Raw genomic sequence first — 72,089 nt, forward strand, 5'->3', positions numbered from 1 at the left:
TGGTGGTCTGGGACTAGGCTAGTGGCAGTAAAGATGCAAAAAAGGAGATGAGTGGAGGGTATTTTGAAAGGAAAGTCAATAGCATTTGCTGATGTACACTGAAGATGAGGAAAAGATGAATGAAGGATGACTTCTAACAATTTACTCTGACTAAGTTGATAGACAATGGTCCCTTTTATGGTTCCCTCTGGTTTGGTCATGTTAAGTTTGAAGCCTACAAACACCATGAAATTCAAAAAGGCATCTGGATAACATTCATGTGCCAAACTGAATGTTCATTTTTACTGCTTTATATTTTAGCAGCATTTAGCACAGTTGACTTCTTCTTCCTGAATCCTCCTGGCTTCCACAACACCATATTCTCATGGGTTTCTCCTGTCTCATTATCATTACTTCTGGGTATGCTTGGCTGGCTCTGCTTGACCACTAAAGGTCAATTCTATAATTGAATTCTCCAATTCTACCTTTTGCTTTTCTCCATATATCTCTACACATCTACTACGGAGTCAAAGCCAGTACGTTGGCATGCCATCAGTGTGTCAGTGGGTACAGCTAGAGTCAGTCCAGTGACAGTAAAGAACAATCAGAAGATTCAGAAGAACAGTCAATATCCATGCATGACCAGTCTAAGTATAGCCATAGGCAACAGGGATCCAGCACAAGAGGAAAAGTGAAAGTGAAAGTGAAGTCGCTCAGCCGTGTCCAACTCTTCGGACCCCATGGACTTCAGCCTACCAGGCTCCTTCGTCCATGGGATTTTCCAGGCAAGAGTACTGGAGTGGGTTGCCATTGCCTTCTCCACAAGAGGGAAACAACACTCTAACCATGGTCAAAGAGGAAACAACTCTAGACAGTCAAGATCTTACAACAGGCCCAAAAACTACTCCTGGATAGATTGGGTCTATGCAGAAAAATCCAAGTCACCAATAAGAGGATATGTATCCAAGCATGGCTAGTCAGGAAAGAGTTCCAGACATTCAGGATCGTCTCACAGCCAATTATTACCTACAGAGTCTGGAGTCAGTATGAGTAGACAATGGTGCCCAGGTATAGTCAATCAGTGAAAAGACAATCAGAAAACTGAGATAGACAGTCAGCATCAAGTCACGAATAGTCTGAGTATAGTCATAAACAATCAAAATCTGACAAAATAAGAAACAAGGTTCTAGTCACAGACAATCGTAAAACAGCACTAGATCCTCAAGACAAACATCTGTCCATGGGCAGTTTGAATATATACATGGAGAATTGAGGCCCAATACAGGGCCCGATACAAGAAGACATGGATCCAGCCACAGTCATTTAAGAGAGAGCTCCAGACACTTCTTACAGACAGTCCTCACCTCTGCAGTCTAGATTCAGTATAAACAAACAGTAGAGGTCTAATTTTACTCAGTCCAGTGCAATGGACAATCAGGAGACTGGATAGACAGTCACTTACTTCCCATAGTCCACCTCAGTGTTACCAAACAATGAAATGGTTTCAGAGGCATTTCAGGTGTTCACAGTTGCCTCTCATTACGGTGTGAAGTGCTCAGTCTAAACTGCCAGGCTCCTCTGTCCATAGGATTTCCCAGGCAAGAATACTGTAGTGGGTTGCCATTTCCTTCTCCATAGCAGTGGTAAAGGAGACTCAAATAGAGAGTCAACATAAACCTATAGACAATGTGAGTAGGGGCCACGGACAAACAGAACTCCAAAAAATAACTCCCCAAAAGATCCATTCATGAACATTTCTGAAGACAATGTTAGAAATTCAGGGTCTAGTCATAAATAAATGTTATCTACTCATGAGCAGTCAGAATCCAAAGCCAAAAGAACAATGTACACAACAAGTTCTTTCCATGAAAAATTTAGGCATAGTAATAATCAGGCAGGAGATAGTACACTCAGAAGACAGACAAGTCAAACCAAGGTCAGTTTGGGTCTAATCACATACAGACAGTCATTAGTAGAGACAAAGGCAAGCATCTGAGTTGTAACTGCAAACATGGTAGTTACAGAAGTGCTAAATATGACTACAGATGTCTGAACACAATAGAATAGAACCTTTAGCCTTGATTCCAGTCACTGAAATTTGGTATTAAAAGTACAACAAGCCTAGGCTTGATCATTCAGGATCTGCTTCCAATCATTCAGAGTTCAGATCAACAGGTAAGAAAGGAAGGTGAGGATTTCATTTTAGGTACTCAAGAAATATCAATAACCTCAGACATGCAAATGACACCACCCTTATGGCAGAAAGTGAAGAAGAACTAGAGAGCCTCTTGATGAAAGTGAAAGAGGAGAGTGAAAAGGCTGGCCTAAAGATCAACATTCAGAAAACTAAGATCATGGCATCCAGTCCCATCACTTCATGGCAAATAGATGGGGAAACAGTGGCTGACTTTATTTTTTTGGGCTCCAAAATCACTGCAGATGGTGACTATAGCCATGAAATTAAAAGACGCTTACTCCTTGGAAGGAAAGTTATGACCAACCTAGACAGCATATTAAAAAGCAGAAACATTATTTTGCCAACAAAAGTCCATCTATTCAAGGCTATGGTTTTTTCAGTAGTCATGTATGGATGTGAAAGTTGGGCTATAAAGAAAGCTGAGCACTGAAGAACTGATGCTTTTGAACTGTGGTGTTGGAGAAGACTGTTGAGAGTCCCTTGGACTGCAAGGAGATCCAACCAGTCCATCCTAAAGGAGATCAGTCCTGGGTGTTCATTGGAAGGACTGATGTTGAAGCTGAAACTCCAACACTTTGGCCACCTGGTGCAAAGAGCTGACTCATTTGAAAAGACCCTGATGCTGGGAAAGATTGAGGGCAGGAGGAGAAGGGGATGACAGAGGATGAGATGGTTGGATGGCACCACCAACTCAATGGACATGGGTTTGGGTAGACTCTGGCAGTTGGTGATGGACAGGGAGGCCTGGCATGCTGCAGTTTGTGGGGTTGCAAAGAGTCGGACACAACTGAGTGACTGAACTGAACTGAACAAAAGAATAAGTTATAAACTTAATTTGATACCAGTGATCAGTCTGAATCTAACAGAGGTGGAAGATCATCAACTGCAGGATTCAATAAGAGTTAAATATGAGCACTCAAGTTTTGAAGTTTCTGCCAAGTCTGATATTACTTGTGACTCAAAACTGACCTATTAGTTCTTACAGCATCATCAGATCACTGCGACTGCAATACCTTACGATTATAGACAGAGGTTTCAAGCGTTTGGTTTCAGACTGTCTAACTGCATAAAAGTTGCCAATAAAAAGTATAAACACTATGTCTTGCCTCATTCATTATCCATTATCTAACTTTGTAAGTGGTTAAAAAAATAATTGATCCAGACAGGCTGAGAACTAAGGATGGAACTTTGCAGAACAAAAGCATTTACAGGACTGCAAGATGAACCTTCAAAATATCCTGAAACTTAGGTCATAAAGGGTTGACAAGTAAATAGAAGATAAGGAAGTCAGAGGCAGGGCGTGCTCACTGCTCTCTTAGATGCAGAGTTATGAAGGGGTGGGAAGAATTAGATGATGGAGATAACTTAGATGACAATTCATCATCTCCCATCTCAAGCCCTCCCTTTCTCATGCATTGCTTTTCTCAGTGTGTATGATAACAACAAAGTCATCCAAGCCAGAAGACTCCCACTCCCTCATCTCTCACCTCACTGACCTTCCTGACTCAACCTCATCTCCCCACTGTGGAGTAGCACAGCAGTGAGTCAGATCATGCCTCTCCTCTGCTCAAAACCCTACACAATAAACAAGCCAACCATAGTATAGTATATGGATCACATAGAACAAGCAGGGGAGGCCTTATGAGGTGGTGATATTTCAGCAAAGACTTGAAGGAGATAAAAGATTAAGCCAAATGGAGGCTGAGGGAAGACATTCTTGAAATAAAATTCCTAAGGAGAGAGTGTGCCTGAAGGTTCTGGAGAATAACACGGAAGCAGTGGGGCTTCAGATTCTAAGCAGCAGAGTCTATGAAGAGAGGGCAAGTAGGAAGAGAAAAGGTCAGAAAGGAAAATAAGGCCCAATCAGCTTCACACTCAAAAGATTCACTACATTTCCTCTGTTCTTCCAGTCCCTCTCCATCTTCCTCTGCCCTTCCCCATCCTCATGCCCCTCCTCCACCCTCACTAACACACACACACACACACACACACACACACACACACACTAAAAGACAAAGGTTCTGGATCTCACTCCCAACAACTAAGGTCTCAGCTTACCCCCTCTCACACATGAAGTTCCAACAACCCCTCTGCTGTCTCCCATGCTAGCAGGTCTTTTGTGCCACCTCTGTAACACCTGGAGAATCCCTAGGGAGCACTCCCAATCACCCTCCTTCACCTGCCCACATTAATGGACCAGGTCTACATGCAGAAAGCCTCACATAGTTAGGAACTAAGGGATACAGGCTATAGATGGTCATGTCAATAAGAGAATCCAATAGCAAGTTAAAGAGATGGAAACACACTAGTGAAAGATATCGACAGAGTAAATAAGAGGATACAAGAAAGAATGAGCACTGGATTCCCAGTATATGGGGCATTTGTGAGGACTTCAAGGAGAAAAGTGAGAATCAGTTCAGTTGCTCAGTCATGTCCAACTCTTTGAGACCCCATTGACTGCAGCACACCAGGCTTCTCTGTCCATCACCAACTCCCGGAGCTTGCTCAAATTCATGTCCATCAAGTCAGTGATGCCATCCAACCATCTCATAATCTTTCCCAGCATCAGGGTCTTTTCCAATGAGTCAGCTCTTCACATCAGATGGCCAAAAAAAGAGAGAATACTGAGACAGAATAGGAAAAGGAAGGCCAGTCCTCAAGCAGAGATATTCCAGGGCCTGGGAGTGGAGCTTAAAGATAGATCAACATATCATACAAAGCTATAAAATTATATAAGATCAATTTTTTATTCTTTTGAGATAAGAGAACAAATGAACCCTGTTAATATGAGAATAGGAGAAGGCAATGGCACCCCACTCCAGTACTCTTGCCTGGAAAATCCCATGGACAGAAGAGCCTGGTAGGCTGCAGTCCATGGGGTCGCGAAGAGTCGGACATGACTGAGCGACTTCACTTTCACTTTTCACTTTCATGCATTGGATAAGGAAATGGCAACCCACTCCAGTGTTCTTGCCTGGAGAATCCCAGGGATGGGAGAGCCTGGTGGGCTGCCGTCTATGGGGTCACATAGAGTCGGACACGACTGAAGCGACTTAGCAGCAGCAGCAGCAGCAATATGAGAATATGAGAATATGAGGGGAAAGGCTTCTTGGCCAGTTTTATATTACAGCTGACTTCTTTTGATTCCATTTATCCCCTAATCATGACCAGCAACACTCTGCTGTTATTCCCGTTTTTACACAGTCTCCTCATTCAAAGACACTAAACTTTCAAGAACGCTCAGAAATTACTTGAGGATTTGAGGGTAAAAGAAAGGACAAGGAGGCTTTCCCTAGCATTTCCATCAGACTCAGCAGATGGCGCTATAGGAATAGTGCGCCTTGCAGACAAGGGTGAAAATGTGGCTGAGCAGGGGTGGAAAGAAAACTCACGGTTTATCCTTACTGGTCTTATTTGTTTGTTGGTTGGGTTTTTTTAAGTTAAAATTAGAGTCTTCATGAACTGTCCTTCACACCCTTTCTTTTCCAAGAAAAGAAAAAAAAAGTCCCCCATTCCCTAGCTATTTTTAGGAAGAAACAAATTTGAGTCTGAATCTTCCTTCTCCACTTAATAACTGAGTGACTAGAAACAAAATTTGTTTTTGAACTTCAGTTTTTTCATCTGAAAAATGGAGGTAATATTACCACATCATATAGTTGTTGTGAGGATTGATAGAATGAAGTACATAAGGGCACAGAGCACTGTGCTTGGCATAAAGGGGAACGTAATTTTTTTCCTTTGCCAACACATAAGGCACTGAAAAGCCTAGAACATGTCACTTACCTTAAGAAATCTCTTCTCCTGAATCCTGTCACCTCCAAGGGGAAAACCTGATGGTAGATGGGGAAAGGGGACTTCATCCCTACCCTGGTAATGTAAAGAACCTACTCTGGTGAAATCACAAATCTCAGTTTTAGAAAGGACTTCTGTGACAATCTACTCCAACTCTTACATTAGTAGTTCTCAAAAGGTAGACAAGAGGCCAAAAGGTACACTCAACATGCCTGTCTTCTCATGACAATAAACTGAGAAGTAAAGCTCATCAAATACTGGTTGTCGATTTTGGAGGAAAATCAGAAAATAAAGTACTGAAAGGATTAAAACTGCTACATGATACATGAAAGTTCCTTTAATACCCCTGACAATAAATACAATTACTTTGTAAAAAGCGCACTGCGCTTTCAGCCAACGCAGATGTTAAAAGTTTCTCCCTTATATCAAGTCAAAATTTACCACCCTTGAACTTGCTTGTTCCCCTCCCTGCCACCTCATGTATGCTGACTTTCACAGACACACACACTTTTCTCTCCCAACTGTTTGTGGTTCCGATGTCCCACACTTCCCAGCCCTTCTCTTCCCTTTAGATTCTCCTCTCCTGTTAATAATTCTCCTCTTCTTTCTTGGCAAACAAATACAGAACAGGGCCAGCAGGAGGCAAACTACAGCCCACAGGCCATACGTAGGGCATCACCAATTTGTTAAAAATGGCACACAAGCTAAGAATGCTTTCTACACTCTTAAGGGTTGGAAAAAACAATGTATCACATGTGAAATTATGAAATTTAAGGGTCTAGTCAGTCAATAGGTTTCATTGAAACACAGCCATGCTGATCTGTTTACACAGATGCTTTCTTTCATGCTACAAAAACAGAGGTGAGTAGTTGCAACAAAGTCCAGCTGGTCTACAAGCCTATAATATTTAATACCTGATCTTTTACCGAAAATCTTGCCAACCCCTCCTGCAGGAGAGCACTGGCCCCAAAAATGTGTTTCACCCACAATGCTTTCTTCCCTTTGTGGTGACAGCCAGCTCCTGCAGGAAATTAGCCCTCAACAAATTCCACCTCCCCTGCAATTCCACAGTCTCAGTCACACCTCTAATGAAGCATGACAACCTGGCCCAAATCAGGCATCCAGAGGAAACATGGCCACAGAATGGATACTGACTCTGCAGCCCTCTGAGTAACACTTGGAACAAAGCACGCATCCTAATAATGGTTGAATTTGGAATCATATAATTTATCATTTCCCAATAGTTGCTACCACTCCTTCCCAATCCCTGATGATCATATTGTGTAAGTTGTAAGTCTATGTCACTTCACTCAGCTTCAGTGAGACTTGTGCTATACATTTCCAACAGACAGAGTGTAGAGAAAAGTCTTCAGGGACAATTCCTAATGTAAAGGAAGATTCAGTTAAGATTAGGTTTATATCCAGGTAAAATCATGTCCTCTGAAGTGAACAGAGGATGAGAGAGGGCAGACCCTAACCTGTGACAAAACAGAAGTGATCAATGCAGATCACTGCAGTCATGAGCCTTACTTCTCTTTCAATTCAATTTGACAGACATCTATGTGTACCTTTATGTGCCAACCAATGTGCTGTGTCTCCAAATGACACAGGGATTATATAAAGCCTGTTCTCTGTTCTAAGGAGTTCATAGCCTAGAAATGACAAAGGCACATGGACAAACATATGCGTGTGTGTATGAAAGGATATACACCAAATAATTAATGGCAGCTATTTCTGGGCAATAAGAGTACATACATTTTCATTAACCTTTCTATATTTATCTACATCTTCTAATTTTATTAAATATTAATTACATAGTAAGACAATTTTAAAAGACTATGGTAGTGTGTGATTAATGTTAAAATTATGAATAAGGGATAAAATTATATCTCTCAAGTAATTCAGGAAAGATTTCCTACAGAATATGTGAAAGGTAAGGTTCAAAAATGAGTAACAGTTTGCCAAGCAGGTAACAACAAAAGACATTCCAAAATATACACATGAAATAGTATGATATATTCAGAAATGTTTATGAAATTAATTACTGGTTGAGCACAAAGAAGAATAGGGAGTAAACAGATGTGGTTGTAGAGTGGCCACAGTCCAGATTATGAGGAACCCTGGATACCATGCTAGAAAGAGCTTGGATTTCTTTCCAAGGTTAGATACTGGTTGAGTGAAAGCTGCATTTATGAATGGCCACTAAGGTCTCAGATGGTAAAGAATCCACCTGCAATGCAGGAGGATCCCTAGGTCAGGAAGATCCCCCGGAGAAGGGCATGGCAACCAACTCCAGTATCCTTTCCTGGAGAATTCCATGGACAGAGGAGCCTGGTGAGCTACACTGCATGGGGTCACAAAGAGTTGGACATAACTGAGCAGCTTAGCACACACACATGCACACACTAAGGTCTCATAAACAGACTTAAGTAAAGAGATAAAAGAGCCTCTGCAGTCATTATCCATTCCAAGAGGTAATAATATCATGGGTGACACCTTGACTGGAATCTTATATAAGAAAACAAGTGTAAAAAAGACAGTTTGACTAGATGATCTTCAGGGTTCTTTCTAAATATCAGATTTCATGATTTATCAACATTTGGTCTCTGATGTCCCTGCACACACTCCACTCAACTTCAATTAAAGTTGGTAATTCATTATCAACACATTATGCTTCATACCTTGTTGAACAGCAAAGAGGTCTCTGGCAGGTGGGGTTGATACTAGCCCAGATTTGGGAACTGCTAACGCAATCTCAGGTGGGTGGGTAAGGAAGTGAGAAGGTGGAGATGGAGGTGGAACTGGACTTGTTTGGGGATGAATTAGGACATCTCAAAGAGAGCAGCTCCTCCCTAAGATGGACCATTATTCTTTCTATAAAAAGGCCACTATCCCCACTAGCAGCACCCTGTAAGCTGCTTCAGCCTCCATCCTACTTGTTCCTCTGGTGAACCAGGTAAGTGAGGAGTATTTAGGGGTATAAATTATGATGTGCTCTAAGGCAAACAGGCTCTGGGTACCAGGCTCCTTTTTAATATACATATTTGGGGGAACTTTGGTATAAGTTTAACTTTGTTGAGGAAAGTGAAGACTGAGATGAGTAGTACCTCCTTCTTTGGGGTCATTTCCTTAAAGATCACAAGGCTCAAGTTATCCACCAGGAAAGTTGCCTCCTTTGAGATTTTTCTCTCTGATGTAAAGCCTGAGAATCATGCTCATCTTCAGTCACACTCAACTCTTTGCTACCCCATGGGTTGTAGCCTGTCAGGCTCCTCTCTCCATGGGATACTCCAGGCAAGAATACTGGAGTGGGTTGCCATTTCCTCCTCTAGGGGATCCTTCTGACCCAGGGATTGCACTCACATCTCCTAGGTCTCCTGCATTGGCAGGAGGATTCTTTACCACTCACTGGACCACTTGGGAAGCCTGAAGCCTGAGGGTCAGTCCTGCTTAAATAATAAAAACAGAAGTTGAGCCTCATAGCAACAGCCCCTAGCTCCATATTGCCTAGGCTTATGGTTGGCTTTGCCTACTTTGTCTACTTCCTCTGGCCTAGAGTCTTGAGCATCCAAGTCAGTCCTGGTGCCTCTCAGCTAGAGTCAGGCACAAACAAAGACAATGGGGCTGTCCCTCCCTAGACTGAGGGTTTGGATCTAGAGAGAAACTGAGAAAGTGGATAGACTGGAGCACCTAAGATTCCTATAGCTCCACAACAAAGCTCTTAAAATTATCCCTGGTAGAAGCAGGAAGCCTGAAACAGAAAGTGATTGCTGCTGCATTTATTCAGGCATAGAAAGAAGAGACACTGTTCCTAATTACATCACTTTCTTGCTTCATGGGTTGAACCAGTCATTCAACTCTGGATTGGTTCTTGATTGCGACAGGATAAAATTAACTATGGCTGACTAATGCAGCACAATTATTACAAATGACTCTACTTATCTAGTTAAACATAAGAAAAGGATAATAGTAGGTGAATCTCTGTCCTTATTTTCCCTCTAGGTTAATTTGAATTTACAAAAGGATGTCAAAACTCCTACAAAGCATTGTTACTGTCATCGATATTTTCTACCAATATGCCAACCAGGATGGGGAGTGTGACATGTTGAACAAGGCAGAACTGAAAGAACTTCTGGAAAATGAGTTTGGTCAAATTCTGAAGGTAAGAACTCCGTGTCAGGACTGAACACAGCTGCAATTTTTTTCATCACCCCTTCCTACCTTTTTGTCATAAATATAAAACTCATAGAGGACTTTTCCTACTTGGTGATCAAGAACCGAGTTTAGCACAGGCTTGCAGTAAGGTCAAAAAGTTGATCCATAATTTTTCCATAACATGTCCAAGGGAAGTGATCCTACTAAACAATAGGGGGAAATCCATGGATTAAATAATGTCCTGTGTGAGTAATTCTTCTGGAAAGAAACTGAGCTGGTTCTCAGAAAAACTGCAAAATAGATGAAATTTATCTTCTTCTCTTTCTTTGCCTTTCTTCAGATATCCTGACCACTGTTCATTTCTGAGATTCTGGCATAATAATGCTTTTGAGTTCAGGAAATTAGCATGTTACTCCTAAATCATAAAATAAAGTAACTACTACCCTCTAATGTTAGCTAAGGAGTAAATGTTTGTAAACTTAGATCTAGCTCTTGATCTTCAATTCATTAAATCAAACTGTGTACTGAACAGTTTTATTTGGATTCCTATGGAGTTCTTAAATTCGATACCAGATGCAAAATTCATCATCTTTCCCTCGAACCTCCTTACTCCTCTTCAACCAAGGTATAATCTGGTGCCATTCTTGGCTTTCTCTCTCAGCAGGATCCTCCATCCTCCAATCCCCATAAAATTCACCAGCAGTCTCTCAACAGCTCATTTCTCTCCATCACTATTACTAGTCCTTTTGTTCAGACCATCTTCTACTTCCAAGCTCAGCATTATATGCAAATCGAATCATTTCACAACTCAACTCAAAACCCTTCACAGTTCCCAGCTCTAAAATTCCAAATTTCCTTAACACAACTCAAAACGCATGATCTAGTCCTGATTAATCTCTCCAGCCATATCTCTTGACTATTGAGACTCCACATTTAGCAATCCCAAATTGCTCAGTTCTTTGAATGAGCCATGCTTCCTTTCAACTCCAGCTCTCTGTTCATATTGTTCCTCTGTCTGCAACAACCTTTCTCCCCTCTCCTTCCCCCACCTCTTTATTTGACTAATCCAACCCATCATTCAAAAGACATCACTTCCTCTCATTAACCATCCTTGAACTCCTAGTGGTTGTTATTATTTATAAATTAGCTAATCACATTCATTTGACCCATTCTTTAAAAAATAACTCCCTGTTCCTTGTCGTCCCCAGTTGCATCCTCTTCTAGGTCTTCATTGCATATTCCTTTCTCTCTTTCTGCCCAGAATAGGGCAGTCCAGCCCAAAGGACTATGAGGCTGAACTCCACTTAACTAATCTAAGCGCTCACATTTCAACAGTCTTCCTTCACTTGGTTAGCTCAGTGTGTGCTGCACACTCACAGAGCTTCCTTTTGTACTTTGTTCTTATACAGAATCCAGATGATCCAGACACTGTAGATATCATCATGCAAAATCTAGATCGAGACCACAACAAGAAAGTAGAATTTACTGAGTACCTTCTGATGATATTCAAGCTGGCTCGGGCCTGTAATAAAATCGTCAGCAAAGATTACTGCCAAGCTTCAGGGTCAAAGCAAAGAGATCACAGTCACCAGGACCAAGAGGAACAGAGTGAAACAGAAGAGGAGGATGAAAGGCAAAAATCATCTTCCAGTCACTTAAGTTGGCATGAAGGAGAGAGTGATTCCCACTCCAGAGGCTCGAGAGGTAGCATTAGACACAGGTCTAGGTCCAGGTCCAGAATAACTGGGCATCAGGGAGGCTTGTCTAGTTCTAGGGACAGGCAAAGCTTTAGGGAAAGAAGGAGAGAGTCAAATTCAGGCCACTCCAAGGGTAGCAAGAAAAACACGCATGGCTCTCATCAGCACAAAAGGTCTAGGAGTGAAGAAGTTGGTTATACTCATTCAAGCAACCACAGAACAAGATCAAACTCAGGAAATTGGTCAGGCACTTATGGAGAACAAGGGCATGTGAGCCACTCAGAGGATCAGTCTTTCGGTTCTGATCAAAACTGGTCTGACTCAAATGAATCTCTGGGGAATAGGCAACATAAGAAAAAATCAAGCCAGTCACCTAGTAAGGAGCATCATGGATTCATCTCAGGGAGTTGTGGAGGACAAGACCACTGGTCAAATTCAAATGAGCCTGCTGGTTATGTTCATGGCTATGGCGCAGGCCAGCCTTCTCAGCAGAGATGGCATGAATCAAATGAAGGATATCAATCAGGAAATTGTGATGAACAAGGAAACTGTTCTACTTCTAGTTCAAGTGAGGTATCTAGTTATGGCCAACACAGGTCAGGCTCAGGACAGCCATCTAGCAGTATCCAACATGGGTCTGGATCAGGTCAATCCTCTGGCTATGGACAACATAGATCTAGCTCAGGTCAGTCTTCTGGCTTTAGTCACCATGGAACTGGCATAGATCAATCCTCTAGCTATGAACAGCATAGTTCTACTTCAAGACAGTCACTGAACTGTAGCCAACATGGACCTAGCTTAGGTCACTCTACTAGCTGTGGTCAATATGGATCTGGGTCAGATCAGTCATACAGCTATGGCCAACACAGTTCTGGATCAAGTCAATCTCTTAATCATGGCCAGCATAGGTCTGAATCAAGTCAGACATCTAGCTATGGCCAACAAAGGACTGGCTCAGTTCAGTCTTCTGGCTTCAGACAACACAGGTCTGGCTCAGGAGAGTCTTGTGGATTTAATCAGCATAGAACTGGCTTAGGTCAATCCTCTAGCTATGAACAACACGGTTCTACCTCAGGACAGCCACAAAGCTGTGGCCAACATGGATCTAACTTAGGTGAATCCTCCAGCTATGGTCAACATGGCTCAAGTCACTATTCTGGTCACAGTCAACACAGATCTGGCTCACATCAGTCTTCTGGCCACAACCAACATGGATCTGGTTCAGGTCAGTCTTCTAGTTTTGGTCAGCGTGGTTCTTGCTCAAGAGAGTCATCTGGCTTTGGTCAGCATGGCTCTGGTTTAGGTCAGTCCTCTAGCTATGGACAACATGGTTCTACTTCAAGACAGTCATCAAGCTGTGGACAGCAGGGATCTAGCTTAGGTCAGTCCTCCAGCTATGGTCAACATGGCTCAAGTCAATATGGCTCAAGTCAATCTTACAGCCACAGCAGACACAGTTCTGGCTCAAGTCAGTCTTCTGGCCACAGCCAACACGGATCTGGTTCAGGTCAGTCTTCTAGTTTTGGTCAGCGTGGTTCTTGCTCAAGAGAGTCATCTGGCTTTGGTCAGCATGGCTCTGGTTTAGGTCAGTCCTCTAGCTATGGACAACATGGTTCTACTTCAGGACAGTCATCAGGCTGTGGACAGCGGGGATCTAACTTAGGTCAGTCCTCCAGCTATGGTCAACATGGCTCAAGTCAATCTTACAGACACAGCAGACACAGATCTGGCTCAAGTCAGTCTTCTGGCCACAGCCAACATGGATCTGGTTCAGGTCAGTCTTCTAGTTTTGGTCAGCGTGGTTCTAGCTCAAGAGAGTCATCTGGCTTTGGTCAGCATGGCTCTGGTTTAGGTCAGTCCTCTAGCTATGGACAACATGGTTCTACTTCAAGACAGTCATCAAGCTGTGGACAGCAGGGATCTAACTTAGGTCAGTCCTCCAGCTATGGTCAACATGGCTCAAGTCAATATGGCTCAAGTCAATCTTACAGCCACAGCAGACACAGATCTGGCTCAAGTCAGTCTTCTGGCCACAACCAACATGGATCTGGCTCAGGTCAGTCTTCTAGTTTTGGTCAGCGTGGTTCTAGCTCAAGAGAGTCATCTGGCTTTGGTCAGCATGGCTCTGGTTTAGGTCAGTCCTCTAGCTATGGACAACATGGTTCTACTTCAAGACAGTCATCAAGCTGTGGACAGCAGGGATCTAGCTTAGGTCAGTCCTCCAGCTATGGTCAACATGGCTCAAGTCAATATGGCTCAAGTCAATCTTACAGCCACAGCAGACACAGTTCTGGCTCAAGTCAGTCTTCTGGCCACAGCCAACATGGATCTGGCTCAGGTCAGTCTTCTAGTTTTGGTCAGCGTGGTTCTAGCTCAAGAGAGTCATCTGGCTTTGGTCAGCATGGCTCTGGTTTAGGTCAGTCCTCTAGCTATGGACAACATGGTTCTACTTCAGGACAGTCATCAGGCTGTGGACAGCGGGGATCTAACTTAGGTCAGTCCTCCAGCTATGGTCAACATGGCTCAAGTCAATCTTACAGCCACAGCAGACACAGTTCTGGCTTAAGTCGGTCTTCTGGCCACAGCCAACATGGATCTGGTTCAGGTCAGTCTTCTAGTTTTGGTCAGCGTGGTTCTTGTTCAAGAGAGTCATCTGGCTTTGGTCAGAATGGCTCTGGTTTAGGTCAGTCCTCTAGCTATGGACAACATGGTTCTACTTCAGGACAGTCATCAAGCTGCAGCCAACAGGGATCTAACTTAGGTCAGTCTTCTAGCTATGGTCAACATGGCTCAAATCAATATGGTTCAAGTCAGTCTTTTGGCCGCAGACAATATGGATCTGTCTCAGGTCAGTCTTCTAGTTTTGGTCAGCATGGTTCTAGCTCAAGACAGTCATCTGGCTTTGGCCAACATGGATCTGGCTTAGGTCAGTCCTCTACATATCAACACCATGGGTCTACTTCAGGACAGTCATCAAGCTGTGGTCAAAATATATCTGGATCAGGTCAGTCTTCCAGTTATGGTCAACATATATCTGGATCAGGTCAGTCTTCCAGTTATGGTCAACATATATCTGGATCAGGTCAGTCTTCTAGCTATGGCCAATGTGGGTCTGGATTAGGTCAATCTTCTCACTATAGTCAACAGAGGTCTGGATTAGGACAGTCTTCTGGCCATGTCCAGTGTGGCACTGGCTCAAGTCAGTCCTCTAGCCACAGCCAATCTGGGTCTGGATGGAGTCAATCTTCTAGCTACAGCCAACACAGATCTGGCTCAGGTCAGTGTTCTACTCAGAGTCAACATGGATCGGGCTTGGGTCAGTGTTCTACTTCTGAACAACATGGGCCTGGCTCATGTCACTCATCTAGCTCTGGACAATGTGGTTCTGGATCTGGTCAGTATTCTAACTCTGGACAATATGGGTCTGGTTCATGTCACTCATCTTGCTCTGGACAAGGTAGTTCAGGATTTGGTCAGTGTTCTAGCTATGAGCAATATGAATTACAAGGGAGATGTAGGTCAAGTTCAAGTGGAACTCATGGTGGGTATAGTAGACACCAAATAGATTCAACTCCCAATCAATCAAGAAGAAACAGCCAGGAATGGTCAGGGTACAGTCAAAAAGAAAGAAGTAGGAGTTGTAGCCCATCAGGTAGCAAGTCTGATGGATATAAGAGTATTTGTGGACAATCAGAAACATGTAGGCAACAAAGCCAAGGATGCAGCCAGGGTCAAACGGAATCTGGATACAGCTATTCAAATTGTAATGAAGGGCAACCAGGAGGTAGTTATAGACAAGAGGAAAGCTCCTCAAGTTGTGGCTTTAGACAGTTTACACCGTCCTATGGAGAATCTAGATCTAACACTAGCAATACATTGTTAATTTGCGAGGAGGATAATAGACAAGGTGGCTGTTATTACCAGAGAGAAGGCGGTCACTATGGAGGGAGAGATACGAACTCAAGTTTCTACAAGTTACGTAGCAACACTCCACTCTATGAGTACGTCCAAGAGCAGAGGTGCTAATTCAAGTGATGAATAGTAAATAGAAGTGAAGTTAACTCAAGCAGTAGTTTAAAAAACATGAAACTTACATACAAGCAATTCATTACAAAACTTCTTTCTAAAAGTAGATGTATCTATTTCTGTCTTTTCCTTTTAAACGTATAACTGTACTTAATTCCTTGTTATTGTGTCCCTTCCAAAGAGTGTAGGGTATGGGGACTACTTTGTTAGGAAATACAGAGTTGAATATATGATGTAAGAAAATAAATTCAGAAGAATAATGCAAAACATTTAAGGAGCTTGGGGTTTAGTTGAGGTGTCTTTTTGACAGCTCCTTACTCATCATATGATGCCAAAACTAATCTTTCACCTCTAAAGAGCAAAAAATTATAAATGTGTTACCAGTTCTGGAGCCAAAGCTTCTCTTATAGCAACACGGACCATAATTTTCTGTACCCTCCAAAATGGATGGTGGCAAAAAAGACCCTAAAAGCAAAGATGCAGCATTGATAGCATCTTTGCTTATCAAAACCACCAAGCTCCTTTTCTTAGCTGCATTTTTAATGAATAAACTAACAAGAGGCATTAAAAATTGGCACCAGGTGCTTCTCCCTAACCTGTGAGTGAGAGGGCAGGGATGAATCAGTTCAGGATTGAAGGATCTAAATGTGAGCTCTGACTTGGTTTCAGCAAGAAAGATCTTGACCCCTACTACTAACAATTTTCTCCAGGTTAAAAAAAAAAAAAATTAGAAGAGCAAGAGCATGAAAACACAATGGCTCCAAACTACCTCTGTGGTTCACTGGACTTCCTCAGAGGAAAATATCATTTATACAGCAATGGAACAAAATACTGTCAGCCACTACTTTATAGTTTCTTAGTTTGACTGTAGCATATTTGTTTCAAGTCTCTGGATCCAAATAACCGACTGAATTAAAATTGACAATAAAAACAATGATGAAATATTGAGGTTTGTCTCATCTCTGCTTCAGTTCACTCTCACGCACAGGTGGTCATACTAGAAACTAACTTAAATAGTTATTGTCCAAGACTCTGTCCTTCACAAATAACCCAGAATATACAAATATTTTTTAATTCGAAAACAAGAACAAACAACTCAGTTTTAAAATGAGCAAAAGATCTTATTCGACACTTACCAAACAAGATGACCAATAAGCACCTGAAAAGATGCTCAATGTCCTTAGTCATCAGAGAAATGCAAATTAAAATATAATAAGATACCACCACACAAACACTAGAATGGCCAAAATTTAAAATGTGGGCAATACCAAGAGCTGGTATTACTGGTGAAAAGTAAAATGACATATTCACTTTGAAAAATAGTGTGGCAATCTCTTCAATTCAGTTCAGTCACTCAGTCATGTCCGACTCTTTGCGACCCCATGGACTGCAGCATGCCAGGACTCCCTGTCCATCGCCAACTCCCAGAGTTTATCCAAACTCATGTCCGTTGAGTCAGTGATGCCATTCAACCATCTCATCCTCTGTCATCCCCTTCTCCTCCTTTCTTCAATCTTTCCCAGCATTAGGGTCTTTTCATATGAGTCAGTTCTTCCCCTAATTTGATATTTATAAGTTCTTTGTATGGTGATGGTTCTTTGTATGATGGGGAAAAACAGGAAAACTTATAAAAAGAAAGTTCACCAAAATAGAAATTTTAACAGCCAAGTGGCATTTTTAAAACAATGCTCAGAGAAACATAAAATTAAGATATAATTAAATATCATTTCATACCAGTCAGGTTACAAAACAATTATTCTGGCATAGAACATTGGAGAGGATACTGAGCAATGAAGATATACATTGGTAACCACTTAGGAAGCAATTTGGCGATGACACGAGAGTCAGAAAATGTTGCAAATAACTTAAAAGTTCAACAGAAGAATAGATAAATCAATTGTGATATATCCACACACTAGAATGCTATACAACAGTAAAATTAATGAGATATACCTGAGGTGGGGGTGAAGGGAATACAAAATACAACACCAAAAACTATGCTACATTGGCATATGGATTATTCTGAGCTGAAGGTAATCAAGGCCTAGCTGACTCAGGAAGAGCACCTTTTCTGGGGTTTGTTTGTTTTTGCCTCTCCCTTTAACTGTCTAAAAGAGTTTAGGGCCTATTGGGGCTTCTCGAGTGGCTCAGATGGTGAAGAATCTTTCGTAATACAGGAGAGCCAGGTTCGATTCTTGGGTTGGGAAGATCCCCTGGAGAAGGGAATGGCAACTTACTCCAGTATTCTCACCTGGAGAATTCTATGGACAGAGGAGCCTGGTGGGCTACAGTCCATGGAGTCGAAAGAGTCAGACACAACTGAGTGACTAACACTTTCACTTTTCACAAGGCCGATACTAGGATCAAAGCTATTAGCAGAGATAACTTTTTTTATCAGGAAGACTTATCTACATGGCCTGGAAAACATTTGTTTACCAAACATTTGCTCTTCTCATCTTCTTATGAATTGTCTTCCTCCCTTTGAAGTCCCCTACCCTCGTCTCTGGGCTTCCCTGGTAGCTCAGCTGGTAAAGAATCCGCCTGCAATGCAGAAGACCCCAGTTCAATTCATGGGTCAGGAAGATCCCCTGGAGAAGGGAACGGGTACGCACTCCAGCATTCTTGCCTGGAGAACTCCATGGACAGAGGAGGCTGGCAGGCTACAGTCCATGGGGTCGGAAAGAGTTGGACACAACTGAGCAACTAAGCACAGCACAGCACAGCGCCCTCTTCTCCTTTGCTCAGAACGGTTATATAAGCCTCAACTGCCTGACTGCCTTTGAGTTTCATATTATGTATGAAATAAAATTTGTTTTTCTCCAGTTAATCTGTCTTATATCAACTTAATTACTAGGCTAGTCATAGAAACTAGAAGGGAAGAAGGGAAAAGTTTTCTGCTCCTAAGTGTATTCAGATCTTCGTCAACTTATGATGGGAACTACATCCCAATAAAATCATTGTAAGGTTAAATGCATTACACTGAAAATGCATTTAATACACCTATTCTACCAAACATCATAGCTTAGTCTAGCCTTAAATATGCTCAGAACACTTATATTAGTCTTTAGCTGGGAAAAATCATCTAAAACAAAGCCTATTTTATAACAAATTATAGTACATTACATGTAATTTATTGAATATTATATTGAAAGAGAAAAACAGAATGATTGTAAGTGTATCAGTTGTTTACCCTGGTGATTGCATAGCTGCCCAGGAGCTATGGCTCCCTGCCACTGACCAGCACCTAGAGAGAATTGTACCACATGTCACTAGTCTAGGGAAAGATCTAAATTCAAAATTCAAAGAACAGTTTCCACTGAAGGCTTATCATTTTCAAACCATCACAAAGCTGAAAAAAGTACAAGCCAAACCACTGTTAAGTCAGGGACTATCTGTGTATCTCAATATGGAGAAGTCCCCAAAATATAAACATTACATGAAAAAACTGTAAAACATCTATATACTGTGTGTTACCCTTTATAAAGTTTTACAATACACATCATAATATCTATATTATTATTTGTGGTGGGGTTTAGTTGCTAAGTAATGTCTGACTCTTGCGACCCATGGACTGTAGCCCGCCGGGCTCCTCTGTCCATGAGAGTCTCCAGGTAAGAATACTGGAGTGGGTTGCCATTTCCTTCTCCAGGGGATCTTCCCAACCAAGGAATTGAACCTGGGTCTCCTGCATTGCAGGCAGATTCTTTCCCAACTGAGCTATAAGGAAAGCCCATTATTATTTGTCAAATATGCGTTAACTTAATTATTATTTGTAGTTAACACATATTTGGTAAATATAAAAGTCTTTATGGGACTCTAAAACACCAGATTCAGAATAGCAGTTACCTCTGGAGAGAGGGAAGAAAATGGGACTAAAAGAAAAAACAAGTCCAAAAGTTTTCTTAAGCAAGTTGACATTTATTATTATATTATTCCCTACACTTATTTATAAGCCATAATTATTCAATATTTCACAAAAAGAAGGACACAAAGATCAACGTGAGCATGCCATCAAAGACCATTCAAGGAAGAAAGTGTTCTGACAAGTTACTCCACTGACATATGGTTGAAATAAATGAATCAGCACATCAACACCTAATGAGATTCACCATCCAAATCATACAACCACCTGTGTGCTTCAGACTTAAACTCACCAGGGAGACTTCTGAAATGCTAGCTTCCTGTTATTTTCCCCAAAGGAGGAAGCATTGACTAATCAGATTAAAAAGGACACCTAGGGACTTCTCTGGTGGTCCAGTGGTTAAGATTCCATCTGCCGATGCAGAGGACACAGGTTCGATCCCTGGTCCAAGAAGATTCCACATACCATAGGGCAACTAAGCCAGTGTACCTCAACTACTGAGGCCTGTGTGCCTAGAGCCCATGCTCTGCAACAACAGAAGCCATCGCAATGAGAAGCCACCACAATGGGAAACCCATACATCACAACTAGAGACGATGAGCCCTCACTCTCTACAACTAGAGAAAAGCCTGAGCAGCAACAAAGACCCAGTGCAGTCAAAAATAAGTAAATAATAAATTTAACAAATAGACAATCACTGTTTCTGATAGCATATTTCTGATTAGAAATTAATAAGCTGGCACTCTAGTTTCATGTTTCAGACCTAGTTAGGTTAGTTACAGAGAAACAGCTTTCCTGAATCTAAGTAACTCTTGAGACACCAACATCAGTGCACATCTAAGTCTACAAGGATAAGGAGCAAATTTGACCCTTTTACCAGGCAATATCTCAACCTTATTCTTTACCTCTTCTAAGTTTCAGGGTTCAGGAGAAAGAAAATTAAGATAAAGCAAAAAATTTCAAATAAATACCTCATTGTATACCTAAGTCAAATTTTTCATACTATTCCTCTTCTCCTTGTTATGACTCCAAAGTCAAAGAATTGTAATATTTCAGCTAGAAAAATAAAAGAAAAGAGAAAGAGGTAGACTAACTCTTGAGGGTAGAATCTTACAGGATCTCAGTAACTTATCCAGGGTCTGCATCCCAATTCAGAAAATAAAGTCAATTTTTTTCTCTGCACTCATATGTAATCAACTTCTGGGAGACAGATTCATACTAAAGCAAAGTCTTAATGGTCCAGTTTTTTAAAGCAAGATAGATATGCATTGAGAACAGGAACCAGTTGTCTATCTTGGGAACTTCCCTCTCACTGGGTGGGTTCATTTAAGAAATAGCAGATAAGGTGTCCATAGGTGTGTGGATTTATCTCTGGGCTTTCTATTTTGTTCCATTGATCTATATTTCTGTCTTTGTGCCAGTACGATACTGTCTTGATGACTGTAGCTTTGTAGTATAGCCTGAAGTCAGGAAGGTTGATTCCTCCAGTTCCATTCTTCTCTCTCAAGATTGCTTTGGCTATTTGAGGTTTATTGTATTTCCATACAAATTGTGAAATTTTTGTTCTAGTTCTGTGAAAAATACCATTGGTAGCTTGATAGGGATTGCATTGAATCTATAGATTGCTTTGGGTAGTATACTCATTTTCACTATATTGATTCTTCCAATCCATGAACACGGTATATTTCTCCCTCTATTTGTGTCCTCTTTGATTTCTTTTGCCAGTGTTTTATAGTTTTCTATATATAGATCTTTTGTTTCTTTAGATAGATATATTCCTAAGTATTTTATTCTTTTCATTGAGATGGTGAATGGAATTGTTTCCTTAATTTCTCTGTTTTCTCATTGTTAGTGTATAGGAATGTAAGGGATTTCTGTGTGTTGGTTTTATATCCTGCAACTTTACTGTATTCATGACCCAGCAATCCCACTGCTGGGCATACACACCGAGGAAACCAGAATTGAAAGAGACACGTGTACCCCAGTGTTCATCACAGCTCTGTTTATAATAGCCAGGACATGGAAGCAACCTAGATGTCCATCAGCAGATGAATGGATAAGGAAGCTGTGGTACAAATACACAATGGAATATTACTCAGCCATTAAAAATAATACATTATAATCAGTTCTAATGAGGTGGATGAAACTGGAGCCTATCATACAGAGTGAAGTAAGCCAGAGGGAAAAACACCAATACAGTATACAAATGCATATATATGGAATTTAGAAAGTTGGTAAAGATAACCCTGTATGCGATACAGCAAAAGAGACACAGATGTATAGAACAGTATTTTGGACTCTATGGGAGAGGGCGAGGGCAGGATGATATGGGAGAATGGCACTGAAGCATGTAAATTATCATATGTGAAATGAATCACCAGTCCAGGTTCAACGCATGATACAGGGTGCTCGGGGCTGGTGCACTGAGATGACCCGGAGGGGAGGGAGGTGGGAGTGGGGGTTCTGGAAGGGGAACACATGTACACATGGTGGATTCATGTCAATGTATCGCAAAATCAATACAATATTGTAAAATAAAAAAATAGATAAATAAATAAATTTTAAAAAAAGAAAAGAAATAGCAGAGATTCTTCAATGAGCTTCACAGCAAAGAAGCTTGATTCTCAAAGAGCTGGCCTACCATAAGATGGTAAACTGATGATTTTAATAATCTGTCTTAAAAGGGAAAGAGTATGAAACTAACATTTTATGAACTGGGAATACAAAATCATGTGCTTTACATATATTATTAATATATTACTTATTACTTAATTTCACTCTCACAGAAACCCTATGACTAGAGGAACTACACTCACTTTATTGAAGAGAAAACTGAAACTCTAAAAGGTTAAGTGACTTGCCTATATTAGTAGAGCCAAGATTTATACCCAGTCTGACTCAAAAGCACGTGTGTTGTTACCATATGTCGTCCACTCTAGTAATATTTTTCTTTAAACAACTACAGTCAAACACCTAGGACTGGATCAGCCCCATGATCTAGACACTGCTGGAGACACACCAACTGGCATTCATCCTCTGACTCTCCTTTTCCTACCCTCCACGCAAAGATACTTAATGTCCTTAAGGGACATTTGAGAAACACTCTTGCTCATCAGCAACACACTTAAGAACAATCCTAAGGGAGGATCCCTGCTGCAGATAACTCATCTCCTCACATTTTGTTTATCTCATCACAATTAATGGTTCTCATTAGCTTCAATTCCAGAGGGTGGCATTTCTGACCTAGTCCTCCCTAGTGCATGCCTCATTTAAGGTTCGGTAGGACTAATTATAAGCAACCTCCCACAGTCTATCACTCTTTAAAAACAAGGATCCAAGGTCAATTCCCCCAATATCCAGAATCCCCTGTCTCAGCCCTGCCACCATCACCCTCTCCTGTGTCCTCCGACTCCCCCACTCTGTACGCTCTATCCCACATATGAAAGATCCCTGAGCAGCCCTCCCAGCTCCTGCTTGGTCCTTGTCTACAGCTCTTAGTCAGAGCATCCCAGATGTTGAAGATGTTAAACCATGAGGTACTCTGAGACACAGCTGTGACAATCTGCCATACAATATACTCTCAGATTGCATAGGCAGAGAACGAAACTCCATGCGCAGACACCAGAGGTAGTGTATTCAGGGAACAACGAGTAGATGTCTTTGACTGAAGCAAGCAGGCAAAGAGGATCAGGAACTGTGGCTGGAAATGCTAGTTAGGAAAAACTTAAGTGGACTGTGAGGCACACAGAGACGAAAAGTCAGTGAAGAATGTTGATAATGATGAATGGAGGTAGGAGGAGAAGAAGGAGACAGTGCTGCTTCCAGAAGCCAAAAAAGAGAACTCCAGTAAGTAACAGGCATGGATATAAAATGTATTTTATTAAGTTACAGTAAATAAAACCAGAGAAAACTAGGAAAAGAGTAAACAAATAGATCAATACATCTGAATAAACAGTCCAGAAATATATGTGTGTGTGTGTGTGTATACATACAAATATATATATGTTTTTAAAGGACACACAGAGTATCTGCTACATAGTTAACATATGTAAAGCACTTAGAAAAGTGTCCGGTCCATAGTCATCCTCCAAGTGTTAGTGTTAGGCTACCTTTACTATTTGTTGTTGCTGTTATCATTATTACAAGTCAGTGTGGAAAAGAAAGATTCTTTCAAGAAGTCTGACAGGAAAGAGAAGTACAAGAGTAGGCAAGGAAGAGAGAAGCATTTACAAAGAAGGAAATTAAAGCATGTGCTGAAAACCTAGGAGACACCCAATAAAATTTACTAAATGAGTGGAAATAATTGGAAATACTTGAAAAAATATTAATATTTGGAAGCCATATTTTCAGGAGACTGAAAAGAAAGAGATAGTCGATGCCAGAAAGGGGTTTAATTGCTGCCTCAAGGACCTGAAAGAAATGACAGAAATGGAAACAAGAGCACATATACCGAAATCAGCCTTAGGTTTCGCTACACACTTGAGGCTAAAAGGAGGTAAAAATGAGTGAAGACATTCTTACCTCGGTATTACTAAAAGAGATTCCTAGGATGAGAATAATCACCCGAGGTACTTATTCGAAAAGCCAATTCCTGGATTCTACCCTAGACCCATTGAGTCAGAATTTCTAGAAGATAGGATCCAGCAATCTGCATTTAAATGATCTGTGATCCAGCAGATTCCTTTGGGAAGAATGGAGGTTAGGAGAATTCACATCTGTTGTTCCTATGGAGGGGCTTCCCAGGTGGCACTAGAGGTAAAGAACCCACCTGCCAATGCAGGAGACAAACAGATGCAAGTTCCACCCCTGAGTCAGGAAGATCCTCTGGAGGAGAGCCTGACAACTCACTCCAGTATTCTTGCCTGGAATCCGTGAACAGAGGAGCCTGGCAGGCTACAGTCCATAGGGTTGCAAAGAATTGGACACAACTGAAGCAACATCGCAAGCACGCATGCTCCTACGGAGAAAACAAAACTGACCCCTTGTCCATCACTATTATGACCAAACACATCAGATACCACTGTTGCAGATGGAAAAAAATCTTTATGCCCTGAGATAACCTGAAAATAAGGAACAAGATTCTACCTAGAATTAGTTTCTTCAAGTTAATGAAGTCTTGAGCCCTTTCCTATAAACTGCAGACTCCCTAATGTAAAAATGTTTCTCTCTGACTTTCACAATACTGATATCTACAAGTATGATAATTAATCATGTGGGGAAACTGCTGTTTTACCCACAAGAAATGACCAACTGTAATCCTGGTAACCTCAAACACATTTTTTTCTTTAAATGTCTTCCATGTCATTTATTCAAAGAAATTCTTCTCAAGAATGGACCCCTAATGCTTTTTTAGGCATTTCTCCCTCTTAACAAAAAAGGATGTGAAATGATCTGCTAAAAGGAATATGGGGAGGGAGGGAGGGAAGTTTGAAATGAGTGGGAAAGGTGTGAAGCACTGAGAGGTGTGGGAAGGGCATCAACTAGGAATGAGGAAAGAGATTGTCAGGTAGGATTCAGAACTTAAATAAGATGAAAAATCATAAATGTGTAGAGAACTGCGAATGTACCACAGTACATGATATTCACCAACACCCAACAACCTGGCAGAGGAAGCATAGAAAATAAAGTGAAGTTAATGGCAGGTATGGAATTGGCAGGGCAGGTGAAAGGGCAAGTGAAGGGTCCCAGACACTGAATGATCTCTAGAGAGGGTTACAGGAATGGGAAAAAGGGACAGAACCTCTCCTGGACCCAAACTGTGTGCCTGTGAAGGTAGGGATAATGTCGCAATCAAATTTCCCCCTAATTCCATTATTGTGGTAAAGACAGGCCTTCCAAGCAGCAGCAGCAGCTTTTTAGGTAAAGGTAAAGTAACAATATGGAATATACTAGGACTGATGTATCAATGCCGGATCACTTATTCCTTTCTAGCCTCACAATTCTTTGGAGCAGAGATCTTTAAGCTTTTCAGTGTGCTAACTGGGGTTCTCAGGAGTGAACTGTGAGTCCAGGGACATATAGCTCAGCCAGGATGTGTAGGTCAGATGTGACTGCCCACAAAACTCATTCTCAATCCACCAGCCCACACTGCCTTCACTGGAAGCAGCAGGCTCTACTCCACAGAGTAAAGAGAGATAGCATCACAGAAAACCAGATGTCTCACAGAACATAGGGTTGCAGGGAGTTTTCCAAGGAAGAATTAAGGATATAGGGACCTTTCTTGGAAACAGAACTAAAGAAAATGAGACAAGCAAAATAAAGAATTAACAGTGACAGGTAAGCAAGTAATAAGCAATATGCAGTTGTAGATATTATATCAGATTGCTGATTGAAGGAATATGTACATGGAGGACATGAAGGAGAGGAAAGGGAGGAGAAGGAAGTGAGAAGAAAACAAGCTCAGCCCATCACAGTCATTATCTGTGACATCTCTCAGTGGAGGTGGAAGCCCTGTCTACATGAGGAGTCATCAAGCTTAGCAGGAGGAGCTGATCTCGATGCACCCTTAATCCAATCCTTCTTTTCTGCCCACTCTGGGAGCAATTGGGGTGATCAGATTTACACCTCTCTGAGATGCTTACCCAATGCTGACAATACTCATAATGTATTATAACATGACTGAAGCCCATACTTTCAAAACTGTGATTATGGAATCCAACACTTTCATTTACCCCATGAGAGATAACCCCATATACCCATTTTACTGATGAGGACAGTGAGGCACAGCAATTAAGTAATTGGCTATGGTCACCAGAGCTAGCATTTGAACCCAAGCGGTGTGATTCTGAAGTTTTTCTTCTTAACACAAGGCACCACCTACAGCTGTAAAATCTGTCCACTGTCCAAAAGTACCCACAGGGAGCAAGTCCAAGAAATCCAATCCATGTCCACTTAACAACCCATGCTGCTGCTGCCGCCGCCGCCAAATCGCTTCAGTCATGTCCGACTCTCTGCAATCTCATAGACGGCAGCCCACCAGGCTCCGCCGTCCCTGAGATTCTCCAGGCAAGAACACTGGAGTGGGTTGCCATTTCCTTGTCCAATGCATGAAAGTGAAAAGTGAAAGTGAAGTCGCTCAGTCGTGTCCGACTCTTCGCGACCCCATGGACTGCAGCCTACCAGGCTCCTCCGTCCATGGGATTTTCTAGGCAAGAGTACTGGGGTTGCCATTTCCTTCTCCGAACAACCCATGTATCCTTTGCAAAATACTACATCCACCTGAGTACGTTTTTCTTTTCCCCAGGGCCCCCTATTCGCTAAGTGATGTGTCCAGAGGACTAGATCCATGCAAAGAGGAAGCCTTTCTAACTCACACAAAGATACCAAAGTCTACACAAACTCACACAAAGATGCTGTGGTCTTACCTACCTGCCACAGGCAGTAAAATACTCAGTCCTACGAAATCAAGTTGGCACTGAAAGAGTGAAATGACAGGAGGGAACAGATAGAGGTATTTCAGAATATTATCACAAAGCTATTTCAGAATATTGTCAACAAAGAGATGACTCCAGCTTAGGAAGTGGTTCTGGCTCTGGAAACAGGTCTAGGAAAGTGTCAAAGGATGAATGGAGAGAGGGGTCACATATGAAGATATTTGAGGTTGAGTCTAAACGGACCCAAATGGACAAGGTGAAACCATATCTTAAGACTTAAATTTTTTCAAAATAGAAAAGTGACAAGGTCAGAATGGTGAAGAGGAAGACAGACAAGTATCCAGGAAAGGAAGAGGAATAATTGGATGGAACTTGCAGGTGTTCTTTGATGCCACTTTTGGGCCAGGAGAAACTCAGCCCCCTCACGCATCCCAAGATGTGTCAGACCATGTTTGTCCTCCACAGTCTGGAAGGACTTCTCTATAAGGTTTGCTGTCATCTTGGTAACACTAACGGAGGCATGTGTCCCCTCAGCTCTAAGACGCCCACATTAGAGAGAAAGGACTATGCACTGACATTGGAAATGTTTATTTAAAGAGATTCCTTTATTTCTGGGCAGAGTACAATGTGTTACACAAAGAACTGCTTACCCTGATCAAGGTCTTATTCAGAAAATACAATGATGCCTTTCTGTAAAAAAACAAACAAACAAACAAAAAAACTCATCGTCTTTCACACTAACTCTGGGGAAAAGAAAGAATACAGTCCCACAAACTGTATCCTAGTCTTTATTTTTCTCCAACTCCCCTCCATCTCTGTTTAGGCAGTCTTTTCTCTATTCTGCATAGAGGCAGAGTAGGAAAAAATAAAGGTTCCTTGCAATAGCATCATCTTTCAAATTTGAACATCTCATACCTGCATCTTGCCTTCTGCATTCAGAAGAAAGGGATGCTGATATCTTTGTCCTCAGGTCCCTCAATCTGGACTGTGCGGCCCTCAGAGCACACCTGTGTGAAGCCCACAATGGGCTGGGAAAGACCTCATTAATACTACACATGGCTGACCACAGATGTTTCTGTACCTAAAAAAAAAAAATCTTTCATTTCCAAGTATTTTAAAAGTCAGCACAATAAAATCACTAGACAGTGCAAAATAACTGGTTAAGAAATCCATCTTTGTTCTGTTTGTATGAGAAGTAGCAAGAGAATTAAGTGCTTGATACTGCGGGGAACTAGGACTCAGTGGTGAAAAGTAATGTTTCATGGTTGACCAGCTTGGAAAAAGCACCAAGCCCTCTGGTCCACCTCAACACCACCACCACTCTTGGAATGAAGTGTCCAGCTAAGCTCACTGAGCTGGAGAGTCATTTGAGGAAGGAGAGGATGGGGAAGTAGAGCAGGACTGTGATGAGGCCTAACACAGTCTTCAGACTGGGCTGCCTTCTCCTACTACAAAGCAAAACCAGGACAGAGCAGAGATCTTTCCATCTCTGTGCAGCACTGTGTATTCATAGCGAGGCAGTTACACTTCCTTCACTGTGTCAGAGAATTATATGCACATTCCACCTGAAATAATCCCGTATGGACCTGGGACCTCCCTCTGTGCCCACTGTCATCTCCTGCAGGAACCCACTCCTCACTCAACAAATTCAAACATCTCTTCCTACCACACCCTTGGCCACATCTTAATGAGGCCAGGCCACTTGTCTCAGAGTAGCAGCCCAAAATGTCAAGAGAAACAAGCTTGTCTCAATGGCCCATTAAATACCCAGAGCAAATAATTGAAATGGCAACCCACTCCAGTGTTCTTGCCTGGAGAATCTCAGGGACGGGGGAGCCTGGTGGGCTGCCATCTACGGGGTCGCACAGAGTCGGACACGACTGAAGCGACTTAGCAGCAGCAGCAGCAAACCTTGCTGAGAATATGTGCCAGCACTGCTCTAAGAACTGGATCATGGCAACTCTGTGAGGGAAGTATTATTCTCACCCATATTTCACACAGGATAAAGCTGAGCCATAGGGAGGTTACACAGCTTTCCCAAAGATGCACAGCTGGTAAGTAGCACAACAAGGATTTGAACCCAGGCAACCTGATTCCAGAGCCCATACTCTTGACCACTGTGTGATTCTGCTCCTTGGAAGAAACCACAACAGCTAACATGATGGTTATCTGTAGAAATATGTAATTTACAATGAACAGCCCTGCCTTCCAGTGAGTTTTCACTCCTATCGATGTTTAAATTTGAGGCTTTCAGCCTTCACATCTAAAATGCAACAGGGTATATAAGTGTTATCTTGTCATAATGGAGTAAAAAAACAAGGTCTCAATCGGGATTACTGTCCCCATGTCAAGTTCAGGAGCAGCCAGGTCCTGTGCTCATGTCTTCACCAAGATTGACTCAAAGTTTCCAACTTTGCAGGCCTGATAGATTGTGTCAGCACTAACAGATTTGAACATTGAGAGGGCAGAGAAGCTTGGGTGCGTGTGTGCACACATGCTAAGTTTCTTCAGTAGTGTCTGATTCTGTGAAATACTTGGGAGAAACAGATATTTAGTTTATTCACTCAGTCAACAAGTATTTTCACAGCATTGAGTATCTGATACTGTGGGGGACTCTGGGGACACAAAAGGAAACCAGAGTCTGGCAGCATTCATTCCAGGATACGCTAGAGGAGACTAAGAAAAAACAAGCCAATAAGTAAGAAACAGGATGCCATGACCAAATAGCCCAGAGAACCTCTTTTATAAGCAGCATTTGGAAATGTTGTAAATTTGAGATCCTCAAAGATAGGCAGGTGGATATATAGGTCCTAATGATATGCCCCTCTTATGAGTTTATGTCAACTTCCCAGGAAAACCTCTAGGGAAGTTGACATAAACTCATAAGAAGGGCATATCATTAGGACCTATATATCCACCTGCCTATCTTTGAGGATCTCAAATTTACAACTGGGCTGCCGTCTATGGGGTCACACAGAGTCGGACACGACTGAAGCGACTTAGCAGCAGCAGCAGGATACTGTAATGCAACCTTCTTGACCTGTGCTCCAGGCCCTGTTCCAGCCCTGCCCTACCTACCTACCTACCTCTTCACACCACCACTTCCAAACACACCCTCTCCATTCCATTTGGCTAATGTCTCGTCCCACAAAACCTCATATTCACCCACTCTGTTCTCTCCCTACACCTACTAATTCTATCCACCCTTCAAGACCAAGCTTCCTCATTTTTATCTACTGCAGGCTTACCAAGCTCCCTCTCCTCTACACTACTAGTTCTCAAACACTTAAATACCTCAAAGCTTGCTGAGTTCCACTGCTGTTTCACAAGCACCATACATAACCAAGGACTTGAACAAAGACAATCACAATCTCCTCACAGCACATGTGGGCAGAAAGGGAAGGGGATTCAGTATACCACCAGAGTTCTCAGGGTCAGAGGCTGAGAGAACTGACTCAGGCTCAGAGAAGCAACTTGAAGGCACCAAGAACAGTGCACAAGTCCACAAACCAGTGTCCAAGAAGCACAATTTCCAAACAGGAAGACACAGAGTCTCCAATCAAGTGAAGAGATTTCTACAATTGTGAATAAAAGTGGCAGAGAGACAGTTCTGGTGGGGGGATGGGGGTGGGGGGGAGGGATAAAAGCCCAGGTGGGGAATGTAATTAAAGCCTAGGAGTAGGAGAAGGCAATGGCACCCCACTCCAGTACTCTTGCCTGGAAAATCCCATGGACGGAGGAGCCTGGTAGGCTGCAGTCCTTGGGGTCGCTAAGAGTCGGACACGACTGAGCGACTTCACTTTCACTTTTCACTTTGATGCATTAGACAAGGAAATGGCAACCCACTCCAGTATTCTTGCCTGGAGAATCCCAGAGATGGCAGAGCCTGGTGGGCTGCCGTCTATGGGGTCACACGGAGTCGGACATGACTGAGGCGACTTAGCAGCAGAAGCAGCAGCAGAGGATAAAGCATAAGCCTTGTCTCATAGACCTGGTCCAACACAGGCTAGACCAAGTGCACTCTTCTGACCAGGGGATACCCAGGGGCACCATGTATCAAGAGACAACAAAAAGGATCTGGGGGAGAGTTCAGGAACCTAGACACCAAGGCTGGGGGCCTAAGTTTGATCATCTAACTCAGGTCTGAGGTTAAGCTGTAGACAAAGATTATCAGTGGACTTTTGTGGGGAAAGTAGATCAAAGAGAAAAAATGAAGAGCAAAATGTTCATGGATAGATTACTAGGCCCTTAGGTGCTGGGACCATGCCTCAATTCTATCCTCCACAGCATGAAGCACATAATTATTCATTACCAAAAAAAAAAAGAAAGATCACAGAGAGTTTGGTATTACCCAATTGGGTAAATATGCCAAGCAAATGTGAGTCATCACTTAAGCAAGCTGTGTATTACTGCAGATTTACAAGAAGCCTCCATCACCCTGGGAAACATAGAGTGGTAATGTCTGTGTGAGGTAATTCCTGTGGTGAGGAAGATGGGGGTAGAAATGAGGAGGGGAAATTATACCAACTTTGCCAGCAACCTCCTATAAAACCTCAGACATGTCATTTCACTTCTCTAGCCTCAATCAGAGTAAATGTAACTGTTATAAATAAAAATACTCTTCACCCAGATCTCTGCTTGGCTAACTTCATGTCTTTCAAATCTTGCTCACATCCTGTCTCCCTAATGAGCCTGACCTAGCTATCATATTCAATACTACAGCCAGCCTATCACAACAACCTCACTCCCACAGACTCTGGTTTATACTTTTCTTTTCCATAACACTTCTCTGTGTGTGCTCAGTCATGTCCAATTCTTTGCAACCCTTTGGACTGTAGCCTGCCAGGCTCCTCTGTCCATGAGATTTTTCAGGCAAGAATACTGGAGCATGTTGCTATTTTCTTCTCCAGGGAATCTTCCTGACCCAGGGATCGAAAACGCATCTCCTGTGTCTCCTGCATTACAGGTGGATTCTTTATCCACTGAGCCATCAGAGAAGCCGATAACACTTCTAACATACTATATAATTTATCTACTATCTTTATTGCTACCTGCTAGAATGGAACCTCCATGACAGCAAGGATCTTTGTTTTAGTTCATTAATATCAAGTCTCTGAATGGTATCTGGAATAGAGTGGGTATCCAAAATATTATCTGAAGAATGACTATATGAATGAATCAAATAAAGGCCAAAATCTTGTGAAAGAGAAAAAAAAACAATCACAAATCTCTTGCCCACATTCTCAAGCATCCCTAAATGAACACCCACTTGTTATTGTTTAGTCACTAAGTCATGTCTGACTGTTTGCTATCCCATAGACTAAGTCCGCCAGGCTCCTCTCTCCATGGGATTTCCAAAGCAAGAATACTGGAATGGGTTGCCATTTGCTTCTCCGGGGGATCTTCCCAACCCAGGGATCAAACTCACATCTCCTGCACAGGCAGGTAGATTCTCTACCAATGAGCCACCAGGGAAGCCCTAATAACCTTTTGATGGGACCCAAAGAGGCAAGCACGACCACGGTGCTCTAGGGCCACCTGCTGGCAACTCTGTTTAGTAGGTACCTCTGCAATTAACGACTTCCCTGGTGGCTCAGAGGTTAAAGCGTCTGCCTCCAATGCGGGAGACCTGGGTTCGATCCCTGGGTCGGGAAGATCCTCTGGAGAAGGAAATGGCAAACCACTCCAGTATTCTTGCCTGGAGAATCCCATGGACGGAGGAGCCTGGTAGGCTACGGTCCACGGGGTCGTAAAGAGTCGGACACGACTGAGCGACTTCCCTTCTGCAATTAACCTGACTTGAATTTCCAGTGGGTAATAGAGTTGCAGGGAACTTCTTCTCCCTTTAGCCAGTGAGGGTACTCTGGGCTACACATGTAGAAAGGAAAAGAAAGCTATACTGCAAATCAGGAGCTTCCAAAAGTTTTTGGAAAAGAGAGCTAAAACTGTCTCAGCAAGGAGATCCAACCAGTCCATCCTAAAGGCAATCAGTACTGAATATTCACTGGAAGGACTGATGCTGAAGCTGAAACTCCAATACTTTGGCCACCTGATGTGAAGAACTGACTCATTTGAAAAGAGCCTGATGCTGGGAAAGATTGAGGGCGGGAGGAGAAGGAGATGACAGAGGATGATATGGTTGAATGGCATCACTGACTCAACAGACATGAGTTTCACTAAACTCCGGAGTTGGTGATGGACAGGGAGGCCTGGCGTGCTGCAGTCCATGGGGTAGCAAAGAGTCAGACAGGACTGAGCAACTGAACTGAACTGAACTGAAGGACCATATATCCCAGTTTCCCAGAACTCCTTTCCACTTAGGATAATCACACTAAGTAATCAAGTACTGAGATCTTATATGTCAGGCACTGTTTAAAGAACTTCCATGTACTTTGCTTAATCTTGTAAATCCATCCATTGACACACATACCATTACCACAATTTTATAAGAAAACTTCTTTTTAAAATAATTGTCTTCCATTATGTAAAGCAATGAAACCATTTAAACACTGATTTAAAAGGGGCTTCCCAGGTAGCAATAGTGGTAAAGAATCCACCTGCCAATGCAGAAGACATAAGAGACACGGTTGGATCCCTGGGTCAGGAAGATCCCCTGGAGGAGGATATGGCAACCCACTCCAGTATTCTTGCCTGAAGAATCCCATGGACAAAGGAGTCTGGCAGGCTACGGTCCACAGGATGCAAAGGTTTGGATACGACTGAAGCACAAACGCACTGATTTTTAAAAATCAAGAAATGGTGTGCACGCTATGCTTCAGGAGGCCAAGTGTACCTGCATAAAGTGTGACAGACCATCAGTCTCTCCCTCAAGCCAGGCACGACCTCAGTCCTGTCTCGGGATCCCAAGGCCTCCTGGTTCATTCTGATCACCTCAGAAGAAGGAGAACGCTCCCTAGAAGGCTACGTGAGCCAGGTTTCCAAGCCTCCAAAGCTCCTAACAGTCTCCCAGCTGAGTCAGCTGGGCCACGTCCCCTCTTTCCAGAATGCAACCCCTTTTCCCAGAAGTAATTTTCTCTAATTTCCCATTTGACAGGCAAGACACCCCAGGGACCAGTGTTCTGAGGGCAGATGCCTGAAGCAAGCCATCTCGCAGTTTCCAAACACACTGTCGAGCAGTCGAGGGTCTACCCAAGAGGCCCCTGGCTACCTGGCCACCTCAGCTCCCCACAACTTCCTCACGAGGAGGGCTCTGCTTCCAGGATCCTCCACCTCTGGGAGGGCGGTGCGACTGAGTCTGGCCTTACCTCCTCTATGGGCCCCAAGAGCCCCTCCGAATGGAGAGGGCCTTGGCGCCCCAGGGCTCAGGGCTGGGTCTCTCATGGTGCCAGCGTCTGGGAGCTCCTTGGCAGACTCTCCAGGGAAGGGGCACAGCTCCTGGCAGGGTAGGCACCCCAGGGTAGGATAAAAGCCTGGGGCTTCCTGGACGGATGGAAAGTGCACCCCTGGTGGTCAGGCAGGGTGACAGGCTGGTTCCTTAACTGCAACTCGGCTTACACTGTTTTCCAAAAAGAGGATGCAAGTAAATTATCATATGTGAAACGAATTGCCAGTCCAGGTTCAATGCATGATACAGGGTGCTCGGGGCTGGTGCACTGGGATGACCCACAGGGATGGGATGAGGAGGGAGGTGGGAGGGGGGTTCTGGAAGGGAAACACATGTACACCCATGGCAGACTCATGTCAATGTATGGCAAAGCCAATACAATATTGTAAAGTAAAAAAATAGACAAATAAATAATTTTTTTTAAAAAACAGATGGTTTTAGGTGCCAAGTATGCTTTTCTGAATAGCTCTGAAAGAAGAGAAACAAAAGATAAGAAGAAAAGGAAAGATATACTCATTTGAATGCAGAGTTCCAAAGAATAGCAAGGAGAGATAAGAAAGAAAGGCTTCCTCAGTGATCAATGCAAAGAAATAGAGGAAAATAATAGAAAGAGAAAGACTAGAGATTTCTTCAAGAATATTAGAGATACCAAGGGAAATTTTCATGCCAAGATGGGCACAATAAAGGACAGAAATGGTATGGACCTAACAGAAGCAGATAATATTAAGAAGAGCTGGCAAGAATACACAGAAGAACTGTACAAAAAAGATCTTTATGACCCAGATCATCATGATGGGTGATCACTCACTCACCTAGAGCCAGACATCCTAGAATGTGAAATCAAGTGGACCTTAGGAAGCATCACTACAAACAAAGCTAGTGGAGGTGATGGAATTCCAGTTGAGCTATTTCAAATCCTGAAAGATGGTGCTGTGCAAGTGCTGCACTCAATATGTCAGCAAGTCTAGAAAACTCAGCAGTGGCCACAGGACTGAAAAAGGTCAGTTTTCATTCCAATCCCAAAGAAAGGCAATGCCAAAGAATGCTCAAACTACCACACAATTGCACTCATCTCACACGCTAGCAAAGTAATGCTCAAAATTCTCCAATCCAAGCTTCAACAGTTCATGAACCATGAACTTGCAGATGTTCAAGCTGGATTTTGAAAAGGCAGAGGAACCAGAGATCAAATTGCCGACATCCATTGGATCATCGAAAAAGCAAGAGAGTTCCAGAAAAATGTCTACTTCTGCTTTATTGACTATACCAAAGCCTTTGACTGTGTGGATCACAACAAACTGTGGAAAATTCTTAAAGAGATGGGAACATCAGATCACCTGACCTGCCTCCTGAGAAATCTGTATGAAGTGGACATGGAACAATAGACTGGTTCCAAATCGGGAAAGGAATACGTCAAGGCTGTACATTGTCACCCTGCTTATTTAACTTATATGCAGAGTACATCATGAGAAACGCTGGGCTGGATGAAGCACAAGCTGGAATCAGGATTGCTGGGAGAAATATCAATAACCTCAGATATGCAGATGACACCACCCTTATGGCAGAAAGCCAGGAAGAACTAAAGAGCCTCTTGATGAAAGTGAAAGAGGAGAGTGAAAAAGCTGGCTTAAAACTCAACATTCAGAAAACTAAGATCATGGCATCTGGTCCCATCACTTCATGGCAAATAGATGGGGAAACAATGGAAACAGTGACAGACTTTATTACCTTGGATTCCAAATCACTGCAGATGGTGACTGCAGCCATGAAATTAAAAAATGCTTGCTCCTTGCAAGAAAAGCTATGACCAACCTAGACAGCATATTAAAAAGCAGAGACATTACTTGCCACAAAGGTCCATCTAGTCAAAGCTATGGTTTTTCCAGTAGTCATGTATGGATGTGAGAGTTGGACTATAAAGAAAGCTGAACACTGAAGAATTTATGCTTTTGAACTGTGGTGTTGGAGAAGACTCTTGAGAGTCCCTTGGACAGCAAGGAGATCAAATCAGTCCATCCTAAAGGAAATCAGTCCTGAATATTCATTGGAAGGACTGATGCTGGAACTGAAACTTCAATACTTCCGCCACCTGATGCAAAGAATTGATTCATCTGAAAAGACCCTGATGCTGGGAAAGATTGAGGGCGGGAGGAGAAGGGGATGTCAGAGGGTGAGACTGTTGGATGACATCACTGACTGCATGGACATTAGTTTGAGTAAACTCCGGGAGTTGGAGATGTACTGGGAGGGCTGGCATGCTGCAGTCCATGGGGTCGCAAATAGTCAGAAATGACTGAGAGAATGAACTGAACGCTTTTCTGAAATGCTTGGGTTATTTACTCTTGAGTGTTTTAGAAAGAAATTACTAGTACAACAATGTCTTTTCTCAAATATTATTTTGCCCTGAGGCTAACTTTTTAAAAGTAAGTGATTAACACTAGTGTAAAGGAAATAATTAAATAAATAATATGTGGATTTTGCATTTAAAAATCATGGCACTGGTACTCAAATGACTAAAATCCAGGTAAACTATCAGACTTACAAGGAAAATGAAGGGAATATGCAGGTATGATGGCTATCTTTATGTGTCAACTTACAAGGTATTTTTCCCTGACATTAACATTTAAATTTATTTAAATAAATTTAATAAATTAAATAAAATAAAAACATTTAAAACAAAGGTCCATCTAGTCAAGGCTATGGTTTTTCCAGTAGTCATGTATGGATGTGAGAGTTGGACGGTGAAGAAAGCTGAGCGCAGAAGAATTGATGCTTTTGAACTGTGCTGTTGGAGAAGACTCTTGAGAGTCCCTGGACTGCAAGGAGATCCAACTAGTCCATCCTAAAGGAGATTGGTCCTGGGTGTTCATTGGAAGGACTGATGTTGAAGCTGAAACTCCAATACTTTGGCCACCTCATGCGAAGGGCTGACTCATTGGAAAAGACCCTAATGCTGGGAAGGATTGGGGGCAGGAGGAGAAGGGGACGACAGAGGATGAGATGGCTGGATGGCATCACCAACTCGATGGGCATGGGTTTGGGTAGACTCCGGGAGTTGGTGATGGATAGGGAGGCCTGGCGTGCTGCGATTCATGGGGTCGCAAAGAGTTGGACACGACTGAGCAACTGAACTGAACTGAACATTTAAATCAATGCACTTTGAGTACAGCATATCCATATGACTTTCCATAACGTGAGTGGATCTTATCCATTCAGCTGAAGGTGTGAACAGAATAAAAACACCAACCTGAGCAAGAGGGAATTTTCCAGTGGAATGCCTTCAGACTTCATCTGTACCATAGGATCTCCTGAGTCTCCAAGGTGAAGATGTTGGACTTGCCTACCTCTAGTGAGCCAATTCCTTATAATAAACATTTTCTTACATATATACATGTCGTATTGGCTCTGTTTCACTGAAGAATCCTAACTCATGGAGTACATACATGCTAAATCATTTCAGTTTTGTCCTAATCTTTGCAACCCTATGGACTGCAGCTTGCTAGGCTCCTCTGTCCATGGGATTCTCCAGGCAAGAATGGCCTCCCCCAGGGGATCTTCCCAACCCAGGGATCAAATGTCTCTCATGCATTGTCATCTCCTGCATTGGCAGGCAGGTTCTTTACCACTAGCACTGCCTGGGAAGCCCAGCTAATAGAATAGGTCATCTCATATAGTCTTTCCAGCTTTCACACTAGGTAGAGCTGTGAGGAAGACAGCAGGGGAAAGAAAGTTTGACTGAAATATCAATACATGATGCTCTGAAGTCCAGAGGGGATCACTCTATGTCCTGTTCAATAGGCACATTCACCCCAGTTTCACTGCTTCTGTTCTTCCCTTCCCACCAGGGCCCTTGCACACCAGGTTTCGGAGCACTCCCACTATTCACTCTTCCTGGAGGAGAACTAAGTAGTGCAAAGCAGGTGGAGTCTGGACCCAGGTTGGGATATCTAGTTTCCTGGCTCTGCTCCCTGATGACCTTGCAACACTGGCTTATCAGAGTCCTGTCCCTCTCCAGATTTCCATTGTATCTGCAGAATAAGAGGGCATGACTACAAGATGTCTAAGGTCTCTGGAGGATATGAGTGCCTTTCCTCATGCCTGGCCTCTTTCCACCCCTTTCTTGATTTGCCTCTGAAATAGTAGAAAGACTTATCTAATTGATAAATTTAGTAAGGGTAATTGGCTCAGGTCTGCTCTCCTTCTCCTGGGAGATGCAGGGATCCTCCACGCCGTAACAGGGTCCTACATCTGTGCAGGAAGTCCTGCCTCAGCCCAGGACTGCCATTATGTGGGTAACTCTGCCTAACCATGGGGTCTACCATGAGCAGTGATCTACCTAACAACAGAACCTAGAGTCACGGCCTATAACTATATGACCATCAGTAAGAAAGTGGCATTCTGGCTACCATATTTCTTCCTGTTTAATTTTCTAAACCTGTTCAGAAATACAGCAAGGGGCAGGATGTGATTTATGACATTCTTTGGCAAAATGCAACAATTCTTCAAGCCCTTCCACCATTTCAATTCAATAAGACAATGAAGACATCTAATGAGTTAATTCTCTCTAACAGATCAATGTGGAGAAAGAAATGGCACCCACTCCAGTATTCCTGCCTGGAAGACCCCATGAATAAAGGAGACTTGCAGGCTACAGTCCATGGGGTTGCAAAAGAGTCAGACATGCCTTAGCAACTAAACAACAACAATGGTTCGATGTAATCTTTCATACGTATTATAAGAAACTGAGAAAGGGAAATGCTCTATGGTAAACATCACACAACTATACAGCCTCAGCAGAAAACATATATTGGAGTAAGGGCTTTTTTAGGATCCCTCAAGAAACATACATGACTATCAATCAGTCAGTAGTTTATTCAAAGTTAAAAGAGGATGAGAGTAGACTGTTTAGGTTCAAATCCTTTCCCTCTCCATAACAAGCTATATGCAATTAGTAGGTCATTCAACATTTCTGTGCATCAGTTTTTTCATTTATAGAATGGGGATAATAATGGGGACTTGAAAGACTTGCTAAGCACAATGGGGATTCCTTGATATCTCCACAATAAAGAATCCACCTACCAATGCAGGAGTTGTGGGTTTGAGCCCTGGTTTGGGAGGATCTCCTGGAGAAGGAAATGGCAACCCAATCCAGTAGTCTTTTCCTGGGAAATTCCATGAAGAGAGGAGCCTTGTGGGCTACAGTACACATGGTCCCAAAAGTAAGACACAATTTACTGGCTAAACAACAACAAACATGTTTCATATACTGTGTTAGTCCCAGATCCACAAGCATTTTACTTCTAGAATAAAATCTGTGGGATCTAGAAAAGAAACTTTTGGCAGAAGTCATGGGAATAGTCAAATTAAACCAAATGTGAACATTTGGGCCAGGAACAGGGATCCATTTCTAGACAAACCTGAATTAGAAAACAGAACAATCTTCCCATAATGAAACCCTCAGACTGATACCAGATTGACTAAGTTGGCTTCCAAACGCAGGCACTGCTTTGGGACACATGACACACACCTGAGCAATGTACACAGGGCTCTGCTCTCTGAGGACACTGGCTTTAATTCCTCTAAACTGCCATCAGGTATCTACAGACACATACTTCCCCTTCTTGGCTCCTTAGTCAACAAAAGTGGAGCTGGAACAGAGAGGGGAGTAACTAGCCCAAGGACACATGGTTTGGTAGTGGACAGTTGAGGGCTCTGCACTAGAACCCAGGTTTGAGCGGCTGATTAGTGCTCAGCCCAGCTGCAAAGTGCTCCTCGGCAGGAAGACAAACAGACTTCAAAGCAGGAATCCAAGGCTTAGCATATCACCATCCGTCTGCCTTTTGTTCTCTTCCAAACTTTCTGTGTCTACTCATTTTGGCCTCAGTCGTGAGCTCTTTCAACCTTATAACCCTTTTCCCTTCTAATAACCAGGTCATACTCCAAAGCCAGGTCTACAGTCCCTCAGGCAGGAAGGAACACTGTGGGTGGGCCCCATGCTCCCAAGCCCATCAAGTGGGAGATGGGTGGAAATTCACCTCCTTTCAACTCAGACTGAGAGGCAATTCAGCCTTCTCATCTCAATGTGCCTCATCATCTGCAAAGTCAGATTCCTGCCACAAGCCCCAGCTCCAGCTCTGTCACCTGGGGGAGGCCTTACTCCTCAGGTCTGGCCCTTTCATAATGCCCTCTGGTTTCTTCTGACGTGGGTGAGCTACTAGGCTCTGGGCTGACTGGTAGAAATGAAACTCCTCTTTAGATTTTGCATGATCAGAACAATCAGTTTACAGTAAAAAATAAAAAATAAAAAAATAATGAAATATGAGCAACAAGAGTAAAAACAATATTGTTATCAATTGGTCTTTTTTTATTTAAGAGCCCAGGGGAAGAGACCAAGATTCTACTTCACTATGACCATGCAGTCTGCACCTAGCTGTCATGACTCTAAGACTGGCAGGAAAAGCCATACTGACTTGCACCATCTCTGGCTACAACAGACATCAGAGTTCTAAGACTTAGCCAGTGGGCCAGGCTAGGACAACCAAGCTGGCTTTGGTTCAAACTGGTGTCTCAGGGCCAGGGAAGACATTAGAGGGAACTGTAGTTTCACTGGTATGAGGCGAAGTCCTTGATATCTGTGAAAAATGACCACCCAGACACAGCATTCCCCAGAACTGGCTGAGCCAACAGAGTCCTGCCTCAAAACTCTTCCAGAGCCTTTCCCAACACTTTTTTGTGCAACTAACTTTGGCCTGTCTCTGCCTGTATCTTTCTCAAAGAGAAGAAAAGGGGGTGAGACAGAATGAGTCTGATTATTTGATAATTAAATTACTCAGCACCACAAAGCCAGGAACTGAATCTGATCTTGTATCCCTCAGGCACGTGCTCAAGACTCAGCACAGAGCAAGCTCACATAAATGTTTGTTGAGTAAACTAAAATGAATGAATGTGACCAATCAGTTCTGAGTGTCAACTTTATGAGAGGAGTTGACAAATTATAGTGTAATCAGAGCTGGCAGCCAGGATTGTGAATGTTCTGGAGACCTTGTCCTATACAAAAACTTAAAAAAACAGAAGAGATAGTGACAGAGAAAGGGAGATGTGAGAAGGAGCCTGGACAATTGTTTTCTGAAATCATCTGAAAGAAGAAACTGAGAAGCCCTGATTTACCTTGTTCCAGAAGGCAGAATGGGAGCCAGGGAACAGAGTTCTCAGTAGATTATAGCTCCAAGCAGACAGATATTCCCTATGGCTGGAACTACCCAGGTATGGGACGGGCTGCCTCCTGGGGAGGGCCTCCTCCATCAGAGGGAAGGACCACACAGAGGCTGGACACCATCGTGGGAAAGGGCACCCGGACAGACCTGTACCTTGTGAGAGGTTCAGGCAACAGACCAACTGCTGAGATTACCTGGAAGAGTCCAAATTCATTTCTTCTTCCCCTAGAAGAACAAGTTTTCATGTGACATGAGTCCTGTGAGGCCCTGGGCAAAACTATGAAAAGGGAAAACCTGATTTCAGCATCACATTCTTGTCTTAGATGTGAGTAAATGAAGAAAACCTACTTAAGAATGTTAATGCCTTAATATGCCAATCCACATTTTGAAAGAGAGTGCCTCAAGAAAGCAATGAGCAAATCTACTGCTGGGTTTGCAGCACAGTACCATTTGGTGGCTCAGACAGTAAAGAATCTGCCTGCAATGCAGGAGACCTGGGTTTGATCCCTGGGTTGGAAAGATTCCCTAGAGAAGGGAATGGCTACTCATTCCAGCATTTTGGCCTGGAGAATTCCACGGACAGAGGAGCCTAGTGGGCTACAGTCCAGGGGTCACAAAGAGTCAGACACGACTGAGCAACTTTCACTTTTGCTTTTCACCATTTGAATGGGGAAGTCCTCTTGAGATCCTCTGATCAATCAACCAACTATGTCCAGATAGTGCTAATCAGAGGGCAAAGGAATGGCATGGGGAGGCAGAGTCCTGGGTTTAAATCCTCACTCCACCTCACACTGAGTATGTTAAGTTACTGATTAGTTACTTAGCTTCTCTGAGCCTCATTTTCCTTAGCTATAAAATAGTGTTCCTGCCCTCCTTCTTGAACACAACCATACAAAGAGCAGCCCCACTCTCCATATCTCAGTAGCAGAGGACAGTATTTAAAACAAGCCAGAAGAACCTCCCTGACAGCTGGTGAAAAGAATGAGATGCTACTTTACCAGCTGGACATTACTCTGCTCCAAAGTTGCTGCAGTTACGAGATCCTGGGATATCTGTCGAAAGCTGGCAGGAGAACATCAGGTACTGTATCACAGAAGGCACATGGATTCCCTTACCTACATCTATTAACACCTGCAGCTGGGACACTCCACTTGCTCCAGAGCCTGAAGAATCCTGGGAAAAACTGGCAGAAGACGGCAAAGGCCTGAGGAATGAAGACCACAGACACAGAAAGTTAGACAAAATAAGAAGGCAGAGAAATAGATTCCAGACAAAGGAATAAGATAAAACCCCCAAAGAACAGCTAAGTAAGATGGAAATAGGCAATCCATCTGAAAAGAATTTGGAGTAATGATAGGAAAGATGATCCAAGACCTCAGAAAATTAATGGAGGCACAGACTGAGAGGATACAAGAAATGTTTAATAAAGAGCTATAAGCTTTAAAGGACAAAAAGCTATGAACAATACAATAACTGAAATGAAAAATACATTAGATGGAATCAATAAATGAGGTGGGTGAATGAATAAGTGAGCTGGAAGACAGACTGTCATGGAACAGAATAAAGAAAAAAGAGTGAAAAGAAATGAGGACATTCTAAGAGACTGCTGGGACAACATTAAATGCATGAACATTCACATCATAGGGGTCCATGGAGGAGAAGAGAGAGAAAATATTTGAAGAGATAATAGTCAAAAACTTCTCTAACATGAGAAAGGAAACACTCATTCAAGTCCAGGAAATGCAAAGAGTCCCATACAGGATAAACCCAAGCATGACCACATCGAGACACATACTCATCAAATTGACAAAAATTAAAGACAAAGAGAAAATATTAAAAGCAACAAGGGAAAAGTAACAAATAACATATAAGGAAATCACCATAAGATTATCAGTTGATTTTTCAGCACAAGTTCTGCAGGTCAGAAGGGAGTGGCATGATATATTTAAAGTGGTAAAGAACATAGATGAAACACTCTTTGATATAAATCATAGCAATATTTTCTTGGATCAGTCTCCAAACTCAAAAGAAATTAAAATAAAAATAAACAAATAGGACTTAAGAAAGCTTTTGCACAGCAAAGGAAACCATCAACAAAATAAAAAGACAACCTACAGAATGAGAGAAATATTTTCAAATAATGTGATCAACAAGGGGTTAATATTTAAAATATACAAACAGTTCATATACTTAACATCAAAAAACAAAAAAACAATGTAATAAAACAAATGGACAGAAGACTTGAATAGATATTTTTCAAAGAAGACATCCAGGTGGCTAACAGGCACATGAAAGGATGCTCAACATCACTAATAATTAGAGAAATGCAAATCAAACCCACAACGAGGTATCATCTCACACCTGTCACAATATCTACAAATAATAAATGTCAGACAGGTTGTGGAGGAAAGGGAACACCCTCAAACACTGTTGGTGGCAATGTAAATTTGTGTAGACACTGGGGAAAAATGTATGGAATTTCATTAAAAAACTAAAAATATAACTACTATATGAACCAGCAATTCCACTCCTGGGTATATATCCAGAAAGATCAAAAACACTAACTTAAATTATACATGCACACATATGTTCACAGCAGCACTACATACAATAGCCAAGACATGGAAGGAACCCAAGTGCCAAACAAGAGACAACTAGGTCAAGAAGATGTGGCATATATACTGTTTTTGCTCAGTCACTGAGTCACGTCCAACTCTTTGCAACCCCATGGACTGCATGTGTGGGTGTGTATACATGTATATATATATATATATATGTACATATATATATATGTACATATATATATATACACATATATATATATATAACTCAGCTGTTAAAAAGAATGAAATACTGCCATTTGCATCAACATGGATGGACCTAGAAAATATCATACTTCATGAATAAGTCAGACTGAGGAAAACAAATATGATATACTGCCACTTATATGTAAAATAAAAAAATACAAATGAATATAATGCAAAACAGAAAAGGACTCACATTCATAGAAAAGAAAATTGTGGTTACCAAAGGGGAGAAAGAAGAGGGAAGGGACAAACTGGGAGTTTAGGATTAACAGATTCAAAGTACTACATATAAAATAGTTAAGCAGTAAGGATATACTGTTTAACATACGGAATTATACCCACTATAAAGAACATAAAGGCATTATAAATACTACAGTAATAACCTTTAAAGGAATAGAATCTGCTAAAATACTAAATCACTATGCTGTACAACTGAAACTAACATAATATTTTAAATCAATATACTTCATTAAAATTTTTTTATTTAGGTCTCTAAGTCAAATCACCCAATTTACATTTAATATTCATCTCTTACATAATATTTACACTCTTGGTAAATAATTTAATAATAAAACCACTTTGTAAAATTGAAAAAAAATAAAGTGGTGAAAGGGAAAAACCTACAACCAAGAATACTCTACCCAGCAAGACTCTCATTCAGATTCAATTGAGAAATCAAAAGCTTTACAGATAAGCAAAAGCTAAGAGAATTAGCACCAGCAAACCAACTTTACAACAAATGCTAAAGGAACTTCTCTAGATGGAAAAGAAAAGTCCATAACTAGAAATAAGAAAATTACAAATGGGAAATCCCACTGGTAACAGCAAATATATAGTAAACATAGGAAATCATCCACACACAAATATATCAAAACCAACAATTGTGAGAAGAAGAGAGTACAAATGCAGGATATTGGCAATGCATTTGAAACATAAAAAATTCTAAAACAGTAATTGAATACAATTTTTTGTAATATAGGTCTACCAATGAGAAAAACTACAATTTCAAGGACTAACATTTAATTGAGGCTCAAAGTCATTTTTTTCTATCACCAAAATCAACTGCAAATTGTCATCTACTAATTACTGATGTGTAATGAGACTTTACATATTTTATATCTCACATGGTACATATTGCCAAGTACTGATATCAATCCACAAATATGAATTTAATTGAGCACATTCATTCCTTGAAGGTATTAATAGAATTCTATTAGATTAATCTCGATATTTACTTTAAAACATGGCATTATATTAAAAAGTAATTCCTTCAAATTGAAGATTAAGGAGAAAGCTCTTCAATTATATGGATTTTGAAAAATAGAAATTTCCCTACACGTGCATTTGAGGTCTAAAAAAATGCTGCTGGAACTGTAGTTTGAGCTCAGAATATACACCTGCTACAAACTTGTATGGCAATGAAGACCCCACTTCTTATTTTAACTCTGGACAACATGGAAGCCAATAAAAGTTTGTTATTACTTTATGATTCAAACAATGGCAGTTGTCTTTGAAATAACTTTACCACAGTATAACTTTCACACCTAAGCACTGTTTTCCTTGTTACTTTAGATTAAATTAATTAAAAAACATTATCAAGTCTGTTACAAAAGCTAATTTCCAAAGGTATTCATGTTCAAAGACAGTGGATGAAGATGATTCTTCTCATTCAATAAAAATTTCAATTTCAGCCTTGAACTCAAGACATCACAATGAAACATGGCCATTGCTAAGCCTTGAACTATTGTGTGGTAGGGCAAATGAGGGTATTCAGCTTCTGCTTCTGACCTCAAAATCCCAGAAGTGAGCATGACTAAGTTCACAAGAGTGAAAGAATTTTACCACTGACACCACTGGTTTCATAACATCGAAGGCAAACATTTTCAGAGCATCTGCTGATGAATAACACTGTAATTAATCATAGGCTTTAACAATACATTTTCATGAGCTTGAAGATTTTTCCAACTCAGCCCTTTTCTCCTCCACATGTATTTTTACCATCAGTTGTCACATAGCTTAGCAGATTCTACTTCAGAAATTAGTATTTTCTCTACTTTGAAAATATCCTGGCAGGTAGTTGTTACACACACATTATTCGCAGAAACTAATTCTTGAGAAACTTCTAAGTCAGCATTTACTCCTCAGATTAACAACTAAGCAGCCTCAGACCATCCATCAACTCTCAGGAACAACAGAAAATCATTCAAAATTATTTGCTTTGTTTTTAACTGAACATTGGTGAAGTTTCCTCAGTCTTTTCCAAAAGCCTAGTCTTTTAGAACAAGTTGATTTTCTCTGGACATATTTCGTCACCTGCTGCAATTGAATACGATTTAATTAACTCAACATAGGTAAACAGCTTTCCTTGCTTGACTAGCAAATGAGTCACTCAGAAACTTACCTTGGTTGTGGTCTCATTTTCATTTTTTTGTAAAGACATTCTGTTGTGAGAAAATGTTTCATTTTAGGATTTCCCTGGTGGTCCAGTGGTTAAGAAAGAATCCACCTGCCAATTCTGGGGACACAAGTTTGATCCCTGGTCCAAGAATATCCCACATGCCATGGGGCAACTAAGCCCATGCACCACAACTACTGAAGCCTGCTTGCTCTAGAGCCCGTGCTCCACAGTGAGAAGTTATGGCAATGAGAAGTGCACACACCTAGAATTAGACAGTAGCCCCTAGAGAGTACAACTAGGGAATAGCCCCTCTCGACACAACTAGAGAAAGCCTGTGCACAGCAAGGCCCAGCATAGCTGAAAAGAAAAATAAATAAATAAAACAATGCAGAGAATGTATTTGATAAACCTCAAGGCATATCAGAGATTAAAGACTCAAACTAGAAATAGATGCGAATGGAAAGTTTATTAAATTGGTAAAGTTTATATATCAAAACCTTACATTTTACCTCATAATTTATGAAAAAACATTGAAGCATTTCCTTCAGAAACAAAATCAGGGACAATATCACTGTTAGTATTTTTAAAAGTATGAGGTGCCCTGATGAATGCGAAAAAGAAGCATATTGATTGGGTGAGGGGGGTGAGAAAAAGAAAATCATTATTTTCAGGTGATATAATCTTCTAGCTAGAAAAAACACAATCAGAAAACTATTCTAATTAGTATAATGATTCACAATTTATCAGTAAGGTCAAGATACAAAAATAAAAGCAATGTTTCTCACCAAAAACAACCAATCATAAAGTATATTTAAACAAACAAGATATCATTCAGATTACCAACAAAAACATAAGTTAGAAATTAATGAAAATATATAAAACCTTCATGGAGAAAATTTTTAAATCTAACAAAGAACATAAAAGATCATCTGAATAAATGGAGAGACATTCCATCTCTTACTTGGGATATACCAAATATTATAAATATATCAGTTCATCCCTAATTAATCTAGCAAATGAATCTATAAATTTAATATAATAACAAATGCACCATAAAATTTTTAGAAAGGTGATAACCTTAATCTAAAAATTTTTTGGAAGGATAAAGATACATGAATAGGTAAGTCAACATGTCAACAAAAGAAGAGCAAAGAGGAAGAATGTGCCCCACTAGGTATTAGATACTACATGAAGGTGAAAGGAGAGTGAAAAAGCTGGCTTAAAACTCAACATTCAAAAAACTAAGATCATGGCATCTGGTCCCATCACTTCATGGCAAATATATCGGGAAAAATGGAAACAGTGACAGACTTTATTTTCTTGGGCTCCAAAATCACTGCAGATGGTGATTGTAGCCATGAAATTAAAAGACGCTTGTTCCTTGGAAGAAAAACAATGATAAACCTAGACAGTGTGTTAAAAAGCAGAGATATCACTTTACTGACAAAGGTCTGTATAGTCAAAGCTATGGTTTTTCCAGTAGTCATGTATGGATGTGAGAGTTGGACCATAAAGAAGGCTCAGCACTGAAGAACTGGTGCTCTTGAACTGTGGTACTGGAGAAGACTCTTGAGAGTCCTTTGGACTGCAAGGAGATCAAACCAGTCAATCCCAAAGGAAATCAATCCTGAATATTCATTGAAAGGACTGATGCTAAAGCTGAAGCTCCAATACTTTGGCCACCTGATGAGAAGAGCTGACTCACTGGAAAAGACTCTGATGCTGGAAAGGATTGAGTGCATGAGGAGAAGGGGGTGATGCAGGATGAGATGGTTGGATGGCATTACTTACTCAGTGGACATGAGTTTGAGCAAACTCCAGTAGATAGTGAAGGACAGGGAAGCCTGGTGTGCTGCAGTCCATGGGGTCACAAAGAGTCGGACACGACTGAGTGACTGAACGAGTCATAATAATAAGTGTGATATTGCAACAACAAATAGATCAGGGAAACAAAATGGAGAGCTTACAAATACAACCATTAGGATTTAATACACAATAAAGTGGGCACCACACATCAGTGGGAGAAAGACTGTTTCATCCATAGAGATGCAAACCTAGCTCACACTATAAATTAAAATAAAATTTATCGAAAACTATTTCAAAGCTAGACTGCAAATACGATAAAGATGTAAATGTGAAACATAAGACAATAAAGTAAGTAGAAAAAAACGTAGGAAGATATTTTCATAATAACAGAGCAGGAAGTTCTTGATATTATCAATGTCTTCATAAGTCAAGACATTGTAGACAGAACTCTATAAGCACACAACATAAAACAAAAATAATGATCACTTTTATTACATCATAATTAAAGACTTCTGTTCAGTGAAAGGCAGCATGAACAGACAGGTAACAGATTGGGAGAAATTATTTGCAGTGACTAAATCCAACAATGAAGTAGCATCTAGAACATAAAAGGAACTCCTTCAAATCAAAAAAATTAACTGAAAAATGAAAAATGTATTTGAACAGGCAATTTATGGAATAGATAACCAAAGTTGTTTCAAAATATTCATCAGTTCAGTTCAGTTCAGTCGCTCAGTCATGTCCGACTCTTTGCAACCCCATGAACTGCAGCACGCCAGGCCTCTCTGTCCATCACCAACTCCCGGAGTCTACCCAAACCCATGTCCATCGAGTCGGTTATGCCATCCAACCATCTCATCCTCTGTCGTCCCCTTCTCCTCCCGCCCTCAATCCTACCCAGCATTAGGGTCTTTTCCAATGAGTCAACCCTTCGCATGAGGTGGCCAAAGTATTGGAGTTTCAACTTCAACAGCAGACCTTCCAATGAACACCCAGGATTGATCTCTTTTAGGATGGATTGATTGGATCTCCTTGCAGTCCAAGGGACTCTCAAGAGTCTTCTCCAACACCACAGTTCAAAAGCATCAATTCTTTGGCGCTCAGCTTTCTTCACCGTCCAACTCTCACATCCATACATGACCACTGGAAAAACCATAGCCTTGACTAGACAGACCTTTGTTGGCAAAGTAATGTCTCTGCTTTTAAATATGCTATCTAGGTTGGTCATAACCTTCCTTCCAAGGAGTAAGCGTCTTTTAATTTCATGGCTGCAATCACCATCAGCAGTGATTCTGGAGCCCAAAAAAATAAAGTCCGACACTGTTTCCACTGTTTCCCCATCTATTTGCCATGAAGTGATGGGACCAGATGCCATGATCTTAGTTTTCTGAACGTTGAGGTTTAAGCTAATTTTTTCACTCTCCTCTTTCACCTTCATCAAGAGGCTCTTTAGTTCTTCTTCAATTTCTGCCATAAGGGTGGTGTCATCCGCATATCTGAGGTTATTGATATTTCTCCCGGCAATCTTGATTCCAGCTTGTGTTTCTTCCAGTCCAGTGTTTCTCATGATGTACTCTGCATATAAGTTAAATAAGCAGGGTGACAATATACAGCCTTGACGTACTCCTTTTCCTATTTGGAACCAGTCTGTTGTTCTATGTCCACTTCTAACTGTTGCTTCCTGACAGACATACAGGTTTCTCAAGAGACAGGTCAGATGGTCTGGTATAGAGATACTCAAACTTATTATTAATTAGGGAAACACAAATTGAGACACCAGTGAAACAGACTAGATAGTGCTAGGAGTTGTCTGGGACAGATGTGTGTTCAGGAAACCTCAAGAACTTCTGATAGGGAAGTAAAATGGTGCAGCTGCTGTAGCGCCATCTCAGTATTTTGTCAGATTGAGCACAGACATATCCTACCACCAGGTAACTCTACTCCTGTGTTTAGAGCCTGCAAGAAACACTTCTCAGATATCCCTAATGGACATAAGAAGATATTCATTATGACATTGTTTTTAGTGCTGAGAAATTAGAAGCAAATGAGTGTCCATTACTAGGGGAGCTCACAGGGATACAGACTAGGTACATGACGATGGCAAGTTATAAGCAATGGGCTAGATATAAAATAGAGCAGGATGGATGCTAAGTGAAAAAGGTAAGAAACAGAATGAGATCTACCATATAATAGCACTACATAAAAGAAAAGTACACACATACACAGAAATAACAATGCATATTTTAAAGAACCTAAACAAATTAAGAAATACGTGACACATGTACCCCATGTTCATTGTAGCACTATTTACAATAACTAGGACATAGAAGAAACCTAGATGTCCATCAGCAGGTAGATGGATAAGAAGTTGTGGTACATATACACAATGGAATATTACTCAGCTATAAAAAGGAACACATTTAAATTCAGTTCTAATGAGATGGATGAACCTTGGTGTCCTGGGTGTTGATGGTCTCAAGTCAGCAAAAAGCCTGAGATCAAGGTCTATCAAATGTAATATTATAAGATCACAAAACTGTCTGTGAGAAGGGCTGGCAGGGGTGAAGGCACAGGAAAGGATAGAAGACCTAAGAACAAATGGATTCTGGATCTCTGACTTCAGAAGACAAAAAGAAAGTTGGACAAAGGAAAATTAAATCATTTTCTAAATAGAAACCATGTTTAGACTAACAGGCAGCTTCTAACATTGAACAGGCCAGAGGTCACAGACACACACTTCTCTTTCTGCAGAGGTTCCAACATCCAAACAGGCTTCCAACATCCTCAGGCAGGCCCTTACTCTTTCTCATAAAAGGATGTATCCTTTAAAAAAAATCATAATATGATGAATATTGGTTCAATCTTCAGTTTGGAGGGAAAAGGAAGCCATTAAAGAATTTGCAGGGAAGCTTGATTTTCTTCTTCCTCCCCTTCTCTATTAAAACCCTTTCCTTAAGGTGCCCTGGTTATCTTACTATGCTTTTCTATATTTATTGAAAAGTCCTGCATGAGTCTGGCAGATAGTACTCAATCCAAGGCTCAAAGGGTATCATCAGGATTGAGGGCATCTCTTAATTTCTAGCTCTGCTTTCCTCTCTGCTGACTCCATTTTTGGTATCCTATCATCGTAAGATTGCTGCAGCAAAATGGTTACCATCAAAAGTCTACAAATAAAAAAATGTTGGTGAAGATGTGAAGAAAAGGGAATGCTTGTACAGTGTTGGTGGGAATGTAAATTGTTGCAGCCACTATGGAAAACAGTGTGGAGGCTCCTCAAAAACTGAAAATAGAACTATCATATGATCCAGCAATTGTACTCCTGGGTTTATATCCAAAACTAATGAAAACACTAATTTGGAAAGATTCATGCACCCCAATGTTCATAGCAGCACAATTTACAACAGCTAAAATATGGAAGTAACCCAAGTGCACATCAGTAAATGAATAGATAAAGAAGATGTGATACATATAAACAATTATATATTACTCAGCCATTAAAAAATGAAATAATGTCATCTGAAGCAACATGGATGGACCTAGAGATTCTCAAACCGAGTGAAATAAGAAAGACAAATATCACATAATATCATTTATATGTGGAATCTAAAAAATAATGCAAATAAACTTATTTACAAAACAGAAACAGACTCACAGACTTAGAGAATGAATTTATGGTTACCAGAGGGAAAGGGTTAGGGAGGAATAGATCGAGAGTTTGGGATTGACATGATGTACACAGCACTATGCTTAAAATAGTTAAGTATGTTATATATCCAACAAGGACATACTGTATAGCAGAGGGAACTCTGCTCAATACTCTGTAATAACCTAAATGGGAAAATATCTGAAAGAGAATAGATACATAAATATGTGTGACTGAATCTCTCTGCTATACACCTGAAACTAACACGACATTATTAGTCAAGTATACTCCAAAATAAAATAAAACTAGAAAAAAGATGTGATATCTGTATCTATGAACACACAATGAAATGGTTGTTGTTTAGTTTCTAAGTTGTGTCTGACTCTTTTGCAACCCCATGGGCCATAGTCCACCAGGCTCCTCTGTCCATGGGATTTCCCAGGCAAGAATACTGGAGTGGGTTTCCACTTCCTTCTCCAGGGGATCTGCCTAGCCCAAAGATCAAACCTGCATCTCTTGCACTGGCAGGTGGATTCTTTACCACTGAGCCACCAGGGAAATAGTACTCAGTCAAAAAAAAGAATGAAATTCTGTAATTTTCAGCAAATGTGCATGGACCTAGAAAATATTATCATTAGTGAAATAATAGAGAAAGACAAATACTGTTTAAATCTTATATATGGAATCTAAAATATAAAACAAACAAATGTATATAGCAAAACAGAAAAGACTGACAGATGTAGAAAACATCTAGTAGTTACCAGTGGGAGAGTGAAGTGAGAGGGGCAAGAAAGAGGTGTGAGATTAAGAGGTATAAACTACCATGTATAAAATAGATAAGCAACAAAGATATATTGTTATAGCTCAGGGAATTATGGTCATTATCTTTTATTAACTTTTTATGGAGTACAATCTGTGAAAATACTGAGTTACTATGCTGTACACTTGAAGCTAATATAATATTATAAATCAACTATACTTCAAAATAAGGAAAAGATAAATACTTCCTATTCTTCTCTCCTGATGGAAACACAAACACATGTAAAAATCAAATCAAAATAAGAGTGCCTCACATTGAGTTACCAATTCTGTAAGATTTTATAACACTAAGTACTAAGAACTGCCATTTATTGAACACCTGCTACAATATCAGGCAAAATGCCAAATCATTTACATATAATTCCTTTAATACCATCAACAACCAGGCAAAGTGTGTACAATTATTCTTACTTTAAGCCCTCAGGGAGTTAGCAATTTGTTCAAAATCACAGAGCTGGTAACTAGAGGAGCTAAAAGTCTAAGGTAATCTGTAGGACTTGTGAAACTGAGCTCTCAACCCTAAATCATGGATTTTGGGATCCAGGCACCAGTGAGACACCAACATTGTGACCACAGAGTTATTTCAGTTCAATCATTTAATGTACTTAATCTTAAAAGTTAATTAGTAATTTCACAGGGAAATAATATAGTTGAGGATTATTAAATTCATACTGTAAAAAGAACTGCAAATAGTTTTCTATGAATTGCTTATATGAATTCCTACCAGAGTATACTTTGTAAGAGTAACTAATGACAAAGTCAATAAAAACTATATGCATTAAAGAGGCAGAATCTGGGAATATGGATTTAAATTATTTTTTTTTTTTAATGGAGGACAAAAACTACTTCAGTTTCTCAAAGGCTGTCACAGAAGAGCAAAGTCATTCTGAGAAAAGCCAAAGACAGAATATCTGGGCTCCAGACTAACACACTGGTTTGATAATCAACACTGTGAAATGTCAAGAAAAGGTGAATGATCCAGCCCTGGGGGACTTTGCCCCAGGTCATCAGGATATCCTAAAATAAGAAAAATTCCTCAAAATCAATGCCCTTAGAAATTGAGAAAATCGGGGATGTAACTAAATATCCAGTGATACTCAGGACAGCCCCTCACAACAAAGAATTATCCAGCCCACAATATCAACAGTGATGGGGTTGAGAAACCCTGTCCTAAATCACTATGGTCTCAGAGTGTAGAATTCTTGGGCTTACTCGGAAAAGTACCATTTATGGTGGGCTTGTGTTGCCTATTTGTTTTGTAGATTTTTGTTTTAGTGAACTTGATTAATTCTATCATCTAACTTTGAAGAGAAACACCATGGCATTTTTAGCAAAATTAGCTCAAAATATTCTCTACAAAAAGAGCAGGCTCTGCCTTCTCTAAACTAATAGGTGCTGGGCTGCTGAGAAGTGCCACAGGCTGTGACTTTGGCCACTGGAAATACTAGACTCTCCCTTAAGCTGGGCAGAAGGTCCACTGAATCATGATGACTCTTTCTCAGGGGCATTTTTGTTCCTTGCTACTTCACTGACTGGTCAATTGTCTGGAGTCAACTGTTACAACTTAGAAGTCAGAGAGGTATTTCCAACTAGTTACCACCATGCTACATCACCATCCATTTTCAGACTCACTAAAACAGATACTTTGTAATCAGAAATTATTTCTTTATTTGTACTGGGTTGATTAGGAATTGTTATTTACACTTCCCAGGAACAAAATGGAATTACATAGAAATTCCAATGGAAACACATGAGATGTCATTGACTCCTCTATTGGGCAGGTCTGATTTAAAGTATACTTGTGAAAGTCACTCAGTCATGTCCGACTTTTTGCGACTCCATGGACTGTCCATGGAATTCTCCAGGCCACCGGAGTGAGTAGCCTTTCCCTTCTCCAGGGGATCTTCCCAATCCAGGGATCGAATGCAAGTCTCCTGAATTGCAGGCGGATTCTTTACCAGCTAAGCCACAAGAAGTATACTTACTGCCTAGAAATGGGGAGCTCTATCTGAGTTAATTACTAGGATATAGTACTGTCTGTCAGTGCTCTTTTTCTTTGTTTTCCTGTGCTCCTATCTATTACAGAAATAAACCAATCCTGTATTTCTCATCCTTGAGGTATTCTGCTTCTTAATGTACCGAAAGAGCTACATGTACATAAACAAATTTTGCCAACATCTATACTCATTCTCGAATGTTTCCATACATTTGAGCTGATAGTGTTTTTAGAGTTTCTGAAACATAAGTTAAGCCAATTCATACCTTTGGGACCTTAGCTCTTGCTACTCCCTTTAGCTGAAATGCTTCTCTTGTCCTCCTCTTATAGGCGAGCAACTATCTTCATTTTAATCAACTTAAATAGCCATTTTCTCGAGAAACTTTTCTCTTTCTCCTAACTAGGACTGCTTTATTTCTTTTGTGGATTTTAAGCAATTTTTCCTCTGTGGACCCCTTTCTCTATTAAAATTAAAATTTATACTTTAGAGTTGAATCATTATAAAACTGAATTTAATAATATATTAAAATATATTTCTACCTAACCTAAAAGCTTATTGTTTTAAGAGAAACTATAATATTTTCATAGATCCCTAAAATTATTGTCGGTCCTAAGCACTGTATCTTTATGCCAATTGGATATGAGATTCCTGACCTCAAGAGTTAGAATTGGTCATTTGTGCTATTATTTCTCTTATCTCTCACTGAAAAACAAATAACATAAACAAGTATAATAATCTTTTCTTGATAGCTATCAGCCCCTTAAATTCAGAGTATTTGACTAAAAAAAATAAAGAAATTGAGAAAATCTGGTCATACTTTCGGCAATGCTGAAAAATCAGGTGGAAATGCTGGTGCACCGAGAGTCCAACTCTACTTCAATCTACTTCAACAAGATCACCATTGATGAGGAAATCTATGCAGCTAACAACAATAGAATCATTTATCTCATGAAGTCACACTTTAAAGACTTTGTAGCCTTCAGTCTCAGCAATTCTGTTGGACATATAGTAGTTTAGAGTCATAAATGGATTTTTTTTATTTGCTATAAGCAGAAATTATAAACAATATGCCAGAGTGGTTCACCTTCATCAGTCCCCAGACTATTAGACTACACAAAACTTCTGGCCCCACAGCTAAGACACACATATTATTCTGGGCCCTCCCCCAGCTACACCTGGGTGAGAAGGGTGTGATATAGCTGGAGCTACTCGACACCTATAATTATGGAGATTATCAGCCAGACATCTGCCTAATCCACAGTATGTAGGTGGTGGATTATGATGGATGAATAATCAGGAAATTTGCAAGGGGGAACTAACGTCCAAGTTGATAAAAAGTGGGTGCAGAGCAGGTAGAGGGGTCTTCAGGTACTGGAAGTTCAATCAGATTCCTCATTACCCAGAACAAGGACTGACCTTCAGGAGGAGGACTTTAAGAATGCCAGTTGCCCAAAGTTCAGGAATGAGCATTAGGTCACCTGTTCTGCTAGTCTGGCTTTGGTCCCTCTCAGTAGTGATAATTAGGTCTCTGCCTGGTTCCTGGTCCTTCAGTGTCCCATGTGAGGACATTGTTTTTCTGCCTTTACTGCTTCCAAAATTAAAATCTTGGCCTGAAAGAGGAGCCCTAAAATCCTGCTACCCACTAACTGATACTGTTGATTACGATTCCCCATCACTTACCCATCTGAATCTCCTGTTCCTAGGTTCTCCATCACTGAGTTCTGTCCACCAGTCAGACCCTACTGTATTGAGGCTGCCCCTCTCCCTCTCTAACCTGTCTGCCCACAACTGCAAAACTTGAACCTATTGCCTCTTGTTCTTTGCCTTCCCTCAACCTCTGTATCCAATGCATTGTCAAGCTCTAATTCTGAAATGACTCCTCCCTTCAATCCTACTGCCAATACCTTAGTTTGAAATATCATTATCTCCCTTCTTTTTCACAAAATGGTTGCATCCTTGCCTATATCAAACTCAACTTACCATCCATAATCTTAGTAGAGTTATTTTTACTAAATAAGAATTAGATCTTGACACATTTTTAGTTAAAAACCCTCCAGTTGCTATCCAATGTAAATAAGATAATATCACATGACTTAGTATGACTTTTGAGGTCTTTCCATACAGACTTTCAAGTTCATCTCCCCCTGCTCTTTTCCAAAAATATACATTCTTGAAAACTCAGCTCTGATGCTGAAGCTGAAACTCCTGTACTTTGGCCACCTGATGCGAAGAGTTGACTCATTTGAAAAGGCCCTGATGCTGGGAAAGATTGAGGGCGGGAGGAGAAGGGGACGACAGAGGATGAGATGGTTGGATGGCATCACCAACTCAATGGACATGGGTTTGGGTGGACTCCGGGAGTTGGTGATGGACAGGGAGGCTTGGTGTGCTGTGGTTCAGGGGGTTGCAAAGAGTTGGACAAGACTGAGCAACTGAACTGAACTGAAAACTCAGCTCAAGTATCAAATCTTCATCTCTCTAAAAGAGAATAAGCTAAAATGAACAAGAGGGACAACATCAAACTAAGTATCTTCTGCCCAGTAAGGAAACAATCAATAAATTGCAAAGGTAACCTATAGAATGAGAGAAAATATTTGTAAAACATTTATCTGACAAGGGGCTAGTATCAAAAATAAAGAACTCATACAATTTTATAGCAAAAATAGCAAATAATCCAATTTAAAATTGGCAAAGGGGCTAATGGAAATTTTTCTGAAAAAAGACAGGCAAATGGCCAATATATACATGAAAAGGTGTTCAACCTCATTAATCATCAGTGAAATGTAGACCAAAACCACAGTGAGCCATATCACTTCACACCTGTTAGGATGGCTATTTTCAAAAACAAGAGATAACAAATGTTGGTGAAGTTGTAGAGAAAAGAGAAACCTTATACACTGCTGATAGGAATATAAATTGGTATGGTCACTATAGAAAATAGTACCGTGATTTCTCAAAAAAATGAAAAATAGAGCTATCAGCAAACCCACTTTGGGGTGTATATCTAAGAAAAGAAAATCAGAATCTCAGAGATATTTACAGCATTATTCACAACATCAAAATATGGAAACACCCAAAATATTCTTCAACAGATGAATGGATAAAGAAATTTTTATACATATAGAGATATATAATACATATATTAAAATGTGCATTCATATATGTATATACAAATTTATATCATGTAGTTCACATATCTGTTTTTAGATTATGAATTCTTTCAGGATGGCAAGCATAACTTCTTCATTGATGACGCCATGGTAGGCATGACTGGTGAGTAGTCAGCTGGTAATATGTGTTTGTTGAATGAATGAATGATCCCTGAATGCTGTGACCTGTTCTTCATCTAAACTTCCCTCTGACATTTGCAAAAAGAATTCCCTCCAGAATACATTCTAATCTACCTCTGCCTATAATATCCCTACATATAAAGGGAGCAGGTAAGAAGGGGAGTGGGAGTTCATACCAAGTTCTAGCCCCTCCTATTCTTCCACATTCTCCTAAAATCACTGGTCTATGCTAGTCTCTGTCTGAACAGGTGACACTGGTGAAGTCTGGTCATAATAGCTGTAATGTCTCTGTCTTAGCTTGCTCCCAGATCCTTCTTTTCCATTTTCCTAATGCTATACCACTCTGTCACCCAAACTCACTGTTTTTATGGAACATGGAATGGGGACTGGTCAATCCTTTAGTGCTGATACAAGTCATTGCCAATGTGACCATTCTAAAGATCTTACTATCCCTCTGTTCATAACCATTCAAAAGATAAGTCATGAAGGCTTTTTCCTTAACCACAATGAGGTAATCAGTTGCATTTTCTATCATCTTTTATATTATTTTTTCTCTTCTTGCTTTTGTCCACAATTTTTAGAGAAAACTTTCATATAACACAGTACTGCATAGATGCTACTCCCTTCTCAGCCAAGAAAGCCTATGGCCTTCTCTGGAGTTGTACTTGAGGGATTTATTAAACCATTATGCTTTTCAGAAAAATAATATCTTACTGATATAAGTGCTCCTGGGAAATATTTTCCCGCTGTTCCAAAGATCTGGCTTCCCAGATGGTGTTAGTGGTACAGTGTTAGTGCTGGCTAATGCAGGAGACATAAGAGATGCAGGTTTGATCCCTGGGTTGGGAAGATTCCCTGGAGAAGAAAATGGCAACCCACTCTAGTATTCTTGCCTGGAGAACCCCATGAACAGAAAAGCCTGGTAGCTATAGTCCGTGGGGTCACAAAGAGTCAGAAACGACTTAGCACATTCAAAGGATTTGTCTTCAATTATTTCCACTGTGTCTGTCTCATACATATTCAAATTGTGTGTGTACATGTGTTTATGTGTGTGATCTGTATTTTTAGTAGCTGAAATCACATGAATTACACATACACACACACATACCACACTTTTGCAATAGGATTCCTTCGGTTCAATTATTGATTTCCAACTTGTCAATTGGGCATGTAAAAAAACTGAGAGGCAATCCAGATTGGCATAAAATGGCTTGTGTACATCTAGAAAAATCTCTTTCTCACCATCATCCCCCTTCTCTCCTTTCTCTCTCTTTTTCTCCCTCTGTCTCACACACACACACATATACACACAATTGAAGAAGAACCTGAAGTCACGGAAGACCACTTGACTTCTTCCTTGTGATCAGCACTACTTTTCTTCACTATTGTCCTGGTAAATACCAGCTATGAATAGAGGTGTTCCTGCCAGATATTGTTCCACCACCAGATAGCTAAGTAGGAACATCACCTACAATATGCCAAGAAATCCAAGAGAATATTCAACCTGGAAAAATTCCACCCCCAAACAACACCTCCCAGGAGATGACTACAACTCCAATAGGAAATCATTTAACCACAAATTCCAACTCCCCTTCACTCTTACAGCCTCAGTCACACATCTCAAAGGACTGCTCCCTTGAATCGTGACAGCCTGAACCACATCAGCAGCCTACAGGCCATATGGCAGCATAATGCCCTTCCAGCCCATTGGATAGGAAAAGGGAGGGACAACCACAAATGAATGATTGCAACTGAAATCCTATAATTTCTGATTTGTCAATAATGCTTGACATTTGGGGAGCTTTCTTCACAACTCAGGCTTCCCAGGTGGCTCAATGGTAAAGAATCTGCCTGCCATTGCAAGAAACACGCAAGATGCAGGTTCAGTCCCTGGGTTAGGAAGATCCCCTGGAGGAGGAAGTGGAACCCCACTCCAGTATTCTTGCCTGGAGAATTCCTTGGACAGAGGAGCCTAGTGGGCTACAGTCCATGGGGTCACAAAGAGTTGGCATGACTCAGACTTAGCACTTCACACCTTAACAAATCCTGGTAGCCATGAGATGTAACTGTGGACACCTAAAATGCCTCTGAAACCATTTCACTGTCTGGTTAACACTGAGGTGAAGAGTAAGGTCTCTCTGAGGATAGAGAAGATACCTTACATCTTAGAGTTTACTATTCCATGGTCAGTGGTTTTAAAGGTTTAAAAGGAAAATTCTTTGGGATTCTAAAGGTAAAAAGCTAATATGTAAGAGAGATCAGGTGTGTTAGCAGGAAGCAGAATATGGAAACATATTCCATAGATATAGAGTGTAGTCGAAATTCCACTAGAAAGTGGAATTGATAGTTCTGTTACCCCTGCAGTAGTAAACCGCACTGATCAGTAGTAAACTGCACTCAGGCCATCTGAGCTGAGCTGAATCAAGTCAGGCAAAGAAATTTACCTGAATCATAGAATCACAGCTCTCGGTTTGAAAGAGGGATTTATCAAACATCCACCCAAATGTTCCTCTACTCAACAACCCTCAAAAATAACCCTATCTCCAGTAATAGATGCAGATGCAAAGTGCATTTGGAGTGAAACATCTGAGTTGGAGGCCCAAGTCCTGAATTGTTGATTTATAAGTCATGTAGCATTGGACCTCCTGATGGTCAACCACAGTACAAGGAGCCTAGACTAACTGAATGCTAACAACTCATTCAATTCAACATTCTCTAGGCAGTGATAGGGAACCATCTCCAAACCATCTTATTTTCATGTTTGGACAATTCTGACTATTAAAATGCCCTTTCTTATTCAAAGCCAAAATACACTTTCCTATGTTTTCTACCCATTTTCTGAGCTTTTATACAACCCAATTATAAGAGCTTCCTGTATATTTGAAAGCAGATATTCTATTTCCACCACTTGCATCTCATGCCATTCCCTTTACCACCCATCTGGTCAATCACCCTACTTACTTGACTTAGAACACATAACAAGTTGACAACATCCCTGTTGAGAAGTTGGGGTCAGAACTAAATAAAAAGCTATAGAAGCAATCTGACAAGTACCGAGTGAAGACCACCACCACTTGTTTTGCTCCGGTTAATGTGCTTCTTTTAATGTAGCCTGAAATAGCATTACATTTGGGGCCACTACATCACCCTGCCACTGCCACAGTATCCCCTCTTTTACTCATGGCTTATACCCTGTCCTTGTAAAGTTTAATTTAGAACCAAAGTCAGAATTTTACTTACTGTGCTGCTAACATCTCCAGCCTTTGGCCTGCAGGACCAGAACTAAACCCACCCAGGACCCTGTAGTTCAAATCTTGGCCCATCAGCTGAAAGATGGTGGGATTTGTCTTGTACAAAGGCCTGTGCTGCTTCCTTTTTTCTCCATACAACCTACTCTGGTCAGTTGTGGTATTAACTCTGTCCTCAGTTTGAAGCTCAGTCCTTAGTTTGTCTCTTTCTGGGCTTCCTTGGTGGCTCAGTGGTAAAGAATTTGTCTGCCAATGCAGGAGATGCAGGATCAATCCCTGGTCAAGGAAGATTCCCTTGGAGAAAGAAATGGCAACCTACTGAAGTATTCTTGCCTGGGAAATCCCATGGACCGAGGACCCTCGCGGGCTATAGTCTATGGGGTCACAAAGAGTTGTATACAACTTAGCGACTAAACAACAAAACAAATTTTTATTAGATTTGAGCTATTGGTGCGACACGATACAATGTCCTTGGAACCTCACTCTGTCCTAAAAATATTTGCCATTTGCACATATTTTCATCCAAGTTATTGATAAGAATATAATGATCATAACATAGTCAAGAAAACAGTGCAGGAGCCAACTACCAGCTCTGCCTCTATGGATAGGAAATTGAAAGATTTGTGTCCTCTGGTCACTAAAACATCAGAGCCCAGATTGCCCCAGTCTTGCCACTCTCCTGATTCCACTTTCCTCAGCTCACTCACACTGTTGCCCCTGCAATGATTTCCACAGTTGAGTTCACCCAAGATGTAGGGCACTTTGAGGGAAACACTGTTTAAAACATCAAAATACAAAAAATGGCTTTGTGGGGGGAGGTTCACACACCCAGAGCAATGTGTTACACTGGAAATAATGTGGGAGTTGGAGTCTGAATGACCTGGGATTGAATCTTGGTTCTGTAACCTACTCGCTGGGTAATCTTGGGTGCTGTATTACTATCAGTTCCCTCATCTCAAAATTACGATAATAATAATGACTTCACAGGATTGTTCTGAGGATTAGGAGGAACGCGTGTAAAACCTTAGCACATTCTTGGCACATAATGAATGGCCATGCAATATAGATTTTGACTATTATTATAGCCTGGTAAGAGAGAGACAAAAAGTCCTTGCACAAAAAGACAATTAAGCCCAAAAGAAAAGAGAAGAAAATGAAGACTTGTGTTTGGTGGATGTTAACTAAATGTTCCACAAAAGAAAAGAAAGAATTGGTGGTCTCATAAGGTTAAAAATGAGGGCACTGAACAAGTATTAAAACTCAGGCATATTTCTACCTCCTGACAAGATCAGCTTCACTCTAACCCCACCCCACCCTGCACTTCTTGTTTGATCATGTCTTAGGAACTATATGGGTCTAACTAAGAACACAAAAAGTGAGTCAAGACCCAGTCGACACCAGGGTGAGAAGAGACACAAAATTGGGAAGCTGAGGGCTGCTGCAGACACCAAAATAAATCATTAAAATATCACCAGTGGTATAAGAGAGAGAAATACAGAGTATGTGAGGGAACAATGATCTATCCGGAGATGTAAGGTGAGGCTTTATAAAGGAGGTGATGATTCTGGAGAGGCTTAAAGGATGAAAAGAAGCTAAGGTTGAGGGACTCCCCAGTAGTAAGGACAGCATGTGGAGAATCTGAATAGTGCTGAACCATTAAAAGGTCATGCAAGGAATGTGGATCAGTCTAGAGTGACTTTCCCATAAAATAAGGTGATCAGAGAAGCTGCTAAAAAGATACAGATTCATTCCTACTGTGAGGAAGCTTATATGTCAAATAAAGAAATTTGGAATTCTCCAGGCAAGCAGCAGCCACCAGAAGGGGTGAAAAGGGAAAAAGATGAATCCAGCGGGCTATTAGTGGAGGGGTTGGTTATGACACTTTTTACTAATGTCCAACTGAAAGAGGTGAGGTCCAGAACTAAAATTGCCATACTGGAGATAGAGGATAGGCCTGTATATTAAGAACATAATACAAGTCTAGGGAGAAGTGATATGTCAAGTATAACATGAGCATGAGGGCTAAAGAGAGAGAGAAACAGAAAAAGACTTTATGTGGCTTTAGACACTCAGTGGATGGAGGAGTCATTAACCAATACACGGACCTCTGGAGGATGGTATATTTTGGCATAAGGCCTGAAAATGAGTTCAGTTTTGAATAGTATGGACTGAGGTAACTAGGGGACATCCAAGCGGAAATGTAACCTGACATACAGTCTGGAAATTAAGAGAGGCCAAGGATAGGCATCTCCTGTATAGAAGAGTAAGTAGAACATGTCTCTGGTACCCCAATTAACAAGCTTGGAAACAAGACTAATGATTCTTACCTAATAAGTTCATGTCAGCTCCTAGTGATCACTGCTTCTAATTCAAGAGCCCACTTTCTTGCTTTTTTGAAAAATCAAAATTAAATATGCTTGTCTTCTCTGTGTTCACTATACTTTGTAGAAAATCAACATTCATCATGGCAAGTTCTCTCAGGATTCAGAGATGGAATTTATTAATAAAAGGAACCTGTAGGTAGGTGCTTGTAATGTTGGCTTAAATATCACCCAAATTTAATTTTTTCAAAAATGTATACTCTACTTTTCCTCTAGAGACAAGGATAAGGAAATACACTTATCAGTGGATATTTATCAAGCATCTACCTTTCAAAGTGGGGGTAACAACAACAACAACAAAACCCAGAAGGTGTGGACCCTGCACACAAAGAGCCTATGCTAGCCAACGGGAATCGTCCATGAAATCTACAGTGTACACGGGAATGATGTAAACCTAAATTGTAACTTGGTAAAACAAGTACAGATGAGTACGTGAGCAAGTTTGGAAGTAAACAGGTCTCTGGAGAAATAGAGGTGGAGGTATGGGTGGATCTGAGTTTGGTTAGGAATGAATCAGACCATCCTACAGAGGATGGCTCCTCCCTGGATGGACCTGCTATAAAAAGGCCATGATCCCAGACTTCAGCACCCAGCAAGCTCCTCCAGGCTACAATCTCCTTGCTCTTCTGGTGAAGGAAGAAAGTAAGTAAGAGGGACTAAATCTCACCTTGTCTACTTGTTCTTAAGCAAAGTGGAGATCTCGATGTATGTGTGGTCTGAGGCCAAAAGTTCTGGATGTTTGGGGTTCTCTATTTTTAGTGGCAATGTTACTAAAAGTTCACTTTGATATAGAACAAAAATAAGGGCATAAATTTGCTTTTCACAAGGCTACTCTCTTAATATTGCTGGATTATCTATTCATCCATTCATTGAACAAATACACCTTAACTACCTTCTATTTGCCACATGCTGCTCTTGGCTGATTATGTGGCAGTGAACAATGTAAACTTAGTAGGGGGATACATTCAGTAAACAAGAAATGAATGAAAATTTCGAACAGAGATAAGTACAATGAAGAAAATAAGATAGTGATATAGTAATGTAATAGGAGGATAGTACTTGAGATTGGAGGGTTAGAAAAGGCCTCTCTGGGGAATTATCTTTTGAGCAGAGATCTTAATGACAGAAGAAACTAGTCAAGGCAAATAAGAGGATTCTAAAGCAAGAGTAAACTTGCTTTAAAAGAAAAAAGAAGATAGTGTGCCTAGACCATGCGTAAAAGAGGACCAGTGGTCTATGGTGAGTCACAGAGCTAGATGGGTAGGCCATGTAAAGAGGGGCACAGTAGAGTCTGCACATTATCTGAAGTAGACGAGAAGCCATTGGAGAGTATTAAGCAGGAAGAATAACAAGATCATTCTGAGCGCCTATGTGGAAAATAGGTTCATAGGCAATGGTGGGAGCAAGGAGATGGACTGCAGTTTCGATCAGAGATGAAGGGGTAATAGAAATAGTGAGAAATCACTCTTTGTCAAACCCAAATCTAGAAGCTATGCATGTCTCCATTCTCTCCTTTACACCGTACTGATTCACCACCCTGACCAGCCAACACTGACTGCTATACACGCCAATCCATCTGTCTTCCTGTCGACCACTTCCATCCTAGTGTAGTCTATCCTTCACTCTCACCTCTATTATATCAAAATACCACAACGTATTTAGTCATTTTTTATTGATAGTTATTGGGTTGTTTCCATTTGCAGAGGTATTATAAATAATACAGCTATGAACATTTATGTACATGATTTTTGGTTACAAATGCATATAGATTTCTATTGGGAATATTCTTAGGAGTAAACTGCTGATCTTGCATGCTAAGTTGCTTCAGTCATGTCTGACTCTTTCCAACCCTATGGACTGTAGCCTGCCAGGTTCCTCTGTCCGTGGAATTCTCCAACCAAGAATAATGGAGTGGGTTGCCATGCCATTCTCCAGGCATCTTCCCAACCCAGGGATCAAACCCGCATCTTCTGTGGCTCCTGCATTGCAGGTAGATTCTTTACCACTGAGCCACCAGGGAAGTCCAAATTGCTGATCTTGGGTATTAGCAAACAGTTTTTGAAAGTACTTCTGCAAGTTTATGCTCCTTCTAGCAGTGTATGAAAGATCCATTTTCTCCATTTCCTCACCAATATGTGGAATTAGGATTCTTTTTCGTTTTTGTCTTTTCAGTCATTTTGATGGGGTTACCATAGCCTCACACTGTAATTTTAATTTGTATTTATCTGATGATTACTAAGGTTAAAATCTTTTTGTGCGTTTATTAGCCATTTAGATATCCTTTTATAGTTATCCTGTTCTCTATCCATTTTTTTCTTTCATTTTATTTTTGTATTGACTTATAGGAGTTTATTTTATACTCAGGAGAGATCCTTTTACTGGTTAAATGTGTTACATATATCCTCCCTCTCAGTGGCTTCCCTTCTCTCCTTTAATAGAGTTTAAAGAACATATTCCTATTTTTAATGCAGTCCAATTTGTAAATCTTTTTCTTTATGATTAATACTTTTTGAATTTTATTTAAGAGGTATTTCTCTACCTCAAGTTCTTGAATATATTCTCCTATATTGTCTTCTTTTATCTTCTTTTTCTATCTTTTACATGTAAAAACTTCCTGGGAACAAATTCATTTTTCCATGCAGGAATTCAACTAACCCAACACCATTTATTCAAAAGACTATCCTTTCCTAACAGACTTGCTCCACCATCATTATCATAAATCAAATATCCATTGTGATATAGGTCTGATTTTGGAATGTTTTCTTTCAATGATCTATTTGCTTAGCATTTCATCAACGTCAGACTGTCTTCTTCTATAATACACTTTACCGTGTGTGGTATGTTCTCAACCTTCTTCAAGGTTGTCTTGGCTAATCTTGTCCCTCCACATTTTCATATAAATTTTAGACATTATTTTATCAATCTTTATTTTTAAAAACTTCATGGATTCTGAATGGAATTTTACTGCATGTAAAAATGAATTTGGTGAGATTTGATATCTTAATATTGCCATCTTAATAACTTTCAACCCATGAACAAAGCATATTCCTCCATTTATCTAAATCTTCTTTAATCTCAATAATATTCATAACTTTCTAAGGACAGATATTTTGTATCTTTCATTAGATTTATTACTAGGAATTTATACTTTTGTAGATAGCATCATTGCTAATTTCATATTCTAAAACTTCACTGATTTGATATAAAAGTACAGTTGGTTTTATATGTTTATCTTATACCAAGTAACATTGTTAGTATTATTTATTCTAATAGTTTAGCTGCACATTTGTTTTAATTTCCCACATGTAAAAATCACATCATCCTCTGAGTAATGACAGTTTTGTTACTTCCTTTCCAATTATTCATTCTGTTTTTAATTCTTTGTCTTAACTATTGCTCTGACCAGGACCTTCAATACAGTGTTGAATAGGATATTAGTAGATATACTGAACTCATCCCCAAACTCAGATAGAAAAGCTTTCAGCATTTAACTATTAAGTATGATGTTTGCTATAGCATCTTCATAGATATAATTGATCTTTTTTATTTATAAATAAGAATTATGGTTGATTTTATCAAATGTTTTTTTACATCTCTTGAGAGGTTCATAAAAACTTCCCCCATTTGATTAAGTACTATCAGAGTACTTAATCAATCAGTTCTCAAACATTAAACCAAACTTGAGTCTTGGGATTAAAATTTAATTAGGTATGATGTATATTCTTTTTATACAACACTGGATTCAGCTTACTATTCTTTTCCTTCAGATTTTTGCATCTATATTTGCAAAAGAAATGGTCCTGAAAAGTTTGTTTCTAGTAATATCTTTGTCAAGTTATGGGTACTTAAGTTATACCAGATTCGTAAAATGTGTCTTTCCCCTTTTCCATTTCTCTGAAATAATCCATGAGATGTTAGTGTTATTTGGGACCGGCTTCCTTGATAGCTCAGTTGGTAAAGAATCCGCCTGCAATTCAGGAGACCCCAGTTCAATTCCTGGTTTGAGAAGATCCGCTGGAGAAGGGATAGTCTACCCACTCCATTATTGTTGGGCTTCCCTTACGGCTCAGCTGGTAAAGAATCCGCCCACGTTCGAGTCCTGGGTTGGGAAGATCCCCTGGAGAAGGGAAAGGCTACCGACTCCAGTATTCTGACCTGGAGAATTCCATGGACTACAGTCCATGGGGTCCCAAAGAGTCGGACACAACTGAACGACTTTCAGTTAAGTAAAATTCACAAGTATTTTCATCTAACCTGCAGTTCCCACCTTCCTTCACTGGAAATGTATTCATTTAGCATTCAATTTCTTTTAAACATAGAGAACTATTTAGGTTTTCTATTATTCTTGCTTTCATTTTGGTGTGAAGTGTTTTTCTGGAAATATATCCATTTCATTTAAATTTGCACATTTTTCACATAAAGTGTGTTTTTTTTTAATATATTACACACTTACCTTTCTACTGCCTGTAAAATCTATAGCAATGTCCCCTTTTACCTTCCTGATATTGATTAATTATGCTGTTACTCTTTTTTTGATTAATCTTTCAGAGTTTCTCATTTTTATTAGATTTTTGCAAAAATCTTGGCTTTGTTGATTCTCGACATTTGTTTTCTCTTTCATTAATATCAGTTCTTATTTTTATTGACTTCCCCGGTGGCTCAGACGGTAAAGTGTCTGCCTATAATGAGGGAGACCCGGGTTCGATCTCGGGTTTGGGAAGATCCTATGGAGAAGGAAATGGCAACCCAGTACTCTTGCCTGGAAAATCCCATGGACGGAGGGGCATGGTAGTCTACAGTCCATGGGGTCGCAAAGAGTCGGACACGATTGAGCGACTTCACTTCACTTTCATTATACTATCTTTGAGCTGACTTTGAGGGTTTTTCCAAACTTCTTGAGATGTATGCTTAAGTCATTGATTTTCCAGCCTTTTTTCCTTCTTTTTTAATATATGCATTTAAACTATGCATTTATCATTAGTCATGGAGTTAATATATCCCATAAGTTTTGCAATTTCATATTTTTCTCTTTCATTTAGCTGAACTTATTTTCTAATTTACATTGTAATTTATTCTATACACATTTCTTATTTAGAAGCTATTTATTACTTTCTAAACATTTAGAGATTCTTCTCAGTGTCTTTCCATTACTGAATTCTAGCTTCATTTCACTGTGGTAGAAAATTCTGTATGATCTCAATCCTTTAAAAATTGTTGAAATTTACTTTATAACCCAGCATATACGAAAATTTAAATGTTTCATGTTCATTTCAAAAGGATGTGTAATTTGGAGTTCGTAGATATAATGTTCAATACATGTTAGGTGATGTTTTTATTAAAGATTTTGTGGAAGCTTTTATATCCTTACAATTTGTTTGTCTACTTGTTCTATCAGTTGCTAATAGCAGTATGTAACCCACTAAGATTATACATTTGCCTATTTCTCCTCACAGTTTTATCAATTTTTGTTTTATGTATTTTGAGGCTATGTCATTAGGTATATATAAATTTAGGTTTTTTATATCTTCCTGGTGAATTTTTTATTATTATGAAATATCCCTCTAGTAATTCTTTTTGTTTAAAAGTCTACTATACAGATATTAATAAAGCAAAAAATAGCTTTCTTTTAGTTTTTGAACAGTATATATTTCCTCCTTTAACTTTCAACCATTTTTATCATATTTAATGTATGTTTCTTATAAGCAACACATAGTTGTTTTTTTGCAATCTGACAACCATTATTTTTAAATTAGATTATTTAGCCCACTTGTTAGTCAGTGGATTTGGATTATTGTTTTAAATCTACCATGTTACTATTTGTTTTCTAGTTTCCCATTTTTTTCATTTTTTTCCCCTCTTCTTGACTTTTTTGAATGAATTAAATATTTATCAGCTAATTTTCCTCATAGAAAAGAAAGTGTTAGCACTCAATCATGTCCAACTCTTTGTGACTCCATGTGCTGGGGCCCACCAGGCTCCTCTGTGGGATTCCCTAGGCAAGAATACTGGAGTGGGTTGCCATTCCCTTCTCCAAGGGATCTTTCTGACCCAGGAATCAAACATAGGTCTCCTGCATTGTAGGCAGATTCTTTACCATCTGAGGTATCAGGGAAGCCCAACTAGTTTATTAATTATACATTCTACTACTCTTTTCATGCTCACCCTAAAGATGACAGTATGTATCCTTGACTTATTAGAATATATCATAAAAAATATTTTAACCACTACCCCCAAAATTCAAGCATTATATAATACTTAAACTCCCCTTGATCCTTATGTAGTATTATCTAATATTGTTATACATTTTAATTCTTTCCATCTCATATCCTAAAGATACCATTATTGTTATTATTTTTATGCAATAAATCTCCATTTAGATTTCCCCACACATTTACTCTTTTAATTATTCTTCATTCTTTCCCACTTCTCTGTGCTTCCAACTAGGATCACATTTTAACATTTCCTTCATAGCAGATCTACTTGCTTGAAAATATCCTTACTTACACTTTTTTTTTTCATGAGTACTCTCACTTGGTATAGAATTCTAGATTAGAACTTACTTTCTTACAGAAAGATAACAAGAATATTTTCTGGCTTCTATTGTTTCTTTTGAAAATTCACCTGTCAGACTTACTGCTAGATGATCCTCTGAGGGACTATAAAGGCAAAAGAAGCTTAGGAGTGAATCTCAAGAAACATCAACATCAAGGGCCAAAAGAGGAGATGAAGAGAAAGTGGGTAGTGAGGTTGTAGGAGAAACAAGAAAATGTCAGGTCTTTTTAAAGGAGGGTGTAGCAAGCAGCATCAAATGATACTGATATGTCAAGCAAATTGTGAAATGAAAATGGATAGGTGGATTTGGTAAGGTGAAGGGAATTTTTTAGCTTCGTGAAAAGTTTTGGTGAATTTTTGAGAGAGAAAGAAAATTTGAGTTAAAAAAATAAGAAGTGAAGAAAGAAAATATGGGCATATATTTTGAGCAATTTTGCTATAAAAGAGAAAATATAAATCAGGTGGTGCCTCGAGGACTATGTGGGACAGCAGGAGAAGGTGTTCAATAAAAGACATATATGCTAAAGGGAATTATCCAGTAGAGAAAGATAAATTGATGATGCATGGAAGTGGACAACTGAAAAAGCAGTTTGAACAGTCAAGAGAAAGTCAGATCCAGTGCCAAAATAAAGAGTTAACCTATCTGTGTAACAGCAGTGAAGGTTAAGCTATATGGATACAAATGCAATAGGTTGGATGATCAGACATTGCCAAAATGAGGAAATTATGTTGTCACAGATCCAAAGTTCTCAGTAAATAAAATGAAATTCTCCAGGCAAGAATATTGGAGTGGGTAGCCATTCCCTTCTCCATGGGATATCTTCCTGACCCAGAGACTGAACCTGTGTCTCCCGCATTGCAGGCAGATTCTTTACTGTCTGAGCCACCAGAGAAGGCCCCCAAATCAACGACATATCCTCAAATAAAGGAAAATAAGAAGCTATTGGAGCTTCCCCACTGTGTATAACAAAAAGTAGGTTAAGGAATAGAGGGAGTGGCAAAGGAACACTGAGAGAGATTAAACATAATCTCTAGCCAAGGAAAAAAGTAAAGTGAGTACATAAAACATAAACAGACAGTGAGATCAAAGAATTATTGAAGTCAGAGTATAAGAGGAAGTCAGTGTGCAATTCTCAAGACTAAGATTTTGGAGATACTGTAATTACAATCACATTCAAGGTTGAATACTACCATAAATAATAAAGAATGAAAAAATCTTTAATCTTAGGTCTGTTATTCTGTAAGAAGCATGTAACTTTATTTTAATTCAATGTTTAGAATCTACCTTTTGATCTGAAATCTTATTCCTACTATATGTACTGTAATTAATGATAAAATTATATGTAATTCTACTCATTTTTTACTTTGCTTACCCTGCCTTTACTGTGCCAGGTCTTTCCTGGCCTGAAAATTAATTGTGTTTTTTATTCCACTTTTTCCTCTAATGCTTAAAAAGTTATAAATTCCACTCTGTTAGGGTTTCCAATAAACTTACCAGAATTACACGT

General features: G+C 40.3%; 2 protein-coding genes across 2 annotated transcripts; both read left to right on the forward strand.

The window, feature by feature from the left end:
• Positions 1-9,992: 9,992 nt before the first annotated feature.
• Positions 9,993-13,123, forward strand: LOC145505238 (uncharacterized). Its single transcript, XM_081486996.1, has 3 exons — positions 9,993-10,130; positions 11,533-12,393; positions 12,935-13,123. Exons 1-3 carry the CDS (start codon positions 9,993-9,995, stop codon positions 13,121-13,123), a joined length of 1,188 nt encoding a protein of 395 aa, XP_081343122.1.
• Positions 13,124-13,225: 102 nt separating this feature from the next.
• Positions 13,226-34,507, forward strand: LOC145505240 (uncharacterized). Its single transcript, XM_081486997.1, has 5 exons — positions 13,226-13,327; positions 13,717-14,056; positions 14,105-14,863; positions 33,918-34,015; positions 34,136-34,507. Exons 1-5 carry the CDS (start codon positions 13,226-13,228, stop codon positions 34,505-34,507), a joined length of 1,671 nt encoding a protein of 556 aa, XP_081343123.1.
• The last annotated feature ends 37,582 nt before the right edge of the window (positions 34,508-72,089 follow it).

This window comes from Giraffa tippelskirchi, chromosome 5 (genome assembly GCF_054371585.1).
Source record: "Giraffa tippelskirchi isolate mGirTip1 chromosome 5, T2T-mGirTip1v1.2.pri, whole genome shotgun sequence".
Classification (NCBI taxonomy): domain Eukaryota; kingdom Metazoa; phylum Chordata; class Mammalia; order Artiodactyla; family Giraffidae; genus Giraffa; species Giraffa tippelskirchi.

Coding starts and splice junctions, on each gene's coding strand:
- LOC145505238 (XM_081486996.1), top strand. CDS start 9,993: ATGTCAAAACTCCTACAAAGCATTGTTACTGTCATCGATATTTTCTAC. Junction 10,131..11,532: donor AGTTTGGTCAAATTCTGAAG/GTAAGAACTCCG, acceptor GTTCTTATACAG/AATCCAGATGATCCAGACAC. Junction 12,394..12,934: donor CTACTTCTAGTTCAAGTGAG/GTATCTAGTTAT, acceptor GATCTAACTTAG/GTGAATCCTCCAGCTATGGT.
- LOC145505240 (XM_081486997.1), top strand. CDS start 13,226: ATGGCTCAAGTCAATATGGCTCAAGTCAATCTTACAGCCACAGCAGAC. Junction 14,057..14,104: donor GTCCTCCAGCTATGGTCAAC/ATGGCTCAAGTC, acceptor GCCACAGCAGAC/ACAGTTCTGGCTCAAGTCAG. Junction 14,864..33,917: donor TCAACATATATCTGGATCAG/GTCAGTCTTCCA, acceptor CCCTCAAGCCAG/GCACGACCTCAGTCCTGTCT.